The sequence below is a fragment of the Lissotriton vulgaris genome, unplaced genomic scaffold (genome assembly GCF_964263255.1).
Source record: "Lissotriton vulgaris unplaced genomic scaffold, aLisVul1.2 SCAFFOLD_289, whole genome shotgun sequence".
Classification (NCBI taxonomy): domain Eukaryota; kingdom Metazoa; phylum Chordata; class Amphibia; order Caudata; family Salamandridae; genus Lissotriton; species Lissotriton vulgaris.
In genome coordinates, this window is record NW_028246260.1 from 94,168 (window position 1) to 166,256 (window position 72,089).

The following is a 72,089-nucleotide window of genomic DNA, read 5'->3' on the forward strand; positions in this document are numbered from 1 at the left end:
GATAACACCCCCCCATTACGTCATGCTTCAGAAATGTGGAAAAGGGTCCATTTTCAAATGTTTTATTTTTGAACGTCAGTTCACATTTGTAGGTGGATCATCAGTGTTAGAGCTAAAATTAGCATGTTTAAAGTGATTTTCATGCTTCCAGGGGCCCTAAACACAAGATTTATGGAATGGTTAAAAGTGCATGAAAATGGCCAATTTACTCACTCTGAGTTCTCAAAAAGGGCTTCTTCACCCCGGGAAGTCAATTAAATACCATTTGGAGGCATTTAATGTTCAAGCAAAAACAGCTGATTTTCGACAAAAGAGATAACACCCCCCCCATTACGTCATGCTTCAGAAATGTGGAAAATGGTCCGTTTTCAAATGTTTTATTTTTGAACGTCAGTTCACATTTGTAGGTGGATCGTCAGTGTTAGAGCAAAAATTAGCATGTTTAAAGTGATTTTCATGCTTCCAGGGGCTCGGGAAGTAAATTAAATACTATTTGGAGGCATTTAATGTTCAAGCAAAAACGGCTGATTTTTGACAAAAGAGATAACACCCCCCATTACGTCATGCTTCAGAAATGTGGAAAATGGTCCGTTTTCAAATGTTTTATTTTTGAACGTCAGTTCACATTTGTAGGTTGATCATCAGTGTTAGAGCTAAAATTAGCATGTTTAAAGTGATTTTCATGCTTCCAGGGGCCCTAAACACAAGATTTATGGAATGGTTAAAAGTGCATGAAAATGGCCAATTTACTCACTCTGAGTTCTCAAAAAGGGTTTTTTCACCCCGGGAAGTTAATTAAATACCATTTGGAGGCATTTAATGTTCAAGCAAAAACGGCTGATTTTCGACAAAAGAGATAACACCCCCCATTACGTCATGCTTCAGAAATGTGGAAAATGGTCAGTTTTCAAATGTTTTATTTTTGAACGTCAGTTCACATTTGTAGGCGGATCATCAGTGTTAGAGCTAAAATTAGCATGTTTAAAGTGATTTTCATGCTTCCAGGGGCTCGGGAAGTGAATTAAATACTATTTGGAGGCATTTAATGTTCAAGCAAGAACGGCTGATTTTTGACAAAAGAGATAACACCCCCCCATTACGTCATGCTTCAGAAATGTGGAAAATGGTCCGTTTTCAAATGTTTTATTTTTGAACGTCAGTTCACATTTGAAGGTTGATCATCAGTGTTAGAGCTAAAATTAGCATGTTTAAAGTGATTTTCATGCTTCCAGGGGCTCGGGAAGTGAATTAAATACTATTTGGAGGCATTTAATGTTCAAGCAAAAACGGCTGATTTTTGACAAAAAAGATAACACCCCCCCATTACGTCATGCTTCAGAAATGTGGAAAATGGTCCATTTTCAAATGTTTTATTTTTGAACGTCAGTTCACATTTGTAGGTTGATCATCAGTGTTAGAGCTAAAATTAGCATGTTTAAAGTGATTTTCATGCTTCCAGGGGCCCTAAACACCAGATTTATGGAATGGTTAAAAGTGCATGAAAATGGCCAATTTACTCACTCTGAGTTCTCAAAAAGGGTTTCTTCACCCCGGAAAGTTAATTAAATACCATTTGGAGGCATTTAATGTTCAAGCAAAAACGGCTGATTTTCGACAAAAGAGATAACACCCCCCCCCCCCATTACGTCATGCTTCAGAAATGTGGAAAATGATCAGTTTTCAAATGTTTTATTTTTGAACGTCAGTTCACATTTGTAGGTGGATCATCACTGTTAGAGCTAAAATTAGCATGTTTAAAGTGATTTTCATGCTTCCAGGGGCTCGGGAAGTGAATTAAATACTATTTGGAGGCATTTAATGTTCAAGCAAAAACGGCTGATTTTTGACAAAAGAGATAACACCCCCCCATTACGTCATGCTTCAGAAATGTGGAAAAGGGTCCGTTTTCAAATGTTTTATTTTTGAACGTCAGTTCACATTTGTAGGTTGATCATCAGTGTTAGAGCTAAAATTAGCATGTTTAAAGTGATTTTCATGCTTCCAGGGGCCCTAAACACAAGATTTATGGAATGGTTAAAAGTGCATGAAAATGGCCAATTTACTCACTCTGAGTTCTCAAAAAGGGTTTCTTCACCCCGGGAAGTTAATTAAATACCATTTGGAGGCATTTAATGTTCAAGCAAAAATGGCTGATTTTCGACAAAAGAGATAACACCCCCCCATTACGTCATGCTTCAGAAATGTGGAAAATGGTCCGTTTTCAAATGTTTTATTTTTGAACGTCAGTTCACATTTGTAGGTGGATCATCAGTGTTAGAGCTAAAATTAGCATGTTTAAAGTGATTTTCATGCTTCCAGGGGTTTGGGAAGTGAATTAAATAATATTTGGAGGCATTTAATGTTCAAGCAAAAATGGCTGATTTTTGACAAAAGAGATAACACCCCCCCATTACGTCATGCTTCAGAATGTGGAAAATGGTCCGTTTTCAAATGTTTTATTTTTGAACGTCAGTTCACATTTGTAGGTTGATCATCAGTGTTAGAGCTAAAATTAGCATGTTTAAAGTGATTTTCATGCTTCCAGGGGCTCGGGAAGTGAATTAAATACTATTTGGAGGCATTTAATGTTCAAGCAAAAACGGCTGATTTTTGACAAAAGAGATAACACCCCCCCCCATTACGTCATGCTTCAGAAATGTGGAAAAGGGTCCGTTTTCAAATGTTTTATTTTTGAACGTCAGTTCACATTTGTAGGTTGATCATCAGTGTTAGAGCTAAAATTAGCATGTTTAAAGTGATTTTCATGCTTCCAGGGGCCCTAAACACAAGATTTATGGAATGGTTAAAAGTGCATGAAAATGGCCAATTTACTCACTCTGAGTTCTCAAAAAGGGTTTCTTCACCCCGGGAAGTTAATTAAATACCATTTGGAGGCATTTAATGTTCAAGCAAAAACGGCTGATTTTCGACAAAAGAGATAACACCCCCCCATTACGTCATGCTTCAGAAATGTGGAAAATGGTCAGTTTTCAAATGTTTTATTTTTGAACGTCAGTTCACATTTGTAGGTGGATCATCAGTGTTAGAGCTAAAATTAGCATGTTTAAAGTGATTTTCATGCTTCCAGGGGCTCGGGAAGTGAATTAAATACTATTTGGAGGCATTTAATGTTCAAGCAAAAACGGCTGATTTTTGACAAAAGAGATAACACCCCCCCCCATTACGTCATGCTTCAGAAATGTGGAAAATGGTCCGTTTTCAAATGTTTTATTTTTGAAGGTCAGTTCACATTTGTAGGTTGATCATCAGTATTAGAGCTAAAATTAGCATGTTTAAAGTGATTTTCATGCTTCCAGGGGCCCTAAACAAAAGATTTATGGAATGGTTAAAAGTGCATGAAAATGGCCAATTTACTCACTCTGAGTTCTCAAAAAGGGTTTCTTCACCCCGGGAAGTTAATTAAATACTATTTGGAGGCATTTAATGTTCAAGCAAAAACGGCTGATTTTGGACAAAAGAGATAACACCCCCCCATTACGTCATGCTTCAGAAATGTGGAAAATGGTCCATTTTCAAATGTTTTATTTTTGAACGTCAGTTCACATTTGTAGGTTGATCATCAGTGTTAGAGCTAAAATTAGCATGTTTAAAGTGATTTTCATGCTTCCAGGGGCTCGGGAAGTGAATTAAATACTATTTGGAGGCATTTAATGTTTACGCAAAAACGGCTGATTTTTGACAAAAGAGATAACACCCCCCCATTACGTCATGCTTCAGAAATGTGGAAAATGGTCCGTTTTCAAATGTTTTATTTTTGAACGTCAGTTCACATTTGTAGGTTGATCATCAGTGTTAGAGCTAAAATTAGCATGTTTAAAGTGATTTTCATGCTTCCAGGGGCCCTAAACACCAGATTTATGGAATGGTTAAAAGTGCATGAAAATGGCCAATTTACTCACTCTGAGTTCTCGAAAAGGGTTTCTTCACCCCACGAAGTTAATAAAATACCATTTGGAGGCATTTAATGTTCAAGCAAAAACGGCTGATTTTCGGCAAAAGAGATAACACCCCCCCCATTACGTCATGCTTCAGAAATGTGGAAAATGATCCGTTTTCAAATGTTTTATTTTTGAACGTCAGTTCACATTTGTAGGTGGATCATCAGTGTTAGAGCTAAAATTAGCATGTTTAAAGTGATTTTCATGCTTCCAGGGGCCCTAAACACAAGATTTATGGAATGGTTAAAAGTGCATGAAAATGGCCAATTTACTCACTCTGAGTTCTCAAAAAGGGTTTCTTCACCCCGGGAAGTTAATTAAATACCATTTGGAGGCATTTATTATTCAAGCAAAAACGGCTGATTTTCGGTAAAAGAGATAACACCCCCCCCATTACGTCATGCTTCAGAAATGTGGAAAATGATCCGTTTTCAAATGTTTTATTTTTGAACGTCAGTTCACATTTGTAGGTGGATCATCAGTGTTAGAGCTAAAATTAGCATGTTTAAAGTGATTTTCATGCTTCCAGGGGCCCGGGAAGTGAATTAAATACTATTTGGAGGCATTTAATGTTCAAGCAAAAACGGCTGATTTTTGACAAAAGAGATAACACCCCCCCATTACGTCATGCTTCAGAAATGTGGAAAATGGTCCGTTTTCAAATGTTTTATTTTTGAAGGTCAGTTCACATTTGTAGGTTGATCATCAGTATTAGAGCTAAAATTTGCATGTTTAAAGTGATTTTCATGCTTCCAGGGGCCCTAAACAAAAGATTTATGGAATGGTTAAAAGTGCATGAAAATGGCCAATTTACTCACTCTGAGTTCTCAAAAAGGGTTTCTTCACCCCGGGAAGTTAATTAAATACTATTTGGAGGCATTTAATGTTCAAGCAAAAACGGCTGATTTTGGACAAAAGAGATAACACCCCCCCATTACGTCATGCTTCAGAAATGTGGAAAATGGTCCATTTTCAAATGTTTTATTTTTGAACGTCAGTTCACATTTGTAGGTTGATCATCAGTGTTAGAGCTAAAATTAGCATGTTTAAAGTGATTTTCATGCTTCCAGGGGCTCGGGAAGTGAATTAAATACTATTTGGAGGCATTTAATGTTCACGCAAAAACGGCTGATTTTTGACAAAAGAGATAACACCCCCCCATTACGTCATGCTTCAGAAATGTGGAAAATGGTCCGTTTTCAAATGTTTTATTTTTGAACGTCAGTTCACATTTGTTGGTTGATCATCAGTGTTAGAGCTAAAATTAGCATGTTTAAAGTGATTTTCATGCTTCCAGGGGCCCTAAACACCAGATTTATGGAATGGTTAAAAGTGCATGAAAATGGCCAATTTACTCACTCTGAGTTCTCAAAAAGGGTTTCTTCACCCCACAAAGTTAATAAAATACCATTTGGAGGCATTTAATGTTCAAGCAAAAACGGCTGATTTTCGGCAAAAGAGATAACACACCCCCATTACGTCATGCTTCAGAAATGTGGAAAATGATCCGTTTTCAAATGTTTTATTTTTGAACGTCAGTTCACATTTGTAGGTGGATCATCAGTGTTAGAGCTAAAATTAGCATGTTTAAAGTGATTTTCATGCTTCCAGGGGCCCTAAACACAAGATTTATGGAATGGTTAAAAGTGCATGAAAATGGCCAATTTACTCACTCTGAGTTCTCAAAAAGGGTTTCTTCACCCCGGGAAGTTAATTAAATACCATTTTGAGGCATTTAATGTTCAAGCAAAAACGGCTGATTTTTGACAAAAGAGATAACACCAACCCATTACGTCATGCGTCAGAAATGTGGAGACTGGTCCGTTTTCAAATGTTTTATTTTTGAACATCAGTTCATATTTGTAGGTTGATCATCAGTGTTAGAGCTAAAATTAGCATGTTTAAAGTGGTTTTCATGCTTCAAGGGGCTCGGGAAGTGAATTAAATACTATTTGGAGGCATTTAATGTTCAAGCAAAAATGGCAGATTTTTTACAAAAGAGATAACACCCCCCCATTACGTCATGCTTCAGAAATGTGGAACATGGTCCGTTTTCAAATGTTTTATTTTTGAACGTCAGTTCACATTTGTTGGTTGATCATCAGTGTTAGAGCTAAAATTAGCATGTTTAAAGTGAGTTTCATGCTTCCAGGGGCCCTAAACACAAGATATATGGAATGGTTAAAAGTGCATGAAAACGGCCAATTTACTCACTCTGAGTTCTCAAAAAGGGTTTCTTCACCCCGGGAAGTTAATTGAATACCATTTGGAGGCATTTCATGTTCAAGCAAAAACGGCTGATTTTCGACAAAAGAGATAACACCCCCCCATTACGTCATGCTTCAGAAATGTGGAAAATGGCCCATTTTCAAATTTTTTATTTTTGAACGTCAGTTCACATTTGTAGGTTGATCATCAGTGTTAGAGCTAAAATTAGCCTGTTTAAAGTGATTTTCATGCTTCCAGGGGCTCGGGAAGTGAATTAAATACTATTTGGAGGCATTTAATGTTCAAGCAAAAACAGGTGATTGTTGACAAAAGAGATAACACCCCCCCATTACGTCATGCTTCAGAAATGTGGAACATGGTCCGTTTTCAAATGTTTTATTTTTTAACGTCAGTTCACATTTGTAGGTTGATCATCAGTGTTAGAGCTAAAATTAGCATGTTTAAAGTGATTTTCATGCTTCCAGGGGCCCTAAACACCAGATTTATGGAATGGTTAAAAGTGCATGAAAATGGCCAATTTACTCACTCTGAGTTCTCAAAAAGGGTTTCTTCACCCCGGGAAGTTAATTAAATACCATTTGGAGGCATTTATTATTCAAGCAAAAACGGCTGATTTTCGGTAAAAGAGATAATACCCCCCCCCATTACGTCATGCTTCAGAAATGTGGAAAATGATCCGTTTTCAAATGTTTTATTTTTGAACGTCAGTTCACATTTGTAGGTGGATCATCAGTGTTAGAGCTAAAATTAGCATGTTTAAAGTGATTTTCATGCTTCCAGGGGCTCGGGAAGTGAATTAAATACTATTTGGAGGCATTTAATGTTCAAGCAAAAACGGCTGATTTTTGACAAAAGAGATAACACCCCCCCATTACGTCATGCTTCAGAAATGTGGAAAATGGTCCGTTTTCAAATGTTTTATTTTTGAAGGTCAGTTCACATTTGTAGGTTGATCATCAGTATTAGAGCTAAAATTAGCATGTTTAAAGTGATTTTCATGCTTCCAGGGGCCATAAACAAAAGATTTATGGAATGGTTAAAAGTGCATGAAAATGGCCAATTTACTCACTCTGAATTCTCAAAAAGGGTTTCTTCACCCCGGGAAGTTAATTAAATACTATTTGGAGGCATTTAATGTTCAAGCAAAAACGGCTGATTTTCGACAAAAGAGAAAACACCCCCCCATTACGTCATGCTTCAGAAATGTGGAAAATGGTCCATTTTCAAATGTATTATTTTTGAACGTCAGTTCACATTTGTAGGTTGATCATCAGTGTTAGAGCTAAAATTAGCATGTTTAAAGTGATTTTCATGCTTCCAGGGGCTCGGGAAGTGAATTAAATACTATTTGGAGGCATTTAATGTTCACGCAAAAACGGCTGATTTTTGACAAAAGAGAAAACACCCCCCCATTACGTCATGCTTCAGAAATGTGGAAAATGGTCCGTTTTCAAATGTTTTATTTTTGAACGTCAGTTCACATTTGTAGGTGGATCATCAGTGTTAGAGCTAAAATTAGCATGTTTAAAGTGATTTTCATGCTTCCAGGGGCTCGGGAAGTGAATTAAATACTATTTGGAGGCATTTAATGTTCAAGCAAAAACGGCTGATTTTTGACAAAAGAGATAACCCCCCCCATTACGTCATGCTTCAGAATGTGGAAAATGGTCCGTTTTCAAATGTTTTATTTTTGAACGTCAGTTCACATTTGTAGGTTGATCATCAGTGTTAGAGCTAAAATTAGCATGTTTAAAGTGATTTTCATGCTTCCAGGGGCTCGGGAAGTGAATTAAATACTACTTGGAGGCATTTAAGGTTCAAGCAAAAACGGCTGATTTTTGACAAAAGAGATAACACCCCCCCATTACGTCATGCTTCAGAAATGTGGAAAAGGGTCCATTTTCAAATGTTTTATTTTTGAGCGTCAGTTCACATTTGTAGGTTGATCATCAGTGTTAGAGCTAAAATTAGCATGTTTAAAGTGATTTTCATGCTTCCAGGGGCCCTAAACACAAGATTTATGGAATGGTTAAAAGTGCATGAAAATGGCCAATTTACTCACTCTGAGTTCTCAAAAAGGGCTTCTTCACCCCGGGAAGTTAATTAAATACCATTTGGAGGCATTTAATGTTCAATCAAAAACGGCTGATTTTCGACAAAAGAGATAACACCCCCCCATTACGTCATGCTTCAGAAATGTGGAGACTGGTCCGTTTTCAAATGTTTTATTTTTTAACGTCAGTTCACATTTGTAGGTGGATCATCAGTGTTAGAGCTAAAATTAGCATGTTTAAAGTGATTTTCATACTTCCAGGGGCTCGGGAAGTGAATTAAATACTATTTGGAGGCATTTAATGTTCAAGCAAAAACGGCTGATTTTTGACAAAAGAGATAACACCCCCCCATTACGTCATGCCTCAGAAATGTGGAAAATGGTCCGTTTTCAAATGTTTTATTTTTGAACGTCAGTTCACATTTGTAGGTTGATCATCAGTGTTAGAGCTAAAATTAGCATGTTTAAAGTGATTTTCATGCTTCCAGGGGCTCGGGAAGTGAATTAAATACTACTTGGAGGCATTTAAGGTTCAAGCAAAAACGGCTGATTTTTGACAAAAGAGATAACACCCCCCCATTACGTCATGCTTCAGAAATGTGGAAAAGGGTCCATTTTCAAATGTTTTATTTTTGAGCGTCAGTTCACATTTGTAGGTTGATCATCAGTGTTAGAGCTAAAATTAGCATGTTTAAAGTGATTTCCATGCTTCCAGGGGCCCTAAACACAAGATTTATGGAATGGTTAAAAGTGCATGAAAATGGCCAATTTACTCACTCTGAGTTCTCAAAAAGGGCTTCTTCACCCCGGGAAGTTAATTAAATACCATTTGGAGGCATTTAATGTTCAATCAAAAACGGCTGATTTTCGACAAAAGAGATAACACCCCCCCATTACGTCATGCTTCAGAAATGTGGAGACTGGTCCGTTTTCAAATGTTTTATTTTTTAACGTCAGTTCACATTTGTAGGTGGATCATCAGTGTTAGAGCTAAAATTAGCATGTTTAAAGTGATTTTCATACTTCCAGGGGCTCGGGAAGTGAATTAAATACTATTTGGAGGCATTTAATGTTCAAGCAAAAACGGCTGATTTTTGACAAAAGAGATAACACCCCCCCATTACGTCATGCCTCAGAAATGTGGAAAATGGTCCGTTTTCAAATGTTTTATTTTTGAACGTCAGTTCACATTTGTAGGTTGATCATCAGTGTTAGAGCTAAAATTAGCATGTTTAAAGTGATTTTCATGCTTCCAGGGGCTCGGGAAGTGAATTAAATACTATTTGGAGGCATTTAATGTTCACGCAAAAAACGGCTGATTTTTGACAAAAGAGATAACACCCCCCCCATTACGTCATGCTTCAGAAATGTGGAAAATGGTCCGTTTTCAAATGTTTTATTTTTGAACGTCAGTTCACATTTGTAGGTTGATCATCAGTGTTAGAGCTAAAATTAGCATGTTTAAAGTGATTTTCATGCTTCCAGGGCCCCTAAACACCAGATTTATGGAATGGTTAAAAGTGCATGAAAATGGCCAATTTACTCTGAGTTCTCAAAAAGGGTTTCTTCACCCCACGAAGTTAATAAAATACCATTTGGAGGCATTTAATGTTCAAGCAAAAACGGCTGATTTTCGGCAAAAGAGATAACACCCCCCCCCCATTACGTCATGCTTCAGAAATGTGGAAAATGATCCGTTTTCAAATGTTTTATTTTTGAACGTCAGTTCAAATTTGTAGGTGGATCATCAGTGTTAGAGCTAAAATTAGCATGTTTAAAGTGATTTTCATGCTTCCAGGGGCCCTAAACACAAGATTTATGGAATGGTTAAAAGTGCATGAAAATGGCCAATTTACTCACTCTGAGTTCTCAAAAAGGGTTTCTTCACCCCACGAAGTTAATAAAATACCATTTGGAGGCATTTAATGTTCAAGCAAAAACGGCTGATTTTCGGCAAAAGAGATAACACCCCCCCATTACGTCATGCTTCAGAAATGTGGAAAATGATCCGTTTTCAAATGTTTTATTTTTGAACGTCAGTTCACATTTGTAGGTGGATCATCAGTGTTAGAGCTAAAATTAGCATGTTTAAAGTGATTTTCATGCTTCCAGGGGCCCTAAACACAAGATTTATGGAATGGTTAAAAGTGCATGAAAATGGCCAATTTACTCACTCTGAGTTCTCAAAAAGGGTTTCTTCACCCCGGGAAGTTAATTAAATACCATTTTGAGGCATTTAATGTTCAAGCAAAAACGGCTGATTTTTGACAAAAGAGATAACACCAACCCATTACGTCATGCGTCAGAAATGTGGAGACTGGTCCGTTTTCAAATGTTTTATTTTTGAACATCAGTTCATATTTGTAGGTTGATCATCAGTGTTAGAGCTAAACTTAGCATGTTTAAAGCGGTTTTCATGCTTCAAGGGGCTCGGGAAGTGAATTAAATACTATTTGGAGGCATTTAATGTTCAAGCAAAAATGGCAGATTTTTTACAAAAGAGATAACACCCCCCCATTACGTCATGCTTCAGAAATGTGGAACATGGTCCGTTTTCAAATGTTTTATTTTTGAACGTCAGTTCACATTTGTTGGTTGATCATCAGTGTTAGAGCTAAAATTAGCATGTTTAAAGTGAGTTTCATGCTTCCAGGGGCCCTAAACACAAGATATATGGAATGGTTAAAAGTGCATGAAAACGGCCAATTTACTCACTCTGAGTTCTCAAAAAGGGTTTCTTCACCCCGGGAAGTTAATTGAATACCATTTGGAGGCATTTCATGTTCAAGCAAAAACGGCTGATTTTCGACAAAAGAGATAACACCCCCCCATTACGTCATGCTTCAGAAATGTGGAAAATGGCCCATTTTCAAATTTTTTATTTTTGAACGTCAGTTCACATTTGTAGGTTGATCATCAGTGTTAGAGCTAAAATTAGCCTGTTTAAAGTGATTTTCATGCTTCCAGGGGCTCGGGAAGTGAATTAAATACTATTTGGAGGCATTTAATGTTCAAGCAAAAACAGGTGATTGTTGACAAAAGAGATAACACCCCCCCATTACGTCATGCTTCAGAAATGTGGAACATGGTCCGTTTTCAAATGTTTTATTTTTTAACGTCAGTTCACATTTGTAGGTTGATCATCAGTGTTAGAGCTAAAATTAGCATGTTTAAAGTGATTTTCATGCTTCCAGGGGCCCTAAACACCAGATTTATGGAATGGTTAAAAGTGCATGAAAATGGCCAATTTACTCACTCTGAGTTCTCAAAAAGGGTTTCTTCACCCCGGGAAGTTAATTAAATACCATTTGGAGGCATTTATTATTCAAGCAAAAACGGCTGATTTTCGGTAAAAGAGATAATACCCCCCCCATTACGTCATGCTTCAGAAATGTGGAAAATGATCCGTTTTCAAATGTTTTATTTTTGAACGTCAGTTCACATTTGTAGGTGGATCATCAGTGTTAGAGCTAAAATTAGCATGTTTAAAGTGATTTTCATGCTTCCAGGGGCTCGGGAAGTGAATTAAATACTATTTGGAGGCATTTAATGTTCAAGCAAAAACGGCTGATTTTTGACAAAAGAGATAACACCCCCCCATTACGTCATGCTTCAGAAATGTGGAAAATGGTCCGTTTTCAAATGTTTTATTTTTGAACGTCAGTTCACATTTGTAGGTTGATCATCAGTGTTAGAGCTAAAATTAGCATGTTTAAAGTGATTTTCATGCTTCCAGGGGCTCGGGAAGTGAATTAAAATCTACTTGGAGGCATTTAAGGTTCAAGCAAAAACGCCTGATTTTTGACAAAAGAGATAACACCCCCCCCATTACGTCATGCTTCAGAAATGTGGAAAAGGGTCCATTTTCAAATGTTTTATTTTTGAGCGTCAGTTCACATTTGTAGGTTGATCATCAGTGTTAGAGCTAAAATTAGCATGTTTAAAGTGATTTTCATGCTTCCAGGGGCCCTAAACACAAGATTTATGGAATGGTTAAAAGTGCATGAAAATGGCCAATTTACTCACTCTGAGTTCTCAAAAAGGGCTTCTTCACCCCGGGAAGTTAATTAAATACCATTTGGAGGCATTTAATGTTCAATCAAAAACGGCAGATTTTCGACAAAAGAGATAACACCCCCCCATTACGTCATGCTTCAGAAATGTGGAGACTGGTCCGTTTTCAAATGTTTTATTTTTTAACGTCAGTTCACATTTGTAGGTGGATCATCAGTGTTAGAGCTAAAATTAGCATGTTTAAAGTGATTTTCATGCTTCCAGGGGCTCGGGAAGTGAATTAAATACTATTTGGAGGCATTTAATGTTCAAGCAAAAACGGCTGATTTTTGACAAAAGAGATAACACCCCCCCATTACGTCATGCTTCAGAAATGTGGAAAATGGTCCGTTTTCAAATGTTTTATTTTTGAAGGTCAGTTCACATTTGTAGGTTGATCATCAGTATTAGAGCTAAAATTAGCATGTTTAAAGTGATTTTCATGCTTCCAGGGGCCCTAAACACAAGATTTATGGAATGGTTAAAAGTGTATGAAAATGGCCAATTTACTCACTCTGAGTTCTCAAAAAGGGCTTCTTCACCCCGGGAAGTTAATTAAATACCATTTGGAGGCATTTAATGTTCAATCAAAAACGGCTGATTTTCGACAAAAGAGATAACACCCCCCCATTACGTCATGCTTCAGAAATGTGGAGACTGGTCCGTTTTCAAATGTTTTATTTTTTAACGTCAGTTCACATTTGTAGGTGGATCATCAGTGTTAGAGCTAAAATTAGCATGTTTAAAGTGATTTTCATGCTTCCAGGGGCTCGGGAAGTGAATTAAATACTATTTGGAGGCATTTAATGTTCAAGCAAAAACGGCAGATTTTTGACAAAAGAGATAACACCCCCCCATTACGTCATGCTTCAGAAATGTGGAAAATGGTCCGTTTTCAAATGTTTTATTTTTGAACGTCAGTTCACATTTGTAGGTTGATCATCAGTGTTAGAGCTAAAATTAGCATGTTTAAAGTGATTTTCATGCTTCCAGGGGCTCGGGAAGTGAATTAAATACTATTTGGAGGCATTTAATGTTCACGCAAAAAACGGCTGATTTTTGACAAAAGAGATAACACCCCCCCATTACGTCATGCTTCAGAAATGTGGAAAATGGTCCGTTTTCAAATGTTTTATTTTTGAACGTCAGTTCACATTTGTAGGTTGATCATCAGTGTTAGAGCTAAAATTAGCATGTTTAAAGTGATTTTCATGCTTCCAGGGGCCCTAAACACCAGATTTATGGAATGGTTAAAAGTGCATGAAAATGGCCAATTTACTCTGAGTTCTCAAAAAGGGTTTCTTCACCCCACGAAGTTAATAAAATACCATTTGGAGGCATTTAATGTTCAAGCAAAAACGGCTGATTTTCGGCAAAAGAGATAACACCCCCCCCCATTACGTCATGCTTCAGAAATGTGGAAAATGATCCGTTTTCAAATGTTTTATTTTTGAACGTCAGTTCAAATTTGTAGGTGGATCATCAGTGTTAGAGCTAAAATTAGCATGTTTAAAGTGATTTTCATGCTTCCAGGGGCCCTAAACACAAGATTTATGGAATGGTTAAAAGTGCATGAAAATGGCCAATTTACTCACTCTGAGTTCTCAAAAAGGGTTTCTTCACCCCGGGAAGTTAATTAAATACCATTTTGAGGCATTTAATGTTCAAGCAAAAACGGCTGATTTTTGACAAAAGAGATAACACCCCCCCATTACGTCATGCTTCAGAAATGTGGAACATGGTCCGTTTTTAAATGTTTTATTTTTGAACGTCAGTTCACATTTGTTGGTTGATCATCAGTGTTAGAGCTAAAATTAGCATGTTTAAAGTGAGTTTCATGCTTCCAGGGGCCCTAAACACAAGATATATGGAATGGTTAAAAGTGCATGAAAACGGCCAATTTACTCACTCTGAGTTCTCAAAAAGGGTTTCTTCACCCCGGGAAGTTAATTGAATACCATTTGGAGGCATTTCATGTTCAAGCAAAAACGGCTGATTTTCGACAAAAGAGATAACACCCCCCCATTACGTCATGCTTCAGAAATGTGGAAAATGGCCCATTTTCAATTTTTTTATTTTTGAACGTCAGTTCACATTTGTAGGTTGATCATCAGTGTTAGAGCTAAAATTAGCCTGTTTAAAGTGATTTTCATGCTTCAAGGGGCTCGGGAAGCTAATTAAATACTATTTGGAGGCATTTAATGTTCAAGCAAAAACAGGTGATTGTTGACAAAAGAGATAACACCCCCCCATTACGTCATGCTTCAGAAATGTGGAACATGGTCCGTTTTCAAATGTTTTATTTTTGAACGTCAGTTCACATTTGTAGGTGGATCATCAGTGTTAGAGCTAAAATTAGCATGTTTAAAGTGATTTTCATGCTTCCAGGGGCCCTAAACACAAGATTTATGGAATGGTTAAAAGTGCATGAAAATGGCCAATTTACTCACTCTGAGTTCTCAAAAAGGGTTTCTTCACCCCGGGAAGTTAATTAAATACCATTTGGAGGCATTTAATGTTCAAGCAAAAACGGCTGATTTTCGACAAAAGAGATAACACCCCCCATTACGTCATGCTTCAGAAATGTGGGGAATGGTCCGTTTTCAAATGTTTTATTTTTTAACGTCAGTTCAAATTTGTAGGTGGATCATCAGTGTTAGAGCTAAAATTAGCATGTTTAAAGTGATTTTCATGCTTCCAGGGGCTCGGGAAGTGAATTAAATACTATTTGGAGGCATTTAATGTTCAAGCAAAAACGGCTGATTTTTGACAAAAGAGATAACACCCCCCTATTACGTCATGCTTCAGAAATGTGGAAAATGGTCCGTTTTCAAATGTTTTATTTTTGAACGTCAGTTCACATTTGTAGGTGGATCATCAGTGTTAGAGCTAAAATTAGCATGTTTAAAGTGATTTTCATGCTTCCAGGGGCTCGGGAAGTGAATTAAATACTATTTGGAGGCATTTAATGTTCAAGCATAAACAGCTGATTTTTGACAAAAGAGATAACACCCCCCTATTACGTCATGCTTCAGAAATGTGGAAAATGGTCCGTTTTCAAATGTTTTATTTTTGAACGTCAGTTCACATTTGTAGGTGGATCATCAGTGTTAGAGCTAAAATTAGCATGTTTAAAGTGATTTTCATGCTTCCAGGGGCTCGGGAAGTGAATTAAATACTATTTGGAGGCATTTAATGTTCAAGCAAAAACGGCTGATTTTTGACAAAAGAGATAACACCCCCCCATTACGTCATGCTTCAGAAATGTGGAACATGGTCCGTTTTCAAATGTTTTATTTTTGAACGTCAGTTCACATTTGTAGGTGGATCATCAGTGTTAGAGCTAAAATTAGCATGTTTAAAGTGATTTTCATGCTTCCAGGGGCCTTAAACACAAGATTTATGGAATGGTTAAAAGTGCATGAAAATGGCCAATTTACTCACTCTGAGTTCTCAAAAAGGGTTTCTTCACCCCGGGAAGTTAATTAAATACTATTTGGAGGCATTTAATGTTCAAGCAAAAACGGCTGATTTTGGACAAAAGAGATAACACCCCCCCATTACGTCATGCTTCAGAATGTGGAAAATGGTCCGTTTTCAAATGTTTTATTTTTGAACGTCAGTTCACATTTGTAGGTTGATCATCAGTGTTAGAGCTAAAATTAGCATGTTTAAAGTGATTTTCATGCTTCCAGGGGCTCGGGAAGTGAATTAAATACTATTTGGAGGCATTTAATGTTCAAGCAAAAACGGCTGATTTTTGACAAAAGAGATAACACCCCCCCATTACGTCATGCTTCAAAAATGTGGAAAAGGGTCCGTTTTCAAATGTTTTATTTTTGAACGTCAGTTCACATTTGTAGGTTGATCATCAGTATTAGAGCTAAAATTAGCATGTTTAAAGTGATTTTCATGCTTCCAGGGGCCCTAAACAAAAGATTTATGGAATGGTTAAAAGTGCATGAAAATGGCCAATTTACTCACTCTGAGTTCTCAAAAAGGGTTTCTTCACCCCGGGAAGTTAATTAAATACTATTTGGAGGCATTTAATGTTCAAGTAAAAACGGCTGATTTTGGACAAAAGAGATAACACCCCCCCCATTACGTCATGCTTCAGAAATGTGGAAAATGGTCCATTTTCAAATGTTTTATTTTTGAACGTCAGTTCACATTTGTAGGTTGATCATCAGTGTTAGAGCTAAAATTAGCATGTTTAAAGTGATTTTCATGCTTCCAGGGGCTCGGGAAGTGAATTAAATACTATTTGGAGGCATTTAATGTTCACGCAAAAACGGCTGATTTTTGACAAAAGAGATAACACCCCCCCATTACGTCATGCTTCAGAAATGTGGAAAATGGTCCGTTTTCAAATGTTTTATTTTTGAACGTCAGTTCACATTTGTAGGTTGATCATCAGTGTTAGAGCTAAAATTAGCATGTTTAAAGTGATTTTCATGCTTCCAGGGGCCCTAAACACCAGATTTATGGAATGGTTAAAAGTGCATGAAAATGGCCAATTTACTCACTCTGAGTTCTCGAAAAGGGTTTCTTCACCCCACGAAGTTAATAAAATACCATTTGGAGGCATTTAATGTTCAAGCAAAAACAGCTGATTTTCGGCAAAAGAGATAACACCCCCCCCATTACGTCATGCTTCAGAAATGTGGAAAATGATCCGTTTTCAAATGTTTTATTTTTGAACGTCAGTTCACATTTGTAGGTGGATCATCAGTGTTAGAGCTAAAAGTAGTATGTTTAAAGTAATTTTCATGCTTCCAGGGGCCCTAAACACAAGATTTATGGAATGGTTAAAAGTGCATGAAAATGGCCAATTTACTCACTCTGAGTTCTCAAAAAGGGTTTCTTCACCCCGGGAAGTTAATTGAATACCATTTGGAGGCATTTCATGTTCAAGCAAAAACGGCTGATTTTCGACAAAAGAGATAACACCCCCCCATTACGTCATGCTTCAGAAATGTGGAAAATGGCCCATTTTCAAATTTTTTATTTTTGAACGTCAGTTCACATTTGTAGGTTGATCATCAGTGTTAGAGCTAAAATTAGCCTGTTTAAAGTGATTTTCATGCTTCCAGGGGCTCTGGAAGTGAATTAAATACTATTTGGAGGCATTTAATGTTCAAGCAAAAACAGGTGATTGTTGACAAAAGAGATGACACCCCCCCATTACGTCATGCTTCAGAAATGTGGAACATGGTCTGTTTTCAAATGTTTTATTTTTTAATGTCAGTTCACATTTGTAGGTTGATCATCAGTGTTAGAGCTAAAATTAGCATGTTTAAAGTGATTTTCATGCTTCCAGGGGCCCTAAACACCAGATTTATGGAATGGTTAAAAGTGCATGAAAATGGCCAATTTACTCACTCTGAGTTCTCAAAAAGGGTTTCTTCACCCCGGGAAGTTAATTAAATACCATTTGGAGGCATTTATTATTCAAGCAAAAACGGCTGATTTTCGGTAAAAGAGATAACACCCCCCCCATTACGTCATGCTTCAGAAATGTGGAAAATGATCCGTTTTCAAATGTTTTATTTTTGAACGTCAGTTCACATTTGTAGGTGGATCATCAGTGTTAGAGCTAAAATTAGCATGTTTAAAGTGATTTTCATGCTTCCAGGGGTTTGGGAAGTGAATTAAATACTATTTGGAGGCATTTAATGTTCAAGCAAAAACGGCTGATTTTTGACAAAAGAGATAACACCCCCCCTATTACGTCATGTCTCAGAATGTGGAAAATGGTCCGTTTTCAAATGTTTTATTTTTGAACTTCAGTTCACATTTGTAGGTTGATCATCAGTGTTAGAGCTAAAATTAGCATGTTTAAAGTGATTTTCATGCTTCCAGGGGCTCGGGAAGTGAATTAAATACTATTTGGAGGCATTTAATGTTCAAGCAAAAACGGCTGATTTTTGACAAAAGAGATAACACCCCCCATTACGTCATGCTTCAAAAATGTGGAAAAGGGTCCGTTTTCAAATGTTTTATTTTTGAACGTCAGTTCACATTTGTAGGTTGATCATCAGTGTTAGAGCTAAAATTAGCATGTTTAAAGTGATTTTCATGCTTCCAGGGGCCCTAAACACAAGATTTATGGAATGGTTAAAAGTGCATGAAAATGGCCAATTTACTCACTCTGAGTTCTCAAAAAGGGTTTCTTCACCCCGGGAAGTTAATTAAATACCATTTGGAGGCATTTAATGTTCAAGCAAAAACGGCTGATTTTCGACAAAAGAGATAACACCCCCCATTACGTCATGCTTCAGAAATGTGGAAAATGGTCAGTTTTCAAATGTTTTATTTTTGAACGTCAGTTCACATTTGTAGGTGGATCATCAGTGTTAGAGCTAAAATTAGCATGTTTAAAGTGATTTTCATGCTTCCAGGGGCTCGGGAAGTGAATTAAATACTATTTGGAGGCATTTAATGTTCAAGCAAAAACGGCTGATTTTTGACAAAAGAGATAACACCCCCCCCATTACGTCATGCTTCAGAAATGTGGAAAATGGTCCGTTTTCAAATGTTTTATTTTTGAAGGTCAGTTCACATTTGTAGGTTGATCATCAGTATTAGAGCTAAAATCAGCATGTTTAAAGTGATTTTCATGCTTCCAGGGGCCCTAAACAAAAGATTTATGGAATGGTTAAAAGTGCATGAAAATGGCCAATTTACTCACTCTGAGTTCTCAAAAAGGGTTTCTTCACCCCGGGAAGTTAATTAAATACTATTTGGAGGCATTTAATGTTCAAGCAAAAATGGCTGATTTTGGACAAAAGAGATAACACCCCCCCATTACGTCATGCTTCAGAAATGTGGAAAATGGTCCATTTTCAAATGTTTTATTTTTGAACGTCAGTTCACATTTGTAGGTTGATCATCAGTGTTAGAGCTAAAATTAGCATGTTTAAAGTGATTTTCATGCTTCCAGGGGCTCAGGAAGTGAATTAAATACTATTTGGAGGCATTTAATGTTCACGCAAAAACGGCTGATTTTTGACAAAAGAGATAACACCCCCCCATTACGTCATGCTTCAGAAATGTGGAACATGGTCTGTTTTCAAATGTTTTATTTTTTAACGTCAGTTCACATTTGTAGGTTGATCATCAGTGTTAGAGCTAAAATTAGCATGTTTAAAGTGATTTTCATGCTTCCAGGGGCCCTAAACACCAGATTTATGGAATGGTTAAAAGTGCATGAAAATGGCCAATTTACTCACTCTGAGTTCTCAAAAAGGGTTTCTTCACCCCGGGAAGTTAATTAAATACCATTTGGAGGCATTTATTATTCAAAAAATGGCTGATTTTCGGTAAAAGAGATAACACCCCCCCATTACGTCATGCTTCAGAAATGTGGAAAATGATCCGTTTTCAAATGTTTTATTTTTGAACGTCAGTTCACATTTGTAGGTGGATCATCAGTGTTAGAGCTAAAATTAGCATGTTTAAAGTGATTTTCATGCTTCCAGGGGTTTGGGAAGTGAATGAAATACTATTTGGAGGCATTTAATGTTCAAGCAAAAACGGCTGATTTTTGACAAAAGAGATAACACCCCCCCATTACGTCATGCTTCAGAATGTGGAAAATGGTCCGTTTTCAAATGTTTTATTTTTGAAAGTCAGTTCACATTTGTAGGTTGATCATCAGTGTTAGAGCTAAAATTAGCATGTTTAAAGTGATTTTCATGCTTCCAGGGGCTCGGGAAGTGAATTAAATACTATTTGGAGGCATTTAATGTTCACGCAAAAACGGCTGATTTTTGACAAAAGAGATAACAACCCCCCATTACGTCATGCTTCAGAAATGTGGAAAATGGTCCGTTTTCAAATGTTTTATTTTTGAACGTCAGTTCACATTTGTAGGTTGATCATCAGTGTTAGAGCTAAAATTAGCATGTTTAAAGTGATTTTCATGCTTCCAGGGGCCCTAAACACCAGATTTATGGAATGGTTAAAAGTGCATGAAAATGGCCAATTTACTCACTCTGAGTTCTCGAAAAGGGTTTCTTCACCCCACGAAGTTAATAAAATACCATTTGGAGGCATTTAATGATCAAGCAAAAACGGCTGATTTTCGGCAAAAGAGATAACACCCCCCCCATTACGTCATGCTTCAGAAATGTGGAAAATGATCCGTTTTCAAATGTTTTATTTTTGAACGTCAGTTCACATTTGTAGGTGGATCATCAGTGTTAGAGCTAAAATTAGTATGTTTAAAGTGATTTTCATGCTTCCAGGGGCCCTAAACACAAGATTTATGGAATGGTTAAAAGTGCATGAAAATGGCCAATTTACTCACTCTGAGTTCTCAAAAAGGGTTTCTTCACCCCGGGAAGTTAATTAAATACCATTTGGAGGCATTTATTATTCAAGCAAAAACGGCTGATTTTCGGTAAAAGAGATAACACCCCCCCCATTACGTCATGCTTCAGAAATGTGGAAAATGATCCATTTTCAAATGTTTTATTTTTGAACGTCAGTTCACATTTGTAGGTTGATCATCAGTGTTAGAGCTAAAATTGGCATGTTTAAAGTGATTTTCATGCTTCCAGGGGCTCGGGAAGTGAATTAAATAATATTTGGAGGCATTTAATGTTCACGCAAAAACGGCTGATTTTTGACAAAAGAGATAACACCCCCCCATTACGTCATGCTTCAGAATGTGGAAAATGGTCCGTTTTCAAATGTTTTATTTTTGAACGTCAGTTCACATTTGTAGGTTGATCATCAGTGTTAGAGCTAAAATTAGCATGTTTAAAGTGATTTTCATGCTTCCAGGGGCTCGGGAAGTGAATTAAATACTATTTGGAGGCATTTAATGTTCAAGCAAAAACGGCTGATTTTTGACAAAAGAGATAACACCCCCCCATTACGTCATGCTTCAAAAATGTGGAAAAGGGTCCGTTTTCAAATGTTTTATTTTTGAACGTCAGTTCACATTTGTAGGTTGATCATCAGTATTAGAGCTAAAATTAGCATGTTTAAAGTGATTTTCATGCTTCCAGGGGCCCTAAACAAAAGATTTATGGAATGGTTAAAAGTGCATGAAAATGGCCAATTTACTCACTCTGAGTTCTCAAAAAGGGTTTCTTCACCCCGGGAAGTTAATTAAATACTATTTGGAGGCATTTAATGTTCAAGCAAAAACGGCTGATTTTGGACAAAAGAGATAACACCCCCCCCATTACGTCATGCTTCAGAAATGTGGAAAATGGTCCATTTTCAAATGTTTTATTTTTGAACGTCAGTTCACATTTGTAGGTTGATCATCAGTGTTAGAGCTAAAATTAGCATGTTTAAAGTGATTTTCATGCTTCCAGGGGCTCGGGAAGTGAATTAAATACTATTTGGAGGCATTTAATGTTCACGCAAAAACGGCTGATTTTTGACAAAAGAGATAACACCCCCCCATTACGTCATGCTTCAGAAATGTGGAAAATGGTCCGTTTTCAAATGTTTTATTTTTGAACGTCAGTTCACATTTGTAGGTTGATCATCAGTGTTAGAGCTAAAATTAGCATGTTTAAAGTGATTTTCATGCTTCCAGGGGCCCTAAACACCAGATTTATGGAATGGTTAAAAGTGCATGAAAATGGCCAATTTACTCACTCTGAGTTCTCGAAAAGGGTTTCTTCACCCCACGAAGTTAATAAAATACCATTTGGAGGCATTTAATGTTCAAGCAAAAACAGCTGATTTTCGGCAAAAGAGATAACACCCCCCCCATTACGTCATGCTTCAGAAATGTGGAAAATGATCCGTTTTCAAATGTTTTATTTTTGAACGTCAGTTCACATTTGTAGGTGGATCATCAGTGTTAGAGCTAAAAGTAGTATGTTTAAAGTAATTTTCATGCTTCCAGGGGCCCTAAACACAAGATTTATGGAATGGTTAAAAGTGCATGAAAATGGCCAATTTACTCACTCTGAGTTCTCAAAAAGGGTTTCTTCACCCCGGGAAGTTAATTGAATACCATTTGGAGGCATTTCATGTTCAAGCAAAAACGGCTGATTTTCGACAAAAGAGATAACACCCCCCCATTACGTCATGCTTCAGAAATGTGGAAAATGGCCCATTTTCAAATTTTTTATTTTTGAACGTCAGTTCACATTTGTAGGTTGATCATCAGTGTTAGAGCTAAAATTAGCCTGTTTAAAGTGATTTTCATGCTTCCAGGGGCTCTGGAAGTGAATTAAATACTATTTGGAGGCATTTAATGTTCAAGCAAAAACAGGTGATTGTTGACAAAAGAGATGACACCCCCCCATTACGTCATGCTTCAGAAATGTGGAACATGGTCTGTTTTCAAATGTTTTATTTTTTAATGTCAGTTCACATTTGTAGGTTGATCATCAGTGTTAGAGCTAAAATTAGCATGTTTAAAGTGATTTTCATGCTTCCAGGGGCCCTAAACACCAGATTTATGGAATGGTTAAAAGTGCATGAAAATGGCCAATTTACTCACTCTGAGTTCTCAAAAAGGGTTTCTTCACCCCGGGAAGTTAATTAAATACCATTTGGAGGCATTTATTATTCAAGCAAAAACGGCTGATTTTCGGTAAAAGAGATAACACCACCCCCATTACGTCATGCTTCAGAAATGTGGAAAATGATCCGTTTTCAAATGTTTTATTTTTGAACGTCAGTTCACATTTGTAGGTGGATCATCAGTGTTAGAGCTAAAATTAGCATGTTTAAAGTGATTTTCATGCTTCCAGGGGTTTGGGAAGTGAATTAAATACTATTTGGAGGCATTTAATGTTCAAGCAAAAACGGCTGATTTTTGACAAAAGAGATAACACCCCCCCTATTACGTCATGCTTCAGAATGTGGAAAATGGTCCGTTTTCAAATGTTTTATTTTTGAACTTCAGTTCACATTTGTAGGTTGATCATCAGTGTTAGAGCTAAAATTAGCATGTTTAAAGTGATTTTCATGCTTCCAGGGGCTCGGGAAGTGAATTAAATACTATTTGGAGGCATTTAATGTTCAAGCAAAAACGGCTGATTTTTGACAAAAGAGATAACACCCCCCATTACGTCATGCTTCAAAAATGTGGAAAAGGGTCCGTTTTCAAATGTTTTATTTTTGAACGTCAGTTCACATTTGTAGGTTGATCATCAGTGTTAGAGCTAAAATTAGCATGTTTAAAGTGATTTTCATGCTTCCAGGGGCCCTAAACACAAGATTTATGGAATGGTTAAAAGTGCATGAAAATGGCCAATTTACTCACTCTGAGTTCTCAAAAAGGGTTTCTTCACCCCGGGAAGTTAATTAAATACCATTTGGAGGCATTTAATGTTCAAGCAAAAACGGCTGATTTTCGACAAAAGAGATAACACCCCCCATTACGTCATGCTTCAGAAATGTGGAAAATGGTCAGTTTTCAAATGTTTTATTTTTGAACGTCAGTTCACATTTGTAGGTGGATCATCAGTGTTAGAGCTAAAATTAGCATGTTTAAAGTGATTTTCATGCTTCCAGGGGCTCGGGAAGTGAATTAAATACTATTTGGAGGCATTTAATGTTCAAGCAAAAACGGCTGATTTTTGACAAAAGAGATAACACCCCCCCCATTACGTCATGCTTCAGAAATGTGGAAAATGGTCCGTTTTCAAATGTTTTATTTTTGAAGGTCAGTTCACATTTGTAGGTTGATCATCAGTATTAGAGCTAAAATCAGCATGTTTAAAGTGATTTTCATGCTTCCAGGGGCCCTAAACAAAAGATTTATGGAATGGTTAAAAGTGCATGAAAATGGCCAATTTACTCACTCTGAGTTCTCAAAAAGGGTTTCTTCACCCCGGGAAGTTAATTAAATACTATTTGGAGGCATTTAATGTTCAAGCAAAAATGGCTGATTTTGGACAAAAGAGATAACACCCCCCCATTACGTCATGCTTCAGAAATGTGGAAAATGGTCCATTTTCAAATGTTTTATTTTTGAACGTCAGTTCACATTTGTAGGTTGATCATCAGTGTTAGAGCTAAAATTAGCATGTTTAAAGTGATTTTCATGCTTCCAGGGGCTCGGGAAGTGAATTAAATACTATTTGGAGGCATTTAATGTTCACGCAAAAACGGCTGATTTTTGACAAAAGAGATAACACCCCCCCATTACGTCATGCTTCAGAAATGTGGAACATGGTCTGTTTTCAAATGTTTTATTTTTTAACGTCAGTTCACATTTGTAGGTTGATCATCAGTGTTAGAGCTAAAATTAGCATGTTTAAAGTGATTTTCATGCTTCCAGGGGACCTAAACACCAGATTTATGGAATGGTTAAAAGTGCATGAAAATGGCCAATTTACTCACTCTGAGTTCTCAAAAAGGGTTTCTTCACCCCGGGAAGTTAATTAAATACCATTTGGAGGCATTTATTATTCAAAAAATGGCTGATTTTCGGTAAAAGAGATAACACCCCCCCATTACGTCATGCTTCAGAAATGTGGAAAATGATCCGTTTTCAAATGTTTTATTTTTGAACGTCAGTTCACATTTGTAGGTGGATCATCAGTGTTAGAGCTAAAATTAGCATGTTTAAAGTGATTTTCATGCTTCCAGGGGTTTGGGAAGTGAATGAAATACTATTTGGAGGCATTTAATGTTCAAGCAAAAACGGCTGATTTTTGACAAAAGAGATAACACCCCCCCATTACGTCATGCTTCAGAATGTGGAAAATGGTCCGTTTTCAAATGTTTTATTTTTGAAAGTCAGTTCACATTTGTAGGTTGATCATCAGTGTTAGAGCTAAAATTAGCATGTTTAAAGTGATTTTCATGCTTCCAGGGGCTCGGGAAGTGAATTAAATACTATTTGGAGGCATTTAATGTTCAAGCAAAAACGGCTGATTTTTGACAAAAGAGATAACACCCCCCCATTACGTCATGCTTCAGAAATGTGGAAAAGGGTCCGTTTTCAAATGTTTTATTTTTGAACGTCAGTTCACATTTGTAGGTTGATCATCAGTGTTAGAGCTAAAATTAGCATGTTTAAAGTGATTTTCATGCTTCCAGGGGCCCTAAACACAAGATTTATGGAATGGTTAAAAGTGCATGAAAATGGCCAATTTACTCACTCTGAGTTCTCAAAAAGGGTTTCTTCACACCGGGAAGTTAATTAAATACCATTTGGAGGCATTTAATGTTCAAGCAAAAACGGCTGATTTTCGACAAAAGAGATAACACCCCCCCATTACGTCATGCTTCAGAAATGTGGAAAATGGTCAGTTTTCAAATGTTTTATTTTTGAACGTCAGTTCACATTTGTAGGTGGATCATCAGTGTTAGAGCTAAAATTAGCATGTTTAAAGTGATTTTCATGCTTCCAGGGGCTCGGGAAGTGAATTAAATACTATTTGGAGGCATTTAATGTTCAAGCAAAAACGGCTGATTTTTGACAAAAGAGATAACACCCCCCCATTACGTCATGCTTCAGAAATGTGGAAAATGGTCCGTTTTCAAATGTTTTATTTTTGAAGGTCAGTTCACATTTGTAGGTTGATCATCAGTATTAGAGCTAAAATTAGCATGTTTAAAGTGATTTTCATGCTTCCAGGGGCCCTAAACAAAAGATTTATGGAATGGTTAAAAGTGCATGAAAATGGCCAATTTACTCACTCTGAGTTCTCAAAAAGGGTTTCTTCACCCCGGGAAGTTAATTAAATACTATTTGGAGGCATTTAATGTTCAAGCAAAAACGGCTGATTTTGGACAAAAGAGATAACACCCCCCCATTACGTCATGCTTCAGAAATGTGGAAAATGGTCCATTTTCAAATGTTTTATTTTTGAACGTCAGTTCACATTTGTAGGTTGATCATCAGTGTTAGAGCTAAAATTAGCATGTTTAAAGTGATTTTCATGCTTCCAGGGGCTCGGGAAGTGAATTAAATACTATTTGGAGGCATTTAATGTTCACGCAAAAACGGCTGATTTTTGACAAAAGAGATAACACCCCCCCATTACGTCATGCTTCAGAAATGTGGAAAATGGTCCGTTTTCAAATGTTTTATTTTTGAACGTCAGTTCACATTTGTAGGTTGATCATCAGTGTTAGAGCTAAAATTAGCATGTTTAAAGTGATTTTCATGCTTCCAGGGGCCCTAAACCCCAGATTTATGGAATGGTTAAAAGTGCATGAAAATGGCCAATTTACTCACTCTGAGTTCTCGAAAAGGGTTTCTTCACCCCACGAAGTTAATAAAATACCATTTGGAGGCATTTAATGATCAAGCAAAAACGGCTGATTTTCGGCAAAAGAGATAACACCCCCCCCCATTACGTCATGCTTCAGAAATGTGGAAAATGATCCGTTTTCAAATGTTTTATTTTTGAACGTCAGTTCACATTTGTAGGTGGATCATCAGTGTTAGAGCTAAAATTAGTATGTTTAAAGTGATTTTCATGCTTCCAGGGGCCCTAAACACAAGATTTATGGAATGGTTAAAAGTGCATGAAAATGGCCAATTTACTCACTCTGAGTTCTCAAAAAGGGTTTCTTCACCCCGGGAAGTTAATTGAATACCATTTGGAGGCATTTCATGTTCAAGCAAAAACGGCTGATTTTCGACAAAAGAGATAACACCCCCCCATTACGTCATGCTTCAGAAATGTGGAAAATGGCCCATTTTCAAATTTTTTATTTTTGAACGTCAGTTCACATTTGTAGGTTGATCATCAGTGTTAGAGCTAAAATTAACCTGTTTAAAGTGATTTTCATGCTTCCAGGGGCTCGGGAAGTGAATTAAATACTATTTGGAGGCATTTAATGTTCAAGCAAAAACAGGTGATTGTTGACAAAAGAGATGACACCCCCCCATTACGTCATGCTTCAGAAATGTGGAACATGGTCTGTTTTCAAATGTTTTATTTTTTAATGTCAGTTCACATTTGTAGGTTGATCATCAGAGTTAGAGCTAAAATTAGCATGTTTAAAGTGATTTTCATGCTTCCAGGGGCCCTAAACACCAGATTTATGGAATGGTTAAAAGTGCATGAAAATGGCCAATTTACTCACTCTGAGTTCTCAAAAAGGGTTTCTTCACCCCGGGAAGTTAATTAAATACCATTTGGAGGCATTTATTATTCAAGCAAAAACGGCTGATTTTCGGTAAAAGAGATAACACCCCCCCCATTACGTCATGCTTCAGAAATGTGGAAAATGATCCATTTTCAAATGTTTTATTTTTGAACGTCAGTTCACATTTGTAGGTTGATCATCAGTGTTAGAGCTAAAATTGGCATGTTTAAAGTGATTTTCATGCTTCCAGGGGCTCGGGAAGTGAATTAAATAATATTTGGAGGCATTTAATGTTCACGCAAAAACGGCTGATTTTTGACAAAAGAGATAACACCCCCCCATTACGTCATGCTTCAGAATGTGGAAAATGGTCCGTTTTCAAATGTTTTATTTTTGAACGTCAGTTCACATTTGTAGGTTGATCATCAGTGTTAGAGCTAAAATTAGCATGTTTAAAGTGATTTTCATGCTTCCAGGGGCTCGGGAAGTGAATTAAATACTATTTGGAGGCATTTAATGTTCAAGCAAAAACGGCTGATTTTTGACAAAAGAGATAACACCCCCCCATTACGTCATGCTTCAAAAATGTGGAAAAGGGTCCGTTTTCAAATGTTTTATTTTTGAACGTCAGTTCACATTTGTAGGTTGATCATCAGTGTTAGAGCTAAAATTAGCATGTTTAAAGTGATTTTCATGCTTCCAGGGGCCCTAAACACAAGATTTATGGAATGGTTAAAAGTGCATGAAAATGGCCAATTTACTCACTCTGAGTTCTCAAAAAGGGTTTCTTCACCCCGGGAAGTTAATTAAATACCATTTGGAGGCATTTAATGTTCAAGCAAAAACGGCTGATTTTCGACAAAAGAGATAACACCCCCCCATTACGTCATGCTTCAGAAATGTGGAAAATGGTCAGTTTTCAAATGTTTTATTTTTGAACGTCAGTTCACATTTGTAGGTGGATCATCAGTGTTAGAGCTAAAATTAGCATGTTTAAAGTGATTTTCATGCTTCCAGGGGCTCGGGAAGTGAATTAAATACTATTTGGAGGCATTTAATGTTCAAGCAAAAACGGCTGATTTTTGACAAAAGAGATAACACCCCCCATTACGTCATGCTTCAGAAATGTGGAAAATGGTCCGTTTTCAAATGTTTTATTTTTGAAGGTCAGTTCACATTTGTAGGTTGATCATCAGTATTAGAGCTAAAATTAGCATGTTTAAAGTGATTTTCATGCTTCCAGGGGCCCTAAACAAAAGATTTATGGAATGGTTAAAAGTGCATGAAAATGGCCAATTTACTCACTCTGAGTTCTCAAAAAGGGTTTCTTCACCCCGGGAAGTTAATTAAATACTATTTGGAGGCATTTAATGTTCAAGCAAAAACGGCTGATTTTGGACAAAAGAGATAACACCCCCCCATTACGTCATGCTTCAGAAATGTGGAAAATGGTCCATTTTCAAATGTTTTATTTTTGAACGTCAGTTCACATTTGTAGGTTGATCATCAGTGTTAGAGCTAAAATTAGCATGTTTAAAGTGATTTTCATGCTTCCAGGGGCTCGGGAAGTGAATTAAATACTATTTGGAGGCATTTAATGTTCACGCAAAAACGGCTGATTTTTGACAAAAGAGATAACACCCCCCCATTACGTCATGCTTCAGAAATGTGGGAAATGGTCCGTTTTCAAATGTTTTATTTTTGAACGTCAGTTCACATTTGTAGGTTGATCATCAGTGTTAGAGCTAAAATTAGCATGTTTAAAGTGATTTTCATGCTTCCAGGGGCCCTAAACACCAGATTTATGGAATGGTTAAAAGTGCATGAAAATGGCCAATTTACTCACTCTGAGTTCTCAAAAAGGGTTTCTTCACCCCACGAAGTTAATAAAATACCATTTGGAGGCATTTAATGTTCAAGCAAAAACGGCTGATTTTCGGCAAAAGAGATAACACCCCCCCCATTACGTCATGCTTCAGAAATGTGGAAAATGATCCGTTTTCAAATGTTTTATTTTTGAACGTCAGTTCACATTTGTAGGTGGATCATCAGTGTTAGAGCTAAAATTAGCATGTTTAAAGTGATTTTCATGCTTCCAGGGGCCCTAAACACAAGATTTATGGAATGGTTAAAAGTGCATGAAAATGGCCAATTTACTCACTCTGAGTTCTCAAAAAGGGTTTCTTCACCCCGGGAAGTTAATTAAATACCATTTTGAGGCATTTAATGTTCAAGCAAAAACGGCTGATTTTTGACAAAAGAGATAACACCAACCCATTACGTCATGCGTCAGAAATGTGGAGACTGGTCCGTTTTCAAATGTTTTATTTTTGAACATCAGTTCATATTTGTAGGTTGATCATCAGTGTTAGAGCTAAAATTAGCATGTTTAAAGTGATTTTCATGCTTCAAGGGGCTCGGGAAGTGAATTAAATACTATTTGGAGGCATTTAATGTTCAAGCAAAAATGGCAGATTTTTTACAAAAGAGATAACACCCCCCCATTACGTCATGCTTCAGGAATGTGGAACATGGTCCGTTTTCAAATGTTTTATTTTTGAACGTCAGTTCACATTTGTTGGTTGATCATCAGTGTTAGAGCTAAAATTAGCATGTTTAAAGTGAGTTTCATGCTTCCAGGGGCCCTAAACACAAGATATATGGAATGGTTAAAAGTGCATGAAAACGGCCAATTTACTCACTCTGAGTTCTCAAAAAGGGTTTCTTCACCCGGGAAGTTAATTGAATACCATTTGGAGGCATTTCATGTTCAAGCAAAAACGGCTGATTTTCGACAAAAGAGATAACACCCCCCCATTACGTCATGCTTCAGAAATGTGGAAAATGGCCCATTTTCGAATTTTTTATTTTTGAACGTCAGTTCACATTTGTAGGTTGATCATCAGTGTTAGAGCTAAAATTAGCCTGTTTAAAGTGATTTTCATGCTTCCAGGGGCTCGGGAAGTGAATTAAATACTATTTGGAGGCATTTAATGTTCAAGCAAAAACAGGTGATTGTTGACAAAAGAGATAACACCCCCCCATTACGTCATGCTTCAGAAATGTGGAACATGGTCCGTTTTCAAATGTTTTATTTTTTAACGTCAGTTCACATTTGTAGGTTGATCATCAGTGTTAGAGCTAAAATTAGCATGTTTAAAGTGATTTTCATGCTTCCAGGGGCCCTAAACACCAGATTTATGGAATGGTTAAAAGTGCATGAAAATGGCCAATTTACTCACTCTGAGTTCTCAAAAAGGGTTTCTTCACCCCGGGAAGTTAATTAAATACCATTTGGAGGCATTTATTATTCAAGCAAAAACGGCTGATTTTCGGTAAAAGAGATAACACCCCCCCCCCATTACGTCATGCTTCAGAAATGTGGAAAATGGTCCGTTTTCAAATGTTTTATTTTTGAAGGTCAGTTCACATTTGTAGGTTGATCATCAGTATTAGAGCTAAAATTACCATGTTTAAAGTGATTTTCATGCTTCCAGGGGCCCTAAACAAAAGATTTATGGAATGGTTAAAAGTGCATGAAAATGGCCAATTTACTCACTCTGAGTTCTCAAAAAGGGTTTCTTCACCCCGGGAAGTTAATTAAATACTATTTGGAGGCATTTAATGTTCAAGCAAAAACGGCTGATTTTGGACAAAAGAGATAACACCCCCCCATTACGTCATGCTTCAGAAATGTGGAAAATGGTCCATTTTCAAATGTTTTATTTTTGAACGTCAGTTCACATTTGTAGGTTGATCATCAGTGTTAGAGCTAAAATTAGCATGTTTAAAGTGATTTTCATGCTTCCAGGGGCCCTAAACACCAGATTTATGGAATGGTTAAAAGTGCATGAAAATGGCCAATTTACTCACTCTGAGTTCTCAAAAAGGGTTTCTTCACCCCACAAAGTTAATAAAATACCATTTGGAGGCATTTAATGTTCAAGCAAAAACGGCTGATTTTCGGCAAAAGAGATAACACCCCCCCCATTACGTCATGCTTCAGAAATGTGGAAAATGATCCGTTTTCAAATGTTTTATTTTTGAACGTCAGTTCACATTTGTAGGTGGTTCATCAGTGTTAGAGCTAAAATTAGCATGTTTAAAGTGATTTTCATGCTTCCAGGGGCCCTAAACACAAGATTTATGGAATGGTTAAAAGTGCATGAAAATGGCCAATTTACTCACTCTGAGTTCTCAAAAAGGGTTTCTTCACCCCGGGAAGTTAATTAAATACCATTTGGAGGCATTTAATGTTCAAGCAAAAACGGCTGATTTTTGACAAAAGAGATAACACCAACCCATTACGTCATGCGTCAGAAATGTGGAGACTGGTCCGTTTTCAAATGTTTTATTTTTGAACATCAGTTCATATTTGTAGGTTGATCATCAGTGTTAGAGCTAAAATTAGCATGTTTAAAGTGATTTTCATGCTTCAAGGGGCTCGGGAAGTGAATTAAATACTATTTGGAGGCATTTAATGTTCAAGCAAAAATGGCAGATTTTTTACAAAAGAGATAACACCCCCCCATTACGTCATGCTTCAGGAATGTGGAACATGGTCCGTTTTCAAATGTTTTATTTTTGAACGTCAGTTCACATTTGTTGGTTGATCATCAGTGTTAGAGCTAAAATTAGCATGTTTAAAGTGAGTTTCATGCTTCCAGGGGCCCTAAACACAAGATATATGGAATGGTTAAAAGTGCATGAAAACGGCCAATTTACTCACTCTGAGTTCTCAAAAAGGGTTTCTTCACCCCGGGAAGTTAATTGAATACCATTTGGAGGCATTTCATGTTCAAGCAAAAACGGCTGATTTTCGACAAAAGAGATAACACCCCCCCCATTACGTCATGCTTCAGAAATGTGGAAAATGGCCCATTTTCGAATTTTTTATTTTTGAACGTCAGTTCACATTTGTAGGTTGATCATCAGTGTTAGAGCTAAAATTAGCATGTTTAAAGTGATTTTCATGCTTCCAGGGGCCCTAAACACCAGATTTATGGAATGGTTAAAAGTGCATGAAAATGGCCAATTTACTCACTCTGAGTTCTCAAAAAGGGTTTCTTCACCCCGGGAAGTTAATTAAATACCATTTGGAGGCATTTATTATTCAAGCAAAAACGGCTGATTTTCGGTAAAAGAGATAACACCCCCCCCATTACGTCATGCTTCAGAAATGTGGAAAATGGTCCGTTTTCAAATGTTTTATTTTTGAAGGTCAGTTCACATTTGTAGGTTGATCATCAGTATTAGAGCTAAAATTACCATGTTTAAAGTGATTTTCATGCTTCCAGGGGCCCTAAACAAAAGATTTATGGAATGGTTAAAAGTGCATGAAAATGGCCAATTTACTCACTCTGAGTTCTCAAAGAGGGTTTCTTCACCCCGGGAAGTTAATTAAATACTATTTGGAGGCATTTAATGTTCAAGCAAAAACGGCTGATTTTCGACAAAAGAGATAACACCCCCCCATTACGTCATGCTTCAGAAATGTGGAAAATGGTCCATTTTCAAATGTTTTATTTTTGAACGTCAGTTCACATTTGTAGGTTGATCATCAGTGTTAGAGCTAAAATTAGCATGTTTAAAGTGATTTTCATGCTTCCAGGGGCTCGGGAAGTGAATTAAATACTATTTGGAGGCATTTAATGTTCACGCAAAAACGGCTGATTTTTGACAAAAGAGATAACACCCCCCCATTACGTCATGCTTCAGAAATGTGGAAAATGGTCCGTTTTCAAATGTTTTATTTTTGAACGTCAGTTCACATTTGTAGGTTGATCATCAGTGTTAGAGCTAAAATTAGCATGTTTAAAGTGATTTTCATGCTTCCAGGGGCCCTAAACACAAGATTTATGGAATGGTTAAAAGTGCATGAAAATGGCCAATTTACTCACTCTGAGTTCTCAAAAAGGGTTTCTTCACCCCGGGAAGTTAATTAAATACCATTTGGAGGCATTTAATGTTCAAGCAAAAACGGCTGATTTTCGACAAAAGAGATAACACCCCCCCATTACGTCATGCTTCAGAAATGTGGAAAATGGTCAGTTTTCAAATGTTTTATTTTTGAACGTCAGTTCACATTTGTAGGTGGATCATCAGTGTTAGAGCTAAAATTAGCATGTTTAAAGTGATTTTCATGCTTCCAGGGGCTCGGGAAGTGAATTAAATACTATTTGGAGGCATTTAATGTTCAAGCAAAAACGGCTGATTTTTGACAAAAGAGATAACACCCCCCCCATTACGTCATGCTTCAGAAATGTGGAAAATGGTCCGTTTTCAAATGTTTTATTTTTGAAGGTCAGTTCACATTTGTAGGTTGATCATCAGTATTAGAGCTAAAATTAGCATGTTTAAAGTGATTTTCATGCTTCCAGGGGCCCTAAACAAAAGATTTATGGAATGGTTAAAAGTGCATGAAAATGGCCAATTTACTCACTCTGAGTTCTCAAAAAGGGTTTCTTCACCCCGGGAAGTTAATTAAATACTATTTGGAGGCATTTAATGTTCAAGCAAAAACGGCTGATTTTGGACAAAAGAGATAACACCCCCCCATTACGTCATGCTTCAGAAATGTGGAAAATGGTCCATTTTCAAATGTTTTATTTTTGAACGTCAGTTCACATTTGTAGGTTGATCATCAGTGTTAGAGCTAAAATTAGCATGTTTAAAGTGATTTTCATGCTTCCAGGGGCTCGGGAAGTGAATTAAATACTATTTGGAGGCATTTAATGTTCACGCAAAAACGGCTGATTTTTGACAAAAGAGATAACACCCCCCCATTACGTCATGCTTCAGAAATGTGGAAAATGGTCCGTTTTCAAATGTTTTATTTTTGAACGTCAGTTCACATTTGTAGGTTGATCATCAGTGTTAGAGCTAAAATTAGCATGTTTAAAGTGATTTTCATGCTTCCAGGGGCCCTAAACACCAGATTTATGGAATGGTTAAAAGTGCATGAAAATGGCCAATTTACTCACTCTGAGTTCTCGAAAAGGGTTTCTTCACCCCACGAAGTTAATAAAATACCATTTGGAGGCATTTAATGATCAAGCAAAAACGGCTGATTTTCGGCAAAAGAGATAACACCCCCCCCCATTACGTCATGCTTCAGAAATGTGGAAAATGATCCGTTTTCAAATGTTTTATTTTTGAACGTCAGTTCACATTTGTAGGTGGATCATCAGTGTTAGAGCTAAAATTAGTATGTTTAAAGTGATTTTCATGCTTCCAGGGGCCCTAAACACAAGATTTATGGAATGGTTAAAAGTGCATGAAAATGGCCAATTTACTCACTCTGAGTTCTCAAAAAGGGTTTCTTCACCCCGGGAAGTTAATTGAATACCATTTGGAGGCATTTCATGTTCAAGCAAAAACGGCTGATTTTCGACAAAAGAGATAACACCCCCCCATTACGTCATGCTTCAGAAATGTGGAAAATGGCCCATTTTCAAATTTTTTATTTTTGAACGTCAGTTCACATTTGTAGGTTGATCATCAGTGTTAGAGCTAAAATTAACCTGTTTAAAGTGATTTTCATGCTTCCAGGGGCTCGGGAAGTGAATTAAATACTATTTGGAGGCATTTAATGTTCAAGCAAAAACAGGTGATTGTTGACAAAAGAGATGACACCCCCCCATTACGTCATGCTTCAGAAATGTGGAACATGGTCTGTTTTCAAATGTTTTATTTTTTAATGTCAGTTCACATTTGTAGGTTGATCATCAGTGTTAGAGCTAAAATTAGCATGTTTAAAGTGATTTTCATGCTTCCAGGGGCCCTAAACACCAGATTTATGGAATGGTTAAAAGTGCATGAAAATGGCCAATTTACTCACTCTGAGTTCTCAAAAAGGGTTTCTTCACCCCGGGAAGTTAATTAAATACCATTTGGAGGCATTTATTATTCAAGCAAAAACGGCTGATTTTCGGTAAAAGAGATAACACCCCCCCATTACGTCATGCTTCAGAAATGTGGAAAATGATCCATTTTCAAATGTTTTATTTTTGAACGTCAGTTCACATTTGTAGGTTGATCATCAGTGTTAGAGCTAAAATTGGCATGTTTAAAGTGATTTTCATGCTTCCAGGGGCTCGGGAAGTGAATTAAATAATATTTGGAGGCATTTAATGTTCACGCAAAAACGGCTGATTTTTGACAAAAGAGATAACACCCCCCCATTACGTCATGCTTCAGAATGTGGAAAATGGTCCGTTTTCAAATGTTTTATTTTTGAACGTCAGTTCACATTTGTAGGTTGATCATCAGTGTTAGAGCTAAAATTAGCATGTTTAAAGTGATTTTCATGCTTCCAGGGGCTCGGGAAGTGAATTAAATACTATTTGGAGGCATTTAATGTTCAAGCAAAAACGGCTGATTTTTGACAAAAGAGATAACACCCCCCCATTACGTCATGCTTCAAAAATGTGGAAAAGGGTCCGTTTTCAAATGTTTTATTTTTGAACGTCAGTTCACATTTGTAGGTTGATCATCAGTGTTAGAGCTAAAATTAGCATGTTTAAAGTGATTTTCATGCTTCCAGGGGCCCTAAACACAAGATTTATGGAATGGTTAAAAGTGCATGAAAATGGCCAATTTACTCACTCTGAGTTCTCAAAAAGGGTTTCTTCACCCCGGGAAGTTAATTAAATACCATTTGGAGGCATTTAATGTTCAAGCAAAAACGGCTGATTTTCGACAAAAGAGATAACACCCCCCCATTACGTCATGCTTCAGAAATGTGGAAAATGGTCAGTTTTCAAATGTTTTATTTTTGAACGTCAGTTCACATTTGTAGGTGGATCATCAGTGTTAGAGCTAAAATTAGCATGTTTAAAGTGATTTTCATGCTTCCAGGGGCTCGGGAAGTGAATTAAATACTATTTGGAGGCATTTAATGTTCAAGCAAAAACGGCTGATTTTTGACAAAAGAGATAACACCCCCCATTACGTCATGCTTCAGAAATGTGGAAAATGGTCCGTTTTCAAATGTTTTATTTTTGAAGGTCAGTTCACATTTGTAGGTTGATCATCAGTATTAGAGCTAAAATTAGCATGTTTAAAGTGATTTTCATGCTTCCAGGGGCCCTAAACAAAAGATTTATGGAATGGTTAAAAGTGCATGAAAATGGCCAATTTACTCACTCTGAGTTCTCAAAAAGGGTTTCTTCACCCCGGGAAGTTAATTAAATACTATTTGGAGGCATTTAATGTTCAAGCAAAAACGGCTGATTTTGGACAAAAGAGATAACACCCCCCCATTACGTCATGCTTCAGAAATGTGGAAAATGGTCCATTTTCAAATGTTTTATTTTTGAACGTCAGTTCACATTTGTAGGTTGATCATCAGTGTTAGAGCTAAAATTAGCATGTTTAAAGTGATTTTCATGCTTCCAGGGGCTCGGGAAGTGAATTAAATACTATTTGGAGGCATTTAATGTTCACGCAAAAACGGCTGATTTTTGACAAAAGAGATAACACCCCCCCATTACGTCATGCTTCAGAAATGTGGGAAATGGTCCGTTTTCAAATGTTTTATTTTTGAACGTCAGTTCACATTTGTAGGTTGATCATCAGTGTTAGAGCTAAAATTAGCATGTTTAAAGTGATTTTCATGCTTCCAGGGGCCCTAAACACCAGATTTATGGAATGGTTAAAAGTGCATGAAAATGGCCAATTTACTCACTCTGAGTTCTCAAAAAGGGTTTCTTCACCCCACGAAGTTAATAAAATACCATTTGGAGGCATTTAATGTTCAAGCAAAAACGGCTGATTTTCGGCAAAAGAGATAACACCCCCCCCATTACGTCATGCTTCAGAAATGTGGAAAATGATCCGTTTTCAAATGTTTTATTTTTGAACGTCAGTTCACATTTGTAGGTGGATCATCAGTGTTAGAGCTAAAATTAGCATGTTTAAAGTGATTTTCATGCTTCCAGGGGCCCTAAACACAAGATTTATGGAATGGTTAAAAGTGCATGAAAATGGCCAATTTACTCACTCTGAGTTCTCAAAAAGGGTTTCTTCACCCCGGGAAGTTAATTAAATACCATTTTGAGGCATTTAATGTTCAAGCAAAAACGGCTGATTTTTGACAAAAGAGATAACACCAACCCATTACGTCATGCGTCAGAAATGTGGAGACTGGTCCGTTTTCAAATGTTTTATTTTTGAACATCAGTTCATATTTGTAGGTTGATCATCAGTGTTAGAGCTAAAATTAGCATGTTTAAAGTGATTTTCATGCTTCAAGGGGCTCGGGAAGTGAATTAAATACTATTTGGAGGCATTTAATGTTCAAGCAAAAATGGCAGATTTTTTACAAAAGAGATAACACCCCCCCATTACGTCATGCTTCAGGAATGTGGAACATGGTCCGTTTTCAAATGTTTTATTTTTGAACGTCAGTTCACATTTGTTGGTTGATCATCAGTGTTAGAGCTAAAATTAGCATGTTTAAAGTGAGTTTCATGCTTCCAGGGGCCCTAAACACAAGATATATGGAATGGTTAAAAGTGCATGAAAACGGCCAATTTACTCACTCTGAGTTCTCAAAAAGGGTTTCTTCACCCGGGAAGTTAATTGAATACCATTTGGAGGCATTTCATGTTCAAGCAAAAACGGCTGATTTTCGACAAAAGAGATAACACCCCCCCATTACGTCATGCTTCAGAAATGTGGAAAATGGCCCATTTTCGAATTTTTTATTTTTGAACGTCAGTTCACATTTGTAGGTTGATCATCAGTGTTAGAGCTAAAATTAGCCTGTTTAAAGTGATTTTCATGCTTCCAGGGGCTCGGGAAGTGAATTAAATACTATTTGGAGGCATTTAATGTTCAAGCAAAAACAGGTGATTGTTGACAAAAGAGATAACACCCCCCCATTACGTCATGCTTCAGAAATGTGGAACATGGTCCGTTTTCAAATGTTTTATTTTTTAACGTCAGTTCACATTTGTAGGTTGATCATCAGTGTTAGAGCTAAAATTAGCATGTTTAAAGTGATTTTCATGCTTCCAGGGGCCCTAAACACCAGATTTATGGAATGGTTAAAAGTGCATGAAAATGGCCAATTTACTCACTCTGAGTTCTCAAAAAGGGTTTCTTCACCCCGGGAAGTTAATTAAATACCATTTGGAGGCATTTATTATTCAAGCAAAAACGGCTGATTTTCGGTAAAAGAGATAACACCCCCCCCCCATTACGTCATGCTTCAGAAATGTGGAAAATGGTCCGTTTTCAAATGTTTTATTTTTGAAGGTCAGTTCACATTTGTAGGTTGATCATCAGTATTAGAGCTAAAATTACCATGTTTAAAGTGATTTTCATGCTTCCAGGGGCCCTAAACAAAAGATTTATGGAATGGTTAAAAGTGCATGAAAATGGCCAATTTACTCACTCTGAGTTCTCAAAAAGGGTTTCTTCACCCCGGGAAGTTAATTAAATACTATTTGGAGGCATTTAATGTTCAAGCAAAAACGGCTGATTTTGGACAAAAGAGATAACACCCCCCCATTACGTCATGCTTCAGAAATGTGGAAAATGGTCCATTTTCAAATGTTTTATTTTTGAACGTCAGTTCACATTTGTAGGTTGATCATCAGTGTTAGAGCTAAAATTAGCATGTTTAAAGTGATTTTCATGCTTCCAGGGGCCCTAAACACCAGATTTATGGAATGGTTAAAAGTGCATGAAAATGGCCAATTTACTCACTCTGAGTTCTCAAAAAGGGTTTCTTCACCCCACAAAGTTAATAAAATACCATTTGGAGGCATTTAATGTTCAAGCAAAAACGGCTGATTTTCGGCAAAAGAGATAACACCCCCCCCATTACGTCATGCTTCAGAAATGTGGAAAATGATCCGTTTTCAAATGTTTTATTTTTGAACGTCAGTTCACATTTGTAGGTGGATCATCAGTGTTAGAGCTAAAATTAGCATGTTTAAAGTGATTTTCATGCTTCCAGGGGCCCTAAACACAAGATTTATGGAATGGTTAAAAGTGCATGAAAATGGCCAATTTACTCACTCTGAGTTCTCAAAAAGGGTTTCTTCACCCCGGGAAGTTAATTAAATACCATTTTGAGGCATTTAATGTTCAAGCAAAAACGGCTGATTTTTGACAAAAGAGATAACACCAACCCATTACGTCATGCGTCAGAAATGTGGAGACTGGTCCGTTTTCAAATGTTTTATTTTTGAACATCAGTTCATATTTGTAGGTTGATCATCAGTGTTAGAGCTAAAATTAGCATGTTTAAAGTGATTTTCATGCTTCAAGGGGCTCGGGAAGTGAATTAAATACTATTTGGAGGCATTTAATGTTCAAGCAAAAATGGCAGATTTTTTACAAAAGAGATAACACCCCCCCATTACGTCATGCTTCAGGAATGTGGAACATGGTCCGTTTTCAAATGTTTTATTTTTGAACGTCAGTTCACATTTGTTGGTTGATCATCAGTGTTAGAGCTAAAATTAGCATGTTTAAAGTGAGTTTCATGCTTCCAGGGGCCCTAAACACAAGATATATGGAATGGTTAAAAGTGCATGAAAACGGCCAATTTACTCACTCTGAGTTCTCAAAAAGGGTTTCTTCACCCCGGGAAGTTAATTGAATACCATTTGGAGGCATTTCATGTTCAAGCAAAAACCGCTGATTTTCGACAAAAGAGATAACACCCCCCCCATTACGTCATGCTTCAGAAATGTGGAAAATGGCCCATTTTCGAATTTTTTATTTTTGAACGTCAGTTCACATTTGTAGGTTGATCATCAGTGTTAGAGCTAAAATTAGCCTGTTTAAAGTGATTTTCATGCTTCCAGGGGCTCGGGAAGTGAATTAAATACTATTTGGAGGCATTTAATGTTCAAGCAAAAACAGGTGATTGTTGACAAAAGAGATAACACCCCCCCATTACGTCATGCTTCAGAAATGTGGAACATGGTCCGTTTTCAAATGTTTTATTTTTTAACGTCAGTTCACATTTGTAGGTTGATCATCAGTGTTAGAGCTAAAATTAGCATGTTTAAAGTGATTTTCATGCTTCCAGGGGCCCTAAACACCAGATTTATGGAATGGTTAAAAGTGCATGAAAATGGCCAATTTACTCACTCTGAGTTCTCAAAAAGGGTTTCTTCACCCCGGGAAGTTAATTAAATACCATTTGGAGGCATTTATTATTCAAGCAAAAACGGCTGATTTTCGGTAAAAGAGATAACACCCCCCCCATTACGTCATGCTTCAGAAATGTGGAAAATGGTCCGTTTTCAAATGTTTTATTTTTGAAGGTCAGTTCACATTTGTAGGTTGATCATCAGTATTAGAGCTAAAATTACCATGTTTAAAGTGATTTTCATGCTTCCAGGGGCCCTAAACAAAAGATTTATGGAATGGTTAAAAGTGCATGAAAATGGCCAATTTACTCACTCTGAGTTCTCAAAGAGGGTTTCTTCACCCCGGGAAGTTAATTAAATACTATTTGGAGGCATTTAATGTTCAAGCAAAAACGGCTGATTTTCGACAAAAGAGATAACACCCCCCCATTACGTCATGCTTCAGAAATGTGGAAAATGGTCCATTTTCAAATGTTTTATTTTTGAACGTCAGTTCACATTTGTAGGTTGATCATCAGTGTTAGAGCTAAAATTAGCATGTTTAAAGTGATTTTCATGCTTCCAGGGGCTCGGGAAGTGAATTAAATACTATTTGGAGGCATTTAATGTTCACGCAAAAACGGCTGATTTTTGACAAAAGAGATAACACCCCCCCATTACGTCATGCTTCAGAAATGTGGAAAATGGTCCGTTTTCAAATGTTTTATTTTTGAACGTCAGTTCACATTTGTAGGTGGATCATCAGTGTTAGAACTAAAATTAGCATGTTTAAAGTGATTTTCATGCTTCCAGGGGTTTGGGAAGTGAATTTAATACTATTTGGAGGCATTTAATGTTCAAGCAAAAACGGCTGATTTTTGACAAAAGAGATAACACCCCCCATTACGTCATGCTTCAGAATGTGGAAAATGGTCAGTTTTCAAATGTTTTATTTTTGAACGTCAGTTCACATTTGTAGGTTGATCATCAGTGTTAGAGCTAAAATTAGCATGTTTAAAGTGATTTTCATGCTTCCAGGGGCTCGGGAAGTGAATTAAATACTATTTGGAGGCATTTAATGTTCAAGCAAAAACGGCTGATTTTTGACAAAAGAGATAACACCCCCCCATTACGTCATGCTTCAGAAATGTGGAAAAGGTTCCGTTTTCAAATGTTTTATTTTTGAGCGTCAGTTCACATTTGTAGGTTGATCATCAGTGTTAGAGCTAAAATTAGCATGTTTAAAGTGATTTTCATGCTTCCAGGGGCCCTAAACACAAGATTTATGGAATGGTTAAAAGTGCATGAAAATGGCCAATTTACTCACTCTGAGTTCTCAAAAAGGGCTTCTTCACCCCGGGAAGTTAATTAAATACCATTTGGAGGCATTTAATGTTCAAGCAAAAACGGCTGATTTTCTACAAAAGAGATAACACCCCCCCATTACGTCATGCTTCAGAAATGTGGAAAATGGTCAGTTTTCAAATGTTTTATTTTTGAACGTCAGTTCACATTTGTAGGTGGATCATCAGTGTTAGAGCTAAAATTAGCATGTTTAAAGTGATTTTCATGCTTCCAGGGGCTCGGGAAGTGAATTAAATACTATTTGGAGGCATTTAATGTTCAAGCAAAAATGGCAGATTTTTTACAAAAGAGATAACACCCCCCCATTACGTCATGCTTCAGGAATGTGGAACATGGTCCGTTTTCAAATGTTTTATTTTTGAACGTCAGTTCACATTTGTTGGTTGATCATCAGTGTTAGAGCTAAAATTAGCATGTTTAAAGTGAGTTTCATGCTTCCAGGGGCCCTAAACACAAGATATATGGAATGGTTAAAAGTGCATGAAAACGGCCAATTTACTCACTCTGAGTTCTCAAAAAGGGTTTCTTCACCCCGGGAAGTTAATTGAATACCATTTGGAGGCATTTCATGTTCAAGCAAAAACCGCTGATTTTCGACAAAAGAGATAACACCCCCCCCATTACGTCATGCTTCAGAAATGTGGAAAATGGCCCATTTTCGAATTTTTTATTTTTGAACGTCAGTTCACATTTGTAGGTTGATCATCAGTGTTAGAGCTAAAATTAGCCTGTTTAAAGTGATTTTCATGCTTCCAGGGGCTCGGGAAGTGAATTAAATACTATTTGGAGGCATTTAATGTTCAAGCAAAAACAGGTGATTGTTGACAAAAGAGATAACACCCCCCCATTACGTCATGCTTCAGAAATGTGGAACATGGTCCGTTTTCAAATGTTTTATTTTTTAACGTCAGTTCACATTTGTAGGTTGATCATCAGTGTTAGAGCTAAAATTAGCATGTTTAAAGTGATTTTCATGCTTCCAGGGGCCCTAAACACCAGATTTATGGAATGGTTAAAAGTGCATGAAAATGGCCAATTTACTCACTCTGAGTTCTCAAAAAGGGTTTCTTCACCCCGGGAAGTTAATTAAATACCATTTGGAGGCATTTATTATTCAAGCAAAAACGGCTGATTTTCGGTAAAAGAGATAACACCCCCCCCATTACGTCATGCTTCAGAAATGTGGAAAATGGTCCGTTTTCAAATGTTTTATTTTTGAAGGTCAGTTCACATTTGTAGGTTGATCATCAGTATTAGAGCTAAAATTACCATGTTTAAAGTGATTTTCATGCTTCCAGGGGCCCTAAACAAAAGATTTATGGAATGGTTAAAAGTGCATGAAAATGGCCAATTTACTCACTCTGAGTTCTCAAAGAGGGTTTCTTCACCCCGGGAAGTTAATTAAATACTATTTGGAGGCATTTAATGTTCAAGCAAAAACGGCTGATTTTCGACAAAAGAGATAACACCCCCCCATTACGTCATGCTTCAGAAATGTGGAAAATGGTCCATTTTCAAATGTTTTATTTTTGAACGTCAGTTCACATTTGTAGGTTGATCATCAGTGTTAGAGCTAAAATTAGCATGTTTAAAGTGATTTTCATGCTTCCAGGGGCTCGGGAAGTGAATTAAATACTATTTGGAGGCATTTAATGTTCACGCAAAAACGGCTGATTTTTGACAAAAGAGATAACACCCCCCCATTACGTCATGCTTCAGAAATGTGGAAAATGGTCCGTTTTCAAATGTTTTATTTTTGAACGTCAGTTCACATTTGTAGGTGGATCATCAGTGTTAGAACTAAAATTAGCATGTTTAAAGTGATTTTCATGCTTCCAGGGGTTTGGGAAGTGAATTTAATACTATTTGGAGGCATTTAATGTTCAAGCAAAAACGGCTGATTTTTGACAAAAGAGATAACACCCCCCATTACGTCATGCTTCAGAATGTGGAAAATGGTCAGTTTTCAAATGTTTTATTTTTGAACGTCAGTTCACATTTGTAGGTTGATCATCAGTGTTAGAGCTAAAATTAGCATGTTTAAAGTGATTTTCATGCTTCCAGGGGCTCGGGAAGTGAATTAAATACTATTTGGAGGCATTTAATGTTCAAGCAAAAACGGCTGATTTTTGACAAAAGAGATAACACCCCCCCATTACGTCATGCTTCAGAAATGTGGAAAAGGTTCCGTTTTCAAATGTTTTATTTTTGAGCGTCAGTTCACATTTGTAGGTTGATCATCAGTGTTAGAGCTAAAATTAGCATGTTTAAAGTGATTTTCATGCTTCCAGGGGCCCTAAACACAAGATTTATGGAATGGTTAAAAGTGCATGAAAATGGCCAATTTACTCACTCTGAGTTCTCAAAAAGGGCTTCTTCACCCCGGGAAGTTAATTAAATACCATTTGGAGGCATTTAATGTTCAAGCAAAAACGGCTGATTTTCTACAAAAGAGATAACACCCCCCCATTACGTCATGCTTCAGAAATGTGGAAAATGGTCAGTTTTCAAATGTTTTATTTTTGAACGTCAGTTCACATTTGTAGGTGGATCATCAGTGTTAGAGCTAAAATTAGCATGTTTAAAGTGATTTTCATGCTTCCAGGGGCTCGGGAAGTGAATTAAATACTATTTGGAGGCATTTAATGTTCAAGCAAAAACGGCTGATTTTTGACAAAAGAGATAACACCCCCCATTACGTCATGCTTCAGAAATGTGGAAAATGGTCCGTTTTCAAATGTTTTATTTTTGAAGGTCAGTTCACATTTGTAGGTTGATCATCAGTGTTAGAGCTAAAATTAGCATGTTTAAAGTGATTTTCATGCTTCCAGGGGCCCTAAACACAAGATTTATGGAATGGTTAAAAGTGCATAAAAATGGCCAATTTACTCACTCTGAGTTCTCAAAAAGGGTTTCTTCACCCCGGGAAGTTAATTAAATACCATTTGGAGGCATTTAATGTTCAAGCAAAAACGGCTGATTTTCGACAAAAGAGATAACACCCCCCCATTACGTCATGCTTCAGAAATGTGGAAAATGGTCAGTTTTCAAATGTTTTATTTTTGAACGTCAGTTCACATTTGTAGGTGGATCATCAGTGTTAGAGCTAAAATTAGCATGTTTAAAGTGATTTTCATGCTTCCAGGGGCTCGGGAAGTGAATTAAATACTATTTGGAGGCATTTAATGTTCAAGCAAAAACGGCTGATTTTTGACAAAAGAGATAACACCCCCCCCATTACGTCATGCTTCAGAAATGTGGAAAATGGTCCGTTTTCAAATGTTTTATTTTTGAAGGTCAGTTCACATTTGTAGGTTGATCATCAGTATTAGAGCTAAAATTAGCATGTTTAAAGTGATTTTCATGCTTCCAGGGGCCCTAAACAAAAGATTTATGGAATGGTTAAAAGTGCATGAAAATGGCCAATTTACTCACTCTGAGTTCTCAAAAAGGGTTTCTTCACCCCGGGAAGTTAATTAAATACTATTTGGAGGCATTTAATGTTCAAGCAAAAACGGCTGATTTTCGACAAAAGAGATAACACCCCCCATTATGTCATGCTTCAGAAATGTGGAAAATGGTCCATTTTCAAATGTTTTATTTTTGAACGTCAGTTCACATTTGTAGGTTGATCATCAGTGTTGGAGCTAAAATTAGCATGTTTAAAGTGATTTTCATGCTTCCAGGGGCTCGGGAAGTGAATTAAATACTATTTGGAGGCATTTAATGTTCACACAAAAACGGCTGATTTTTGACAAAAGAGATAACACCCCCCCATTACGTCATGCTTCAGAAATGTGGAAAATGGTCCGTTTTCAAATGTTTTATTTTTGAACGTCAGTTCACATTTGTAGGTTGATCATCAGTGTTAGAGCTAAAATTAGCATGTTTAAAGTGATTTTCATGCTTCCAGGGGCCCTAAACACCAGATTTATGGAATGGTTAAAAGTGCATGAAAATGGCCAATTTACTCTGAGTACTCAAAAAGGGTTTCTTCACCCCACGAAGTTAATAAAATACCATTTGGAGGCATTTAATGTTCAAGCAAAAACGGCTGATTTTCGGCAAAAGAGATAACACCCCCCCCCATTACGTCATGCTTCAGAAATGTGGAAAATGATCCGTTTTCAAATGTTTTATTTTTGAACGTCAGTTCACATTTGTAGGTGGATCATCAGTGTTAGAGCTAAAATTAGCATGTTTAAAGTGATTTTCATGCTTCAAGGGGCTCGGGAAGTGAATTAAATACTATTTGGAGGCATTTAATGATCAAGCAAAAATGGCAGATTTTTTACAAAAGAGATAACACCCCCCCATTACGTCATGCTTCAGAAATGTGGAACATGGTCCGTTTTCAAATGTTTTATTTTTGAACGTCAGTTCACATTTGTTGGTTGATCATCAGTGTTAGAGCTAAAATTAGCATGTTTAAAGTGATTTTCATGCTTCCAGGGGCCCTAAACACCAGATTTATGGAATGGTTAAAAGTGCATGAAAATGGCCAATTTACTCTGAGTACTCAAAAAGGGTTTCTTCACCCCACGAAGTTAATAAAATACCATTTGGAGGCATTTAATGTTCAAGCAAAAACGGCTGATTTTCGGCAAAAGAGATAACACCCCCCCCCCATTACGTCATGCTTCAGAAATGTGGAAAATGATCCGTTTTCAAATGTTTTATTTTTGAACGTCAGTTCACATTTGTAGGTGGATCATCAGTGTTAGAGCTAAAATTAGCATGTTTAAAGTGATTTTCATGCTTCAAGGGGCTCGGGAAGTGAATTAAATACTATTTGGAGGCATTTAATGTTCAAGCAAAAATGGCAGATTTTTTACAAAAGAGATAACACCCCCCCATTACGTCATGCTTCAGAAATGTGGAACATGGTCCGTTTTCAAATGTTTTATTTTTGAACGTCAGTTCACATTTGTTGGTTGATCATCAGTGTTAGAGCTAAAATTAGCATGTTTAAAGTGAGTTTCATGCTTCCAGGGGCCCTAAACACAAGATATATGGAATGGTTAAAAGTGCATGAAAACGGCCAATTTACTCACTCTGAGTTCTCAAAAAGGGTTTCTTCACCCCGGGAAGTTAATTAAATACCATTTTGAGGCATTTCATGTTCAAGCAAAAACGGCTGATTTTCGACAAAAGAGATAACACCCCCCCATTACGTCATGCTTCAGAAATGTGGAGAATGGTCCGTTTTCAAATGTTTTATTTTTTAACGTCAGTTCACATTTGTAGGTGGATCATCAGTGTTAGAGCTAAAATTAGCATGTTTAAAGTGATTTTCATGCTTCCAGGGGCTCGGGAAGTGAATTAAATACTATTTGGAGGCATTTAATGTTCACACAAAAACGGCTGATTTTTGACAAAAGAGATAACACCCCCCCATTACGTCATGCTTCAGAAATGTGGAAAATGGTCCGTTTTCAAATGTTTTATTTTTGAACGTCAGTTCACATTTGTAGGTTGATCATCAGTGTTAGAGCTAAAATTAGCATGTTTAAAGTGATTTTCATGCTTCCAGGGGCCCTAAACACAAGATTTATGGAATGGTTAAAAGTGCATGAAAATGGCCAATTTACTCACTCTGAGTTCTCAAAAAGGGTTTCTTCACCCCGGGAAGTTAATTAAATACCATTTGGAGGCATTTAATGTTCAAGCAAAAACGGCTGATTTTCGACAAAAGAGATAACACCCCCCCATTACGTCATGCTTCAGAAATGTGGAAAATGGTCAGTTTTCAAATGTTTTATTTTTGAACGTCAGTTCACATTTGTAGGTGGATCATCAGTGTTAGAGCTAAAATTAGCATGTTTAAAGTGATTTTCATGCTTCCAGGGGCTCGGGAAGTGAATTAAATACTATTTGGAGGCATTTAATGTTCAAGCAAAAACGGCTGATTTTTGACAAAAGAGATAACACCCCCCATTACGTCATGCTTCAGAAATGTGGAAAATGGTCCGTTTTCAAATGTTTTATTTTTGAAGGTCAGTTCACATTTGTAGGTTGATCATCAGTATTAGAGCTAAAATTAGCATGTTTAAAGTGATTTTCATGCTTCCAGGGGCCCTAAACAAAAGATTTATGGAATGGTTAAAAGTGCATGAAAATGGCCAATTTACTCACTCTGAGTTCTCAAAAAGGGTTTCTTCACCCCGGGAAGTTAATTAAATACTATTTGGAGGCATTTAATGTTCAAGCAAAAACGGCTGATTTTGGACAAAAGAGATAACACCCCCCCATTACGTCATGCTTCAGAAATGTGGAAAATGGTCCATTTTCAAATGTTTTATTTTTGAACGTCAGTTCACATTTGTAGGTTGATCATCAGTGTTAGAGCTAAAATTAGCATGTTTAAAGTGATTTTCATGCTTCCAGGGGCTCGGGAAGTGAATTAAATACTATTTGGAGGCATTTAATGTTCACGCAAAAACGGCTGATTTTTGACAAAAGAGATAACACCCCCCCATTACGTCATGCTTCAGAAATGTGGGAAATGGTCCGTTTTCAAATGTTTTATTTTTGAACGTCAGTTCACATTTGTAGGTTGATCATCAGTGTTAGAGCTAAAATTAGCATGTTTAAAGTGATTTTCATGCTTCCAGGGGCCCTAAACACCAGATTTATGGAATGGTTAAAAGTGCATGAAAATGGCCAATTTACTCACTCTGAGTTCTCAAAAAGGGTTTCTTCACCCCACGAAGTTAATAAAATACCATTTGGAGGCATTTAATGTTCAAGCAAAAACGGCTGATTTTCGGCAAAAGAGATAACACCCCCCCCATTACGTCATGCTTCAGAAATGTGGAAAATGATCCGTTTTCAAATGTTTTATTTTTGAACGTCAGTTCACATTTGTAGGTGGATCATCAGTGTTAGAGCTAAAATTAGCATGTTTAAAGTGATTTTCATGCTTCCAGGGGCCCTAAACACAAGATTTATGGAATGGTTAAAAGTGCATGAAAATGGCCAATTTACTCACTCTGAGTTCTCAAAAAGGGTTTCTTCACCCCGGGAAGTTAATTAAATACCATTTTGAGGCATTTAATGTTCAAGCAAAAACGGCTGATTTTTGACAAAAGAGATAACACCAACCCATTACGTCATGCGTCAGAAATGTGGAGACTGGTCCGTTTTCAAATGTTTTATTTTTGAACATCAGTTCATATTTGTAGGTTGATCATCAGTGTTAGAGCTAAAATTAGCATGTTTAAAGTGATTTTCATGCTTCAAGGGGCTCGGGAAGTGAATTAAATACTATTTGGAGGCATTTAATGTTCAAGCAAAAATGGCAGATTTTTTACAAAAGAGATAACACCCCCCCATTACGTCATGCTTCAGGAATGTGGAACATGGTCCGTTTTCAAATGTTTTATTTTTGAACGTCAGTTCACATTTGTTGGTTGATCATCAGTGTTAGAGCTAAAATTAGCATGTTTAAAGTGAGTTTCATGCTTCCAGGGGCCCTAAACACAAGATATATGGAATGGTTAAAAGTGCATGAAAACGGCCAATTTACTCACTCTGAGTTCTCAAAAAGGGTTTCTTCACCCGGGAAGTTAATTGAATACCATTTGGAGGCATTTCATGTTCAAGCAAAAACGGCTGATTTTCGACAAAAGAGATAACACCCCCCCATTACGTCATGCTTCAGAAATGTGGAAAATGGCCCATTTTCGAATTTTTTATTTTTGAACGTCAGTTCACATTTGTAGGTTGATCATCAGTGTTAGAGCTAAAATTAGCCTGTTTAAAGTGATTTTCATGCTTCCAGGGGCTCGGGAAGTGAATTAAATACTATTTGGAGGCATTTAATGTTCAAGCAAAAACAGGTGATTGTTGACAAAAGAGATAACACCCCCCCATTACGTCATGCTTCAGAAATGTGGAACATGGTCCGTTTTCAAATGTTTTATTTTTTAACGTCAGTTCACATTTGTAGGTTGATCATCAGTGTTAGAGCTAAAATTAGCATGTTTAAAGTGATTTTCATGCTTCCAGGGGCCCTAAACACCAGATTTATGGAATGGTTAAAAGTGCATGAAAATGGCCAATTTACTCACTCTGAGTTCTCAAAAAGGGTTTCTTCACCCCGGGAAGTTAATTAAATACCATTTGGAGGCATTTATTATTCAAGCAAAAACGGCTGATTTTCGGTAAAAGAGATAACACCCCCCCCCCATTACGTCATGCTTCAGAAATGTGGAAAATGGTCCGTTTTCAAATGTTTTATTTTTGAAGGTCAGTTCACATTTGTAGGTTGATCATCAGTATTAGAGCTAAAATTACCATGTTTAAAGTGATTTTCATGCTTCCAGGGGCCCTAAACAAAAGATTTATGGAATGGTTAAAAGTGCATGAAAATGGCCAATTTACTCACTCTGAGTTCTCAAAAAGGGTTTCTTCACCCCGGGAAGTTAATTAAATACTATTTGGAGGCATTTAATGTTCAAGCAAAAACGGCTGATTTTGGACAAAAGAGATAACACCCCCCCATTACGTCATGCTTCAGAAATGTGGAAAATGGTCCATTTTCAAATGTTTTATTTTTGAACGTCAGTTCACATTTGTAGGTTGATCATCAGTGTTAGAGCTAAAATTAGCATGTTTAAAGTGATTTTCATGCTTCCAGGGGCCCTAAACACCAGATTTATGGAATGGTTAAAAGTGCATGAAAATGGCCAATTTACTCACTCTGAGTTCTCAAAAAGGGTTTCTTCACCCCACAAAGTTAATAAAATACCATTTGGAGGCATTTAATGTTCAAGCAAAAACGGCTGATTTTCGGCAAAAGAGATAACACCCCCCCCATTACGTCATGCTTCAGAAATGTGGAAAATGATCCGTTTTCAAATGTTTTATTTTTGAACGTCAGTTCACATTTGTAGGTGGTTCATCAGTGTTAGAGCTAAAATTAGCATGTTTAAAGTGATTTTCATGCTTCCAGGGGCCCTAAACACAAGATTTATGGAATGGTTAAAAGTGCATGAAAATGGCCAATTTACTCACTCTGAGTTCTCAAAAAGGGTTTCTTCACCCCGGGAAGTTAATTAAATACCATTTGGAGGCATTTAATGTTCAAGCAAAAACGGCTGATTTTTGACAAAAGAGATAACACCAACCCATTACGTCATGCGTCAGAAATGTGGAGACTGGTCCGTTTTCAAATGTTTTATTTTTGAACATCAGTTCATATTTGTAGGTTGATCATCAGTGTTAGAGCTAAAATTAGCATGTTTAAAGTGATTTTCATGCTTCAAGGGGCTCGGGAAGTGAATTAAATACTATTTGGAGGCATTTAATGTTCAAGCAAAAATGGCAGATTTTTTACAAAAGAGATAACACCCCCCCATTACGTCATGCTTCAGGAATGTGGAACATGGTCCGTTTTCAAATGTTTTATTTTTGAACGTCAGTTCACATTTGTTGGTTGATCATCAGTGTTAGAGCTAAAATTAGCATGTTTAAAGTGAGTTTCATGCTTCCAGGGGCCCTAAACACAAGATATATGGAATGGTTAAAAGTGCATGAAAACGGCCAATTTACTCACTCTGAGTTCTCAAAAAGGGTTTCTTCACCCCGGGAAGTTAATTGAATACCATTTGGAGGCATTTCATGTTCAAGCAAAAACGGCTGATTTTCGACAAAAGAGATAACACCCCCCCCATTACGTCATGCTTCAGAAATGTGGAAAATGGCCCATTTTCGAATTTTTTATTTTTGAACGTCAGTTCACATTTGTAGGTTGATCATCAGTGTTAGAGCTAAAATTAGCATGTTTAAAGTGATTTTCATGCTTCCAGGGGCCCTAAACACCAGATTTATGGAATGGTTAAAAGTGCATGAAAATGGCCAATTTACTCACTCTGAGTTCTCAAAAAGGGTTTCTTCACCCCGGGAAGTTAATTAAATACCATTTGGAGGCATTTATTATTCAAGCAAAAACGGCTGATTTTCGGTAAAAGAGATAACACCCCCCCCATTACGTCATGCTTCAGAAATGTGGAAAATGGTCCGTTTTCAAATGTTTTATTTTTGAAGGTCAGTTCACATTTGTAGGTTGATCATCAGTATTAGAGCTAAAATTACCATGTTTAAAGTGATTTTCATGCTTCCAGGGGCCCTAAACAAAAGATTTATGGAATGGTTAAAAGTGCATGAAAATGGCCAATTTACTCACTCTGAGTTCTCAAAGAGGGTTTCTTCACCCCGGGAAGTTAATTAAATACTATTTGGAGGCATTTAATGTTCAAGCAAAAACGGCTGATTTTCGACAAAAGAGATAACACCCCCCCATTACGTCATGCTTCAGAAATGTGGAAAATGGTCCATTTTCAAATGTTTTATTTTTGAACGTCAGTTCACATTTGTAGGTTGATCATCAGTGTTAGAGCTAAAATTAGCATGTTTAAAGTGATTTTCATGCTTCCAGGGGCTCGGGAAGTGAATTAAATACTATTTGGAGGCATTTAATGTTCACGCAAAAACGGCTGATTTTTGACAAAAGAGATAACACCCCCCCATTACGTCATGCTTCAGAAATGTGGAAAATGGTCCGTTTTCAAATGTTTTATTTTTGAACGTCAGTTCACATTTGTAGGTTGATCATCAGTGTTAGAGCTAAAATTAGCATGTTTAAAGTGATTTTCATGCTTCCAGGGGCCCTAAACACAAGATTTATGGAATGGTTAAAAGTGCATGAAAATGGCCAATTTACTCACTCTGAGTTCTCAAAAAGGGTTTCTTCACCCCGGGAAGTTAATTAAATACCATTTGGAGGCATTTAATGTTCAAGCAAAAACGGCTGATTTTCGACAAAAGAGATAACACCCCCCCATTACGTCATGCTTCAGAAATGTGGAAAATGGTCAGTTTTCAAATGTTTTATTTTTGAACGTCAGTTCACATTTGTAGGTGGATCATCAGTGTTAGAGCTAAAATTAGCATGTTTAAAGTGATTTTCATGCTTCCAGGGGCTCGGGAAGTGAATTAAATACTATTTGGAGGCATTTAATGTTCAAGCAAAAACGGCTGATTTTTGACAAAAGAGATAACACCCCCCCCATTACGTCATGCTTCAGAAATGTGGAAAATGGTCCGTTTTCAAATGTTTTATTTTTGAAGGTCAGTTCACATTTGTAGGTTGATCATCAGTATTAGAGCTAAAATTAGCATGTTTAAAGTGATTTTCATGCTTCCAGGGGCCCTAAACAAAAGATTTATGGAATGGTTAAAAGTGCATGAAAATGGCCAATTTACTCACTCTGAGTTCTCAAAAAGGGTTTCTTCACCCCGGGAAGTTAATTAAATACTATTTGGAGGCATTTAATGTTCAAGCAAAAACGGCTGATTTTGGACAAAAGAGATAACACCCCCCCATTACGTCATGCTTCAGAAATGTGGAAAATGGTCCATTTTCAAATGTTTTATTTTTGAACGTCAGTTCACATTTGTAGGTTGATCATCAGTGTTAGAGCTAAAATTAGCATGTTTAAAGTGATTTTCATGCTTCCAGGGGCTCGGGAAGTGAATTAAATACTATTTGGAGGCATTTAATGTTCACGCAAAAACGGCTGATTTTTGACAAAAGAGATAACACCCCCCCATTACGTCATGCTTCAGAAATGTGGAAAATGGTCCGTTTTCAAATGTTTTATTTTTGAACGTCAGTTCACATTTGTAGGTTGATCATCAGTGTTAGAGCTAAAATTAGCATGTTTAAAGTGATTTTCATGCTTCCAGGGGCCCTAAACACCAGATTTATGGAATGGTTAAAAGTGCATGAAAATGGCCAATTTACTCACTCTGAGTTCTCGAAAAGGGTTTCTTCACCCCACGAAGTTAATAAAATACCATTTGGAGGCATTTAATGATCAAGCAAAAACGGCTGATTTTCGGCAAAAGAGATAACACCCCCCCCCATTACGTCATGCTTCAGAAATGTGGAAAATGATCCGTTTTCAAATGTTTTATTTTTGAACGTCAGTTCACATTTGTAGGTGGATCATCAGTGTTAGAGCTAAAATTAGTATGTTTAAAGTGATTTTCATGCTTCCAGGGGCCCTAAACACAAGATTTATGGAATGGTTAAAAGTGCATGAAAATGGCCAATTTACTCACTCTGAGTTCTCAAAAAGGGTTTCTTCACCCCGGGAAGTTAATTGAATACCATTTGGAGGCATTTCATGTTCAAGCAAAAACGGCTGATTTTCGACAAAAGAGATAACACCCCCCCATTACGTCATGCTTCAGAAATGTGGAAAATGGCCCATTTTCAAATTTTTTATTTTTGAACGTCAGTTCACATTTGTAGGTTGATCATCAGTGTTAGAGCTAAAATTAACCTGTTTAAAGTGATTTTCATGCTTCCAGGGGCTCGGGAAGTGAATTAAATACTATTTGGAGGCATTTAATGTTCAAGCAAAAACAGGTGATTGTTGACAAAAGAGATGACACCCCCCCATTACGTCATGCTTCAGAAATGTGGAACATGGTCTGTTTTCAAATGTTTTATTTTTTAATGTCAGTTCACATTTGTAGGTTGATCATCAGTGTTAGAGCTAAAATTAGCATGTTTAAAGTGATTTTCATGCTTCCAGGGGCCCTAAACACCAGATTTATGGAATGGTTAAAAGTGCATGAAAATGGCCAATTTACTCACTCTGAGTTCTCAAAAAGGGTTTCTTCACCCCGGGAAGTTAATTAAATACCATTTGGAGGCATTTATTATTCAAGCAAAAACGGCTGATTTTCGGTAAAAGAGATAACACCCCCCCATTACGTCATGCTTCAGAAATGTGGAAAATGATCCATTTTCAAATGTTTTATTTTTGAACGTCAGTTCACATTTGTAGGTTGATCATCAGTGTTAGAGCTAAAATTGGCATGTTTAAAGTGATTTTCATGCTTCCAGGGGCTCGGGAAGTGAATTAAATAATATTTGGAGGCATTTAATGTTCACGCAAAAACGGCTGATTTTTGACAAAAGAGATAACACCCCCCCATTACGTCATGCTTCAGAATGTGGAAAATGGTCCGTTTTCAAATGTTTTATTTTTGAACGTCAGTTCACATTTGTAGGTTGATCATCAGTGTTAGAGCTAAAATTAGCATGTTTAAAGTGATTTTCATGCTTCCAGGGGCTCGGGAAGTGAATTAAATACTATTTGGAGGCATTTAATGTTCAAGCAAAAACGGCTGATTTTTGACAAAAGAGATAACACCCCCCCATTACGTCATGCTTCAAAAATGTGGAAAAGGGTCCGTTTTCAAATGTTTTATTTTTGAACGTCAGTTCACATTTGTAGGTTGATCATCAGTGTTAGAGCTAAAATTAGCATGTTTAAAGTGATTTTCATGCTTCCAGGGGCCCTAAACACAAGATTTATGGAATGGTTAAAAGTGCATGAAAATGGCCAATTTACTCACTCTGAGTTCTCAAAAAGGGTTTCTTCACCCCGGGAAGTTAATTAAATACCATTTGGAGGCATTTAATGTTCAAGCAAAAACGGCTGATTTTCGACAAAAGAGATAACACCCCCCCATTACGTCATGCTTCAGAAATGTGGAAAATGGTCAGTTTTCAAATGTTTTATTTTTGAACGTCAGTTCACATTTGTAGGTGGATCATCAGTGTTAGAGCTAAAATTAGCATGTTTAAAGTGATTTTCATGCTTCCAGGGGCTCGGGAAGTGAATTAAATACTATTTGGAGGCATTTAATGTTCAAGCAAAAACGGCTGATTTTTGACAAAAGAGATAACACCCCCCATTACGTCATGCTTCAGAAATGTGGAAAATGGTCCGTTTTCAAATGTTTTATTTTTGAAGGTCAGTTCACATTTGTAGGTTGATCATCAGTATTAGAGCTAAAATTAGCATGTTTAAAGTGATTTTCATGCTTCCAGGGGCCCTAAACAAAAGATTTATGGAATGGTTAAAAGTGCATGAAAATGGCCAATTTACTCACTCTGAGTTCTCAAAAAGGGTTTCTTCACCCCGGGAAGTTAATTAAATACTATTTGGAGGCATTTAATGTTCAAGCAAAAACGGCTGATTTTGGACAAAAGAGATAACACCCCCCCATTACGTCATGCTTCAGAAATGTGGAAAATGGTCCATTTTCAAATGTTTTATTTTTGAACGTCAGTTCACATTTGTAGGTTGATCATCAGTGTTAGAGCTAAAATTAGCATGTTTAAAGTGATTTTCATGCTTCCAGGGGCTCGGGAAGTGAATTAAATACTATTTGGAGGCATTTAATGTTCACGCAAAAACGGCTGATTTTTGACAAAAGAGATAACACCCCCCCATTACGTCATGCTTCAGAAATGTGGGAAATGGTCCGTTTTCAAATGTTTTATTTTTGAACGTCAGTTCACATTTGTAGGTTGATCATCAGTGTTAGAGCTAAAATTAGCATGTTTAAAGTGATTTTCATGCTTCCAGGGGCCCTAAACACCAGATTTATGGAATGGTTAAAAGTGCATGAAAATGGCCAATTTACTCACTCTGAGTTCTCAAAAAGGGTTTCTTCACCCCACGAAGTTAATAAAATACCATTTGGAGGCATTTAATGTTCAAGCAAAAACGGCTGATTTTCGGCAAAAGAGATAACACCCCCCCCATTACGTCATGCTTCAGAAATGTGGAAAATGATCCGTTTTCAAATGTTTTATTTTTGAACGTCAGTTCACATTTGTAGGTGGATCATCAGTGTTAGAGCTAAAATTAGCATGTTTAAAGTGATTTTCATGCTTCCAGGGGCCCTAAACACAAGATTTATGGAATGGTTAAAAGTGCATGAAAATGGCCAATTTACTCACTCTGAGTTCTCAAAAAGGGTTTCTTCACCCCGGGAAGTTAATTAAATACCATTTTGAGGCATTTAATGTTCAAGCAAAAACGGCTGATTTTTGACAAAAGAGATAACACCAACCCATTACGTCATGCGTCAGAAATGTGGAGACTGGTCCGTTTTCAAATGTTTTATTTTTGAACATCAGTTCATATTTGTAGGTTGATCATCAGTGTTAGAGCTAAAATTAGCATGTTTAAAGTGATTTTCATGCTTCAAGGGGCTCGGGAAGTGAATTAAATACTATTTGGAGGCATTTAATGTTCAAGCAAAAATGGCAGATTTTTTACAAAAGAGATAACACCCCCCCATTACGTCATGCTTCAGGAATGTGGAACATGGTCCGTTTTCAAATGTTTTATTTTTGAACGTCAGTTCACATTTGTTGGTTGATCATCAGTGTTAGAGCTAAAATTAGCATGTTTAAAGTGAGTTTCATGCTTCCAGGGGCCCTAAACACAAGATATATGGAATGGTTAAAAGTGCATGAAAACGGCCAATTTACTCACTCTGAGTTCTCAAAAAGGGTTTCTTCACCCGGGAAGTTAATTGAATACCATTTGGAGGCATTTCATGTTCAAGCAAAAACGGCTGATTTTCGACAAAAGAGATAACACCCCCCCATTACGTCATGCTTCAGAAATGTGGAAAATGGCCCATTTTCGAATTTTTTATTTTTGAACGTCAGTTCACATTTGTAGGTTGATCATCAGTGTTAGAGCTAAAATTAGCCTGTTTAAAGTGATTTTCATGCTTCCAGGGGCTCGGGAAGTGAATTAAATACTATTTGGAGGCATTTAATGTTCAAGCAAAAACAGGTGATTGTTGACAAAAGAGATAACACCCCCCCATTACGTCATGCTTCAGAAATGTGGAACATGGTCCGTTTTCAAATGTTTTATTTTTTAACGTCAGTTCACATTTGTAGGTTGATCATCAGTGTTAGAGCTAAAATTAGCATGTTTAAAGTGATTTTCATGCTTCCAGGGGCCCTAAACACCAGATTTATGGAATGGTTAAAAGTGCATGAAAATGGCCAATTTACTCACTCTGAGTTCTCAAAAAGGGTTTCTTCACCCCGGGAAGTTAATTAAATACCATTTGGAGGCATTTATTATTCAAGCAAAAACGGCTGATTTTCGGTAAAAGAGATAACACCCCCCCCCCATTACGTCATGCTTCAGAAATGTGGAAAATGGTCCGTTTTCAAATGTTTTATTTTTGAAGGTCAGTTCACATTTGTAGGTTGATCATCAGTATTAGAGCTAAAATTACCATGTTTAAAGTGATTTTCATGCTTCCAGGGGCCCTAAACAAAAGATTTATGGAATGGTTAAAAGTGCATGAAAATGGCCAATTTACTCACTCTGAGTTCTCAAAAAGGGTTTCTTCACCCCGGGAAGTTAATTAAATACTATTTGGAGGCATTTAATGTTCAAGCAAAAACGGCTGATTTTGGACAAAAGAGATAACACCCCCCCATTACGTCATGCTTCAGAAATGTGGAAAATGGTCCATTTTCAAATGTTTTATTTTTGAACGTCAGTTCACATTTGTAGGTTGATCATCAGTGTTAGAGCTAAAATTAGCATGTTTAAAGTGATTTTCATGCTTCCAGGGGCCCTAAACACCAGATTTATGGAATGGTTAAAAGTGCATGAAAATGGCCAATTTACTCACTCTGAGTTCTCAAAAAGGGTTTCTTCACCCCACAAAGTTAATAAAATACCATTTGGAGGCATTTAATGTTCAAGCAAAAACGGCTGATTTTCGGCAAAAGAGATAACACCCCCCCCATTACGTCATGCTTCAGAAATGTGGAAAATGATCCGTTTTCAAATGTTTTATTTTTGAACGTCAGTTCACATTTGTAGGTGGATCATCAGTGTTAGAGCTAAAATTAGCATGTTTAAAGTGATTTTCATGCTTCCAGGGGCCCTAAACACAAGATTTATGGAATGGTTAAAAGTGCATGAAAATGGCCAATTTACTCACTCTGAGTTCTCAAAAAGGGTTTCTTCACCCCGGGAAGTTAATTAAATACCATTTTGAGGCATTTAATGTTCAAGCAAAAACGGCTGATTTTTGACAAAAGAGATAACACCAACCCATTACGTCATGCGTCAGAAATGTGGAGACTGGTCCGTTTTCAAATGTTTTATTTTTGAACATCAGTTCATATTTGTAGGTTGATCATCAGTGTTAGAGCTAAAATTAGCATGTTTAAAGTGATTTTCATGCTTCAAGGGGCTCGGGAAGTGAATTAAATACTATTTGGAGGCATTTAATGTTCAAGCAAAAATGGCAGATTTTTTACAAAAGAGATAACACCCCCCCATTACGTCATGCTTCAGGAATGTGGAACATGGTCCGTTTTCAAATGTTTTATTTTTGAACGTCAGTTCACATTTGTTGGTTGATCATCAGTGTTAGAGCTAAAATTAGCATGTTTAAAGTGAGTTTCATGCTTCCAGGGGCCCTAAACACAAGATATATGGAATGGTTAAAAGTGCATGAAAACGGCCAATTTACTCACTCTGAGTTCTCAAAAAGGGTTTCTTCACCCCGGGAAGTTAATTGAATACCATTTGGAGGCATTTCATGTTCAAGCAAAAACCGCTGATTTTCGACAAAAGAGATAACACCCCCCCCATTACGTCATGCTTCAGAAATGTGGAAAATGGCCCATTTTCGAATTTTTTATTTTTGAACGTCAGTTCACATTTGTAGGTTGATCATCAGTGTTAGAGCTAAAATTAGCCTGTTTAAAGTGATTTTCATGCTTCCAGGGGCTCGGGAAGTGAATTAAATACTATTTGGAGGCATTTAATGTTCAAGCAAAAACAGGTGATTGTTGACAAAAGAGATAACACCCCCCCATTACGTCATGCTTCAGAAATGTGGAACATGGTCCGTTTTCAAATGTTTTATTTTTTAACGTCAGTTCACATTTGTAGGTTGATCATCAGTGTTAGAGCTAAAATTAGCATGTTTAAAGTGATTTTCATGCTTCCAGGGGCCCTAAACACCAGATTTATGGAATGGTTAAAAGTGCATGAAAATGGCCAATTTACTCACTCTGAGTTCTCAAAAAGGGTTTCTTCACCCCGGGAAGTTAATTAAATACCATTTGGAGGCATTTATTATTCAAGCAAAAACGGCTGATTTTCGGTAAAAGAGATAACACCCCCCCCATTACGTCATGCTTCAGAAATGTGGAAAATGGTCCGTTTTCAAATGTTTTATTTTTGAAGGTCAGTTCACATTTGTAGGTTGATCATCAGTATTAGAGCTAAAATTACCATGTTTAAAGTGATTTTCATGCTTCCAGGGGCCCTAAACAAAAGATTTATGGAATGGTTAAAAGTGCATGAAAATGGCCAATTTACTCACTCTGAGTTCTCAAAGAGGGTTTCTTCACCCCGGGAAGTTAATTAAATACTATTTGGAGGCATTTAATGTTCAAGCAAAAACGGCTGATTTTCGACAAAAGAGATAACACCCCCCCATTACGTCATGCTTCAGAAATGTGGAAAATGGTCCATTTTCAAATGTTTTATTTTTGAACGTCAGTTCACATTTGTAGGTTGATCATCAGTGTTAGAGCTAAAATTAGCATGTTTAAAGTGATTTTCATGCTTCCAGGGGCTCGGGAAGTGAATTAAATACTATTTGGAGGCATTTAATGTTCACGCAAAAACGGCTGATTTTTGACAAAAGAGATAACACCCCCCCATTACGTCATGCTTCAGAAATGTGGAAAATGGTCCGTTTTCAAATGTTTTATTTTTGAACGTCAGTTCACATTTGTAGGTGGATCATCAGTGTTAGAACTAAAATTAGCATGTTTAAAGTGATTTTCATGCTTCCAGGGGTTTGGGAAGTGAATTTAATACTATTTGGAGGCATTTAATGTTCAAGCAAAAACGGCTGATTTTTGACAAAAGAGATAACACCCCCCATTACGTCATGCTTCAGAATGTGGAAAATGGTCAGTTTTCAAATGTTTTATTTTTGAACGTCAGTTCACATTTGTAGGTTGATCATCAGTGTTAGAGCTAAAATTAGCATGTTTAAAGTGATTTTCATGCTTCCAGGGGCCCTAAACACCAGATTTATGGAATGGTTAAAAGTGCATGAAAATGGCCAATTTACTCACTCTGAGTTCTCAAAAAGGGTTTCTTCACCCCACAAAGTTAATAAAATACCATTTGGAGGCATTTAATGTTCAAGCAAAAACGGCTGATTTTCGGCAAAAGAGATAACACCCCCCCCATTACGTCATGCTTCAGAAATGTGGAAAATGATCCGTTTTCAAATGTTTTATTTTTGAACGTCAGTTCACATTTGTAGGTGGTTCATCAGTGTTAGAGCTAAAATTAGCATGTTTAAAGTGATTTTCATGCTTCCAGGGGCCCTAAACACAAGATTTATGGAATGGTTAAAAGTGCATGAAAATGGCCAATTTACTCACTCTGAGTTCTCAAAAAGGGTTTCTTCACCCCGGGAAGTTAATTAAATACCATTTGGAGGCATTTAATGTTCAAGCAAAAACGGCTGATTTTTGACAAAAGAGATAACACCAACCCATTACGTCATGCGTCAGAAATGTGGAGACTGGTCCGTTTTCAAATGTTTTATTTTTGAACATCAGTTCATATTTGTAGGTTGATCATCAGTGTTAGAGCTAAAATTAGCATGTTTAAAGTGATTTTCATGCTTCAAGGGGCTCGGGAAGTGAATTAAATACTATTTGGAGGCATTTAATGTTCAAGCAAAAATGGCAGATTTTTTACAAAAGAGATAACACCCCCCCATTACGTCATGCTTCAGGAATGTGGAACATGGTCCGTTTTCAAATGTTTTATTTTTGAACGTCAGTTCACATTTGTTGGTTGATCATCAGTGTTAGAGCTAAAATTAGCATGTTTAAAGTGAGTTTCATGCTTCCAGGGGCCCTAAACACAAGATATATGGAATGGTTAAAAGTGCATGAAAACGGCCAATTTACTCACTCTGAGTTCTCAAAAAGGGTTTCTTCACCCCGGGAAGTTAATTGAATACCATTTGGAGGCATTTCATGTTCAAGCAAAAACGGCTGATTTTCGACAAAAGAGATAACACCCCCCCCATTACGTCATGCTTCAGAAATGTGGAAAATGGCCCATTTTCGAATTTTTTATTTTTGAACGTCAGTTCACATTTGTAGGTTGATCATCAGTGTTAGAGCTAAAATTAGCATGTTTAAAGTGATTTTCATGCTTCCAGGGGCCCTAAACACCAGATTTATGGAATGGTTAAAAGTGCATGAAAATGGCCAATTTACTCACTCTGAGTTCTCAAAAAGGGTTTCTTCACCCCGGGAAGTTAATTAAATACCATTTGGAGGCATTTATTATTCAAGCAAAAACGGCTGATTTTCGGTAAAAGAGATAACACCCCCCCCATTACGTCATGCTTCAGAAATGTGGAAAATGGTCCGTTTTCAAATGTTTTATTTTTGAAGGTCAGTTCACATTTGTAGGTTGATCATCAGTATTAGAGCTAAAATTACCATGTTTAAAGTGATTTTCATGCTTCCAGGGGCCCTAAACAAAAGATTTATGGAATGGTTAAAAGTGCATGAAAATGGCCAATTTACTCACTCTGAGTTCTCAAAGAGGGTTTCTTCACCCCGGGAAGTTAATTAAATACTATTTGGAGGCATTTAATGTTCAAGCAAAAACGGCTGATTTTCGACAAAAGAGATAACACCCCCCCATTACGTCATGCTTCAGAAATGTGGAAAATGGTCCATTTTCAAATGTTTTATTTTTGAACGTCAGTTCACATTTGTAGGTTGATCATCAGTGTTAGAGCTAAAATTAGCATGTTTAAAGTGATTTTCATGCTTCCAGGGGCTCGGGAAGTGAATTAAATACTATTTGGAGGCATTTAATGTTCACGCAAAAACGGCTGATTTTTGACAAAAGAGATAACACCCCCCCATTACGTCATGCTTCAGAAATGTGGAAAATGGTCCGTTTTCAAATGTTTTATTTTTGAACGTCAGTTCACATTTGTAGGTTGATCATCAGTGTTAGAGCTAAAATTAGCATGTTTAAAGTGATTTTCATGCTTCCAGGGGCCCTAAACACAAGATTTATGGAATGGTTAAAAGTGCATGAAAATGGCCAATTTACTCACTCTGAGTTCTCAAAAAGGGTTTCTTCACCCCGGGAAGTTAATTAAATACCATTTGGAGGCATTTAATGTTCAAGCAAAAACGGCTGATTTTCGACAAAAGAGATAACACCCCCCCATTACGTCATGCTTCAGAAATGTGGAAAATGGTCAGTTTTCAAATGTTTTATTTTTGAACGTCAGTTCACATTTGTAGGTGGATCATCAGTGTTAGAGCTAAAATTAGCATGTTTAAAGTGATTTTCATGCTTCCAGGGGCTCGGGAAGTGAATTAAATACTATTTGGAGGCATTTAATGTTCAAGCAAAAACGGCTGATTTTTGACAAAAGAGATAACACCCCCCCCATTACGTCATGCTTCAGAAATGTGGAAAATGGTCCGTTTTCAAATGTTTTATTTTTGAAGGTCAGTTCACATTTGTAGGTTGATCATCAGTATTAGAGCTAAAATTAGCATGTTTAAAGTGATTTTCATGCTTCCAGGGGCCCTAAACAAAAGATTTATGGAATGGTTAAAAGTGCATGAAAATGGCCAATTTACTCACTCTGAGTTCTCAAAAAGGGTTTCTTCACCCCGGGAAGTTAATTAAATACTATTTGGAGGCATTTAATGTTCAAGCAAAAACGGCTGATTTTGGACAAAAGAGATAACACCCCCCCATTACGTCATGCTTCAGAAATGTGGAAAATGGTCCATTTTCAAATGTTTTATTTTTGAACGTCAGTTCACATTTGTAGGTTGATCATCAGTGTTAGAGCTAAAATTAGCATGTTTAAAGTGATTTTCATGCTTCCAGGGGCTCGGGAAGTGAATTAAATACTATTTGGAGGCATTTAATGTTCACGCAAAAACGGCTGATTTTTGACAAAAGAGATAACACCCCCCCATTACGTCATGCTTCAGAAATGTGGAAAATGGTCCGTTTTCAAATGTTTTATTTTTGAACGTCAGTTCACATTTGTAGGTTGATCATCAGTGTTAGAGCTAAAATTAGCATGTTTAAAGTGATTTTCATGCTTCCAGGGGCCCTAAACACCAGATTTATGGAATGGTTAAAAGTGCATGAAAATGGCCAATTTACTCACTCTGAGTTCTCGAAAAGGGTTTCTTCACCCCACGAAGTTAATAAAATACCATTTGGAGGCATTTAATGATCAAGCAAAAACGGCTGATTTTCGGCAAAAGAGATAACACCCCCCCCCATTACGTCATGCTTCAGAAATGTGGAAAATGATCCGTTTTCAAATGTTTTATTTTTGAACGTCAGTTCACATTTGTAGGTGGATCATCAGTGTTAGAGCTAAAATTAGTATGTTTAAAGTGATTTTCATGCTTCCAGGGGCCCTAAACACAAGATTTATGGAATGGTTAAAAGTGCATGAAAATGGCCAATTTACTCACTCTGAGTTCTCAAAAAGGGTTTCTTCACCCCGGGAAGTTAATTGAATACCATTTGGAGGCATTTCATGTTCAAGCAAAAACGGCTGATTTTCGACAAAAGAGATAACACCCCCCCATTACGTCATGCTTCAGAAATGTGGAAAATGGCCCATTTTCAAATTTTTTATTTTTGAACGTCAGTTCACATTTGTAGGTTGATCATCAGTGTTAGAGCTAAAATTAACCTGTTTAAAGTGATTTTCATGCTTCCAGGGGCTCGGGAAGTGAATTAAATACTATTTGGAGGCATTTAATGTTCAAGCAAAAACAGGTGATTGTTGACAAAAGAGATGACACCCCCCCATTACGTCATGCTTCAGAAATGTGGAACATGGTCTGTTTTCAAATGTTTTATTTTTTAATGTCAGTTCACATTTGTAGGTTGATCATCAGTGTTAGAGCTAAAATTAGCATGTTTAAAGTGATTTTCATGCTTCCAGGGGCCCTAAACACCAGATTTATGGAATGGTTAAAAGTGCATGAAAATGGCCAATTTACTCACTCTGAGTTCTCAAAAAGGGTTTCTTCACCCCGGGAAGTTAATTAAATACCATTTGGAGGCATTTATTATTCAAGCAAAAACGGCTGATTTTCGGTAAAAGAGATAACACCCCCCCATTACGTCATGCTTCAGAAATGTGGAAAATGATCCATTTTCAAATGTTTTATTTTTGAACGTCAGTTCACATTTGTAGGTTGATCATCAGTGTTAGAGCTAAAATTGGCATGTTTAAAGTGATTTTCATGCTTCCAGGGGCTCGGGAAGTGAATTAAATAATATTTGGAGGCATTTAATGTTCACGCAAAAACGGCTGATTTTTGACAAAAGAGATAACACCCCCCCATTACGTCATGCTTCAGAATGTGGAAAATGGTCCGTTTTCAAATGTTTTATTTTTGAACGTCAGTTCACATTTGTAGGTTGATCATCAGTGTTAGAGCTAAAATTAGCATGTTTAAAGTGATTTTCATGCTTCCAGGGGCTCGGGAAGTGAATTAAATACTATTTGGAGGCATTTAATGTTCAAGCAAAAACGGCTGATTTTTGACAAAAGAGATAACACCCCCCCATTACGTCATGCTTCAAAAATGTGGAAAAGGGTCCGTTTTCAAATGTTTTATTTTTGAACGTCAGTTCACATTTGTAGGTTGATCATCAGTGTTAGAGCTAAAATTAGCATGTTTAAAGTGATTTTCATGCTTCCAGGGGCCCTAAACACAAGATTTATGGAATGGTTAAAAGTGCATGAAAATGGCCAATTTACTCACTCTGAGTTCTCAAAAAGGGTTTCTTCACCCCGGGAAGTTAATTAAATACCATTTGGAGGCATTTAATGTTCAAGCAAAAACGGCTGATTTTCGACAAAAGAGATAACACCCCCCCATTACGTCATGCTTCAGAAATGTGGAAAATGGTCAGTTTTCAAATGTTTTATTTTTGAACGTCAGTTCACATTTGTAGGTGGATCATCAGTGTTAGAGCTAAAATTAGCATGTTTAAAGTGATTTTCATGCTTCCAGGGGCTCGGGAAGTGAATTAAATACTATTTGGAGGCATTTAATGTTCAAGCAAAAACGGCTGATTTTTGACAAAAGAGATAACACCCCCCATTACGTCATGCTTCAGAAATGTGGAAAATGGTCCGTTTTCAAATGTTTTATTTTTGAAGGTCAGTTCACATTTGTAGGTTGATCATCAGTATTAGAGCTAAAATTAGCATGTTTAAAGTGATTTTCATGCTTCCAGGGGCCCTAAACAAAAGATTTATGGAATGGTTAAAAGTGCATGAAAATGGCCAATTTACTCACTCTGAGTTCTCAAAAAGGGTTTCTTCACCCCGGGAAGTTAATTAAATACTATTTGGAGGCATTTAATGTTCAAGCAAAAACGGCTGATTTTGGACAAAAGAGATAACACCCCCCCATTACGTCATGCTTCAGAAATGTGGAAAATGGTCCATTTTCAAATGTTTTATTTTTGAACGTCAGTTCACATTTGTAGGTTGATCATCAGTGTTAGAGCTAAAATTAGCATGTTTAAAGTGATTTTCATGCTTCCAGGGGCTCGGGAAGTGAATTAAATACTATTTGGAGGCATTTAATGTTCACGCAAAAACGGCTGATTTTTGACAAAAGAGATAACACCCCCCCATTACGTCATGCTTCAGAAATGTGGGAAATGGTCCGTTTTCAAATGTTTTATTTTTGAACGTCAGTTCACATTTGTAGGTTGATCATCAGTGTTAGAGCTAAAATTAGCATGTTTAAAGTGATTTTCATGCTTCCAGGGGCCCTAAACACCAGATTTATGGAATGGTTAAAAGTGCATGAAAATGGCCAATTTACTCACTCTGAGTTCTCAAAAAGGGTTTCTTCACCCCACGAAGTTAATAAAATACCATTTGGAGGCATTTAATGTTCAAGCAAAAACGGCTGATTTTCGGCAAAAGAGATAACACCCCCCCCATTACGTCATGCTTCAGAAATGTGGAAAATGATCCGTTTTCAAATGTTTTATTTTTGAACGTCAGTTCACATTTGTAGGTGGATCATCAGTGTTAGAGCTAAAATTAGCATGTTTAAAGTGATTTTCATGCTTCCAGGGGCCCTAAACACAAGATTTATGGAATGGTTAAAAGTGCATGAAAATGGCCAATTTACTCACTCTGAGTTCTCAAAAAGGGTTTCTTCACCCCGGGAAGTTAATTAAATACCATTTTGAGGCATTTAATGTTCAAGCAAAAACGGCTGATTTTTGACAAAAGAGATAACACCAACCCATTACGTCATGCGTCAGAAATGTGGAGACTGGTCCGTTTTCAAATGTTTTATTTTTGAACATCAGTTCATATTTGTAGGTTGATCATCAGTGTTAGAGCTAAAATTAGCATGTTTAAAGTGATTTTCATGCTTCAAGGGGCTCGGGAAGTGAATTAAATACTATTTGGAGGCATTTAATGTTCAAGCAAAAATGGCAGATTTTTTACAAAAGAGATAACACCCCCCCATTACGTCATGCTTCAGGAATGTGGAACATGGTCCGTTTTCAAATGTTTTATTTTTGAACGTCAGTTCACATTTGTTGGTTGATCATCAGTGTTAGAGCTAAAATTAGCATGTTTAAAGTGAGTTTCATGCTTCCAGGGGCCCTAAACACAAGATATATGGAATGGTTAAAAGTGCATGAAAACGGCCAATTTACTCACTCTGAGTTCTCAAAAAGGGTTTCTTCACCCGGGAAGTTAATTGAATACCATTTGGAGGCATTTCATGTTCAAGCAAAAACGGCTGATTTTCGACAAAAGAGATAACACCCCCCCATTACGTCATGCTTCAGAAATGTGGAAAATGGCCCATTTTCGAATTTTTTATTTTTGAACGTCAGTTCACATTTGTAGGTTGATCATCAGTGTTAGAGCTAAAATTAGCCTGTTTAAAGTGATTTTCATGCTTCCAGGGGCTCGGGAAGTGAATTAAATACTATTTGGAGGCATTTAATGTTCAAGCAAAAACAGGTGATTGTTGACAAAAGAGATAACACCCCCCCATTACGTCATGCTTCAGAAATGTGGAACATGGTCCGTTTTCAAATGTTTTATTTTTTAACGTCAGTTCACATTTGTAGGTTGATCATCAGTGTTAGAGCTAAAATTAGCATGTTTAAAGTGATTTTCATGCTTCCAGGGGCCCTAAACACCAGATTTATGGAATGGTTAAAAGTGCATGAAAATGGCCAATTTACTCACTCTGAGTTCTCAAAAAGGGTTTCTTCACCCCGGGAAGTTAATTAAATACCATTTGGAGGCATTTATTATTCAAGCAAAAACGGCTGATTTTCGGTAAAAGAGATAACACCCCCCCCCCATTACGTCATGCTTCAGAAATGTGGAAAATGGTCCGTTTTCAAATGTTTTATTTTTGAAGGTCAGTTCACATTTGTAGGTTGATCATCAGTATTAGAGCTAAAATTACCATGTTTAAAGTGATTTTCATGCTTCCAGGGGCCCTAAACAAAAGATTTATGGAATGGTTAAAAGTGCATGAAAATGGCCAATTTACTCACTCTGAGTTCTCAAAAAGGGTTTCTTCACCCCGGGAAGTTAATTAAATACTATTTGGAGGCATTTAATGTTCAAGCAAAAACGGCTGATTTTGGACAAAAGAGATAACACCCCCCCATTACGTCATGCTTCAGAAATGTGGAAAATGGTCCATTTTCAAATGTTTTATTTTTGAACGTCAGTTCACATTTGTAGGTTGATCATCAGTGTTAGAGCTAAAATTAGCATGTTTAAAGTGATTTTCATGCTTCCAGGGGCCCTAAACACCAGATTTATGGAATGGTTAAAAGTGCATGAAAATGGCCAATTTACTCACTCTGAGTTCTCAAAAAGGGTTTCTTCACCCCACAAAGTTAATAAAATACCATTTGGAGGCATTTAATGTTCAAGCAAAAACGGCTGATTTTCGGCAAAAGAGATAACACCCCCCCCATTACGTCATGCTTCAGAAATGTGGAAAATGATCCGTTTTCAAATGTTTTATTTTTGAACGTCAGTTCACATTTGTAGGTGGATCATCAGTGTTAGAGCTAAAATTAGCATGTTTAAAGTGATTTTCATGCTTCCAGGGGCCCTAAACACAAGATTTATGGAATGGTTAAAAGTGCATGAAAATGGCCAATTTACTCACTCTGAGTTCTCAAAAAGGGTTTCTTCACCCCGGGAAGTTAATTAAATACCATTTTGAGGCATTTAATGTTCAAGCAAAAACGGCTGATTTTTGACAAAAGAGATAACACCAACCCATTACGTCATGCGTCAGAAATGTGGAGACTGGTCCGTTTTCAAATGTTTTATTTTTGAACATCAGTTCATATTTGTAGGTTGATCATCAGTGTTAGAGCTAAAATTAGCATGTTTAAAGTGATTTTCATGCTTCAAGGGGCTCGGGAAGTGAATTAAATACTATTTGGAGGCATTTAATGTTCAAGCAAAAATGGCAGATTTTTTACAAAAGAGATAACACCCCCCCATTACGTCATGCTTCAGGAATGTGGAACATGGTCCGTTTTCAAATGTTTTATTTTTGAACGTCAGTTCACATTTGTTGGTTGATCATCAGTGTTAGAGCTAAAATTAGCATGTTTAAAGTGAGTTTCATGCTTCCAGGGGCCCTAAACACAAGATATATGGAATGGTTAAAAGTGCATGAAAACGGCCAATTTACTCACTCTGAGTTCTCAAAAAGGGTTTCTTCACCCCGGGAAGTTAATTGAATACCATTTGGAGGCATTTCATGTTCAAGCAAAAACCGCTGATTTTCGACAAAAGAGATAACACCCCCCCCATTACGTCATGCTTCAGAAATGTGGAAAATGGCCCATTTTCGAATTTTTTATTTTTGAACGTCAGTTCACATTTGTAGGTTGATCATCAGTGTTAGAGCTAAAATTAGCCTGTTTAAAGTGATTTTCATGCTTCCAGGGGCTCGGGAAGTGAATTAAATACTATTTGGAGGCATTTAATGTTCAAGCAAAAACAGGTGATTGTTGACAAAAGAGATAACACCCCCCCATTACGTCATGCTTCAGAAATGTGGAACATGGTCCGTTTTCAAATGTTTTATTTTTTAACGTCAGTTCACATTTGTAGGTTGATCATCAGTGTTAGAGCTAAAATTAGCATGTTTAAAGTGATTTTCATGCTTCCAGGGGCCCTAAACACCAGATTTATGGAATGGTTAAAAGTGCATGAAAATGGCCAATTTACTCACTCTGAGTTCTCAAAAAGGGTTTCTTCACCCCGGGAAGTTAATTAAATACCATTTGGAGGCATTTATTATTCAAGCAAAAACGGCTGATTTTCGGTAAAAGAGATAACACCCCCCCCATTACGTCATGCTTCAGAAATGTGGAAAATGGTCCGTTTTCAAATGTTTTATTTTTGAAGGTCAGTTCACATTTGTAGGTTGATCATCAGTATTAGAGCTAAAATTACCATGTTTAAAGTGATTTTCATGCTTCCAGGGGCCCTAAACAAAAGATTTATGGAATGGTTAAAAGTGCATGAAAATGGCCAATTTACTCACTCTGAGTTCTCAAAGAGGGTTTCTTCACCCCGGGAAGTTAATTAAATACTATTTGGAGGCATTTAATGTTCAAGCAAAAACGGCTGATTTTCGACAAAAGAGATAACACCCCCCCATTACGTCATGCTTCAGAAATGTGGAAAATGGTCCATTTTCAAATGTTTTATTTTTGAACGTCAGTTCACATTTGTAGGTTGATCATCAGTGTTAGAGCTAAAATTAGCATGTTTAAAGTGATTTTCATGCTTCCAGGGGCTCGGGAAGTGAATTAAATACTATTTGGAGGCATTTAATGTTCACGCAAAAACGGCTGATTTTTGACAAAAGAGATAACACCCCCCCATTACGTCATGCTTCAGAAATGTGGAAAATGGTCCGTTTTCAAATGTTTTATTTTTGAACGTCAGTTCACATTTGTAGGTGGATCATCAGTGTTAGAACTAAAATTAGCATGTTTAAAGTGATTTTCATGCTTCCAGGGGTTTGGGAAGTGAATTTAATACTATTTGGAGGCATTTAATGTTCAAGCAAAAACGGCTGATTTTTGACAAAAGAGATAACACCCCCCATTACGTCATGCTTCAGAATGTGGAAAATGGTCAGTTTTCAAATGTTTTATTTTTGAACGTCAGTTCACATTTGTAGGTTGATCATCAGTGTTAGAGCTAAAATTAGCATGTTTAAAGTGATTTTCATGCTTCCAGGGGCTCGGGAAGTGAATTAAATACTATTTGGAGGCATTTAATGTTCAAGCAAAAACGGCTGATTTTTGACAAAAGAGATAACACCCCCCCATTACGTCATGCTTCAGAAATGTGGAAAAGGTTCCGTTTTCAAATGTTTTATTTTTGAGCGTCAGTTCACATTTGTAGGTTGATCATCAGTGTTAGAGCTAAAATTAGCATGTTTAAAGTGATTTTCATGCTTCCAGGGGCCCTAAACACAAGATTTATGGAATGGTTAAAAGTGCATGAAAATGGCCAATTTACTCACTCTGAGTTCTCAAAAAGGGCTTCTTCACCCCGGGAAGTTAATTAAATACCATTTGGAGGCATTTAATGTTCAAGCAAAAACGGCTGATTTTCTACAAAAGAGATAACACCCCCCCATTACGTCATGCTTCAGAAATGTGGAAAATGGTCAGTTTTCAAATGTTTTATTTTTGAACGTCAGTTCACATTTGTAGGTGGATCATCAGTGTTAGAGCTAAAATTAGCATGTTTAAAGTGATTTTCATGCTTCCAGGGGCTCGGGAAGTGAATTAAATACTATTTGGAGGCATTTAATGTTCAAGCAAAAATGGCAGATTTTTTACAAAAGAGATAACACCCCCCCATTACGTCATGCTTCAGGAATGTGGAACATGGTCCGTTTTCAAATGTTTTATTTTTGAACGTCAGTTCACATTTGTTGGTTGATCATCAGTGTTAGAGCTAAAATTAGCATGTTTAAAGTGAGTTTCATGCTTCCAGGGGCCCTAAACACAAGATATATGGAATGGTTAAAAGTGCATGAAAACGGCCAATTTACTCACTCTGAGTTCTCAAAAAGGGTTTCTTCACCCCGGGAAGTTAATTGAATACCATTTGGAGGCATTTCATGTTCAAGCAAAAACCGCTGATTTTCGACAAAAGAGATAACACCCCCCCCATTACGTCATGCTTCAGAAATGTGGAAAATGGCCCATTTTCGAATTTTTTATTTTTGAACGTCAGTTCACATTT